This window comes from Crocuta crocuta, unplaced genomic scaffold, assembly GCF_008692635.1.
Source record: "Crocuta crocuta isolate KB4526 unplaced genomic scaffold, BGI_CrCroc_1.0 scaffold359, whole genome shotgun sequence".
Classification (NCBI taxonomy): domain Eukaryota; kingdom Metazoa; phylum Chordata; class Mammalia; order Carnivora; family Hyaenidae; genus Crocuta; species Crocuta crocuta.
The window spans coordinates 756,083-828,171 of NW_027528877.1; the positions used below are offsets into that span (position 1 = coordinate 756,083).

The window sequence follows — 72,089 nt, forward strand, 5'->3', positions numbered from 1 at the left end:
TTTTACCAAAAATCAAAAAATAGTTCTGCTCTTAATGCCATACTTTGAGTTCTTTGCTGTTAAATCTGGGCACTACTGAAATTACCATTCTTCAGACATAGGAAAAATGCTAGATGCTTTTGGAAATAGGATGCTCTGCTGAAGGTAACATAAAACCCTAACAAACCTGGCCTAAATAATAAGAAGATGTATTTTTTTCCTTTCTTTAAGCAAGCCAAGGAGAAAAGTGCCTCTGCAATTGAACGATTCACTAACATGATGTTGAACACAAAGGCTTAACATCTTTCCATCATTCTACTCTTCTGTATTCATCATGTAGGCTTTGTTTTCAGATGGCTTTCCTCCTGATTAAAAAGTCCTGCTATGGTCCAGCATCTCATATAGATGTAAAATATATTCAGTGGAAGAAGGGGCACTGTTTCCTCCTGTCTGTATCTATTTTAGAGCAAGAAAACTTTCCCAAAAGATCTTTTTTTCTTGTCATATTGTGTAGAAACAAGTCACATACCTATCCCGAACTAATCTTAGGCAAAGAGAATGAAACACCATGATCGGCTTCAACTAATCAATTTATCCATGAGTCATCTCAGAGATGGGTGAACACTTGAACATACTTGGGGCTCTGCCAGCAAATAAGGGGGAAGGTTGTTGGAAAGACTACAAATGGGTACCCATTTTAACTGTAAGACCTATAGTTGAGGCCCTGACAATTCATTGCCATTGTAAGTCCCAATGTATTTTCAGAAGAACAAAGAAATTAACCTTGGCAGTTGGCTCCGTTACAAACTGGATAATTGCCTTCAGTGTCTGAAGTTTAAAGTGGAGAAATTAGTCCATTTTCTTCTTTAAAAGCATGACAATACAAGTTTAGGTTAGTAGTGACTATCATAACCAGGGCAAGGGTAAGGTTAGTAAATCACCCAGCATGCAAAGTTTAAGAGGGTACTCACACTTTAGAATACCCCCTGAAATTCTGTGCCCTAGACACCACACTTGCCTCATCTAATAACCATATTGTCCTAATGACCACATTATAATGTGGGCTTTAAATGGCCATAGATTGAGGTTTTAAATATTTGAGGATAGACTCAAGACATGCAGCCTACAAGACAACATTTTTTTTCTATGAAACACCTTGAAAATAATTCCCTGCTCATGGAAAGACAATTTAGGCCATTGGGTATATAACAAAACACGGCGATAGTTTTTGAGCCAGGAAAACTTGGTTACAAAACGATTTTAAAAATACTTTTCTCTTGAAGTCTTGACATGATCAGCACTGGGCGTGACCTAAAGATGGAATGAAGAACATGAACCGATGACTGTTTCCTTAGCAACAAGAACCATATGTTTCCTTTGAAACATGAAACCATAAGAAACCGTTCCCCTATATTTTTCTTTCCTCCAGCTTAGTGGCTTAAACTGTAGTGGTATAAAATTTTAATATTTATTCAACCAATATTTATTGAAGACCTATCATATGCAAAGCAATAATTATATTTTAAAAATTTAAATAGTACATCTTTTACCTGTTATCCATTCAGCTACGTTATTAGATGTATAGGCAACTCTGTAATGCAAGTAATCTACTAAAATCTCAGCTCTGGCTGCACATAAGGATTGCCTAAGCAGCTTTTAAAAGACAAAGATGCTTAGTCTCCAACAGAGTATGGTTCTCTTGTGTTCAACCAGCATCGGCATTTTTTAAAAGTGCCCCCAGGTGATTCTAATGTGCAGCTAGGATTGAGAACCACAGCTCCAAGAAAATTTATGGTGTTGATAAATCAGCTGAACAATTTGAATTACATCAGTTGAAGATTAGAGTTTATAGAAAATTTCAGAGGGTGTAGTTCAAATTCTTCCTTGATTTATTGTTTTTCAGGACAAGGTTTCAACAAACTAATAAATCAGCCCCCCACCTCCTAATTAGTCAATTGCTATGTCTACCTTGGGCTCTTGGATAGGGAAAGAGCTGATGCAGGACTGTAGCTGCCATCAAAGCCTGCTTCCCTACAAGCTCCAGAAACTATGTCTAGGAGAATAACAAATGGAGAGGCTTCTGTCTTAGTTATGTCTCAATTGCATATGCAGGCTCAGAGTCCTCTGAGAAGAGATGGTCTCTACCACTTATCTGGCTCCTTCCTGCAATGACTGAGACTCTCNCGGAGAGGCTTCTGTCTTAGTTATGTCTCAAATGCAGGCTCAGAGTCCTCTGAGAAGAGATGGTCTCTACCACTTATCTGGCTCCTTCCTGCAATGACTGAGACTCTCAGAGACTACTCAGGTTGGCCACAGTCAATTCCAAGAAGAGGGAAAGTGTAGAGAAGATTTGATCTTCTAGCTCTAACCCAGAGTCTGGGTTACATAGTGGATAGAGATAGACAAGACTCTGATTCTCAAACCTGTTCTTTGCTTCTCTTCTTGAAACACTGGGCAAGTAATAAAAGACAAAAAAACCATTATCTCTTTTAGTTCAAATGCCCACATATTAGAAAACTTCTCTTCTTTTAGGCCATTTTACAATCATTCATCGATCTATTGTCTTATTCCACAGTGTTTCCTAGAGTGTCTACTATGTGCCAGGGCTGTGTTAAGTGATGGAGGTGCAGATATGAATAGTGTATAGTTCTAACTTGTAAGCAGCACAAAAGCTAGATAAGGATGCAGACAGGCATATAGTTTGTTTGATGCATGTGTGATAGAGATAAGTCCAGGACTATGGGAATTCCAAGAAATTATTAACTGAAATTGGAGGATGAAATTGGAAAGTAAGTCAGCTAAAGCAAAAAAAAAAAAAAAGTAGGTACATAACACACTAATTTAACCTATTATTAGTGAGTAAGCTACTAAAAAAAAGTAGTAGTATTAAAAAAAAAGATGGGTGTTACAAACTAAGGAAAGCATTTTGCATTTAACTAGTCCAGCAAAATTCATTAAGTACACAGTATTGAGAACAGCATGGACACAGTAATAAAACAGTTGACATGGGGGGTATAGTCCCTATCTTTTAACTGAGATTGTGTTTAGTAGAAAAGAAAAATATTAATAATATTGGCATAGTAATAAAATAACATTGATAAAAAATAACTTGTAGGTTCGGTGCTCTAGAAACTTCCTACTGAATGATGGTTTATGGAATCCTAATACTGGCCTTTTCAGAGAAATACAAGTCCCATGCCAGTCCTACGAGATCCGAATCCTCATTTTAATAAGATCCCTAGGAGAATTGTACGCACACTTAGGTTTGAGAAACAGATGCATAATATTCTATATGCTTTACATGGATTACCTCCTTAAAACCGCACAGCAACTTTATAAAGGAGGTACCCATTTGTACCCTCATTTGATGATACCTGAAGAACTTGAAGCTTAGTTATGGTAAGTAATTTGCCCAATATAGTACAGATAGTAAAATGACAGAGCACTTTGAATCACAGTAGGTTGACTTTCAACCCCATGTGCTATGCATCTACAAATAAAATAATACTTAAAAAGTATCAAGAACTAATCCAAAAAGGAGCTCAGCATCTTGGAAGCTGATCTGGATTTATTCTACAACTATAAAAATCAGAGGCAAAATCATCTTTTTATTCAACTACCACAGCAATTTATCTGCATGATCTCATGAGAAGGTGCACTGGACATAAAAAGCTGTGGGGACATATGACAGTCACCAGGAGCCCTGTTAGAGTCAATGGATCCAACTGCTTCTGCATTCGATCTTCCCCAGAGGTTTTGAGAGGTTGAGACTGCTAAATCATCCTGAGTGATCAAAGCACTATGCTGAATTTCATGGGCTACAGCAGTCCGTGGGCACTGGTAGACCTGCCCAGATTAATACCTCAATTGTAGCTTATCTTCTTTCTACAATTTGTTGAGTTAGTCCCAGATAATATGCAACCTCTGAAATGGCCATTCAAAATTCTATCAGCTGCCTGAATAAAGGTAGAGGAAGGAAGAAACAATGATGTAACAAGGGAAAAAATATTCCAAACAATTTCTCAGCTAGTTTCCATCAGCTAAGGAATAAATTCTTCTAGCAAAAACCAAAACAAAATGGTTTTCAAAGATGTCTTATCAGTTAATGGCACAACCTTAAAATTTCGTTTTCCTAAGATCTTTTCAAATTCGAGAAGTGACATGCAGGGAAAAGATGTCAAATTCACTTGTTTGCTTTAAAAAAGACAAGGGAGCTCTCACCCAGTTTGGATGACTGCTTTGAAGTCCATTTCTAAAAATGCTTAAAAGAAAGGTGATTGTAATCAAAGAAGAGATGTGGCAAAATTCCGTAATGAAGGAACATATTCTACCCTTCTCAGGTTTTGAGGAAGTTAAGCTGGATAAGCCATTGCTTTTGAGAACGCACTGTCCATTTCTACACATTTCATTTGTAGAGAGACTTTATCCATTATCATCACAGTCCCCTGTTGTTAATGTCTCTCTTCCATCTGGGTGTGCTGGTAACATCTTAAGGTTGTAGCTGAATATTTCTTTTAACAGAGAGATTCAGAGGTTTGATTTACAAGGCATCTCACTGGTGCCAGATCACATTAAATTGTTTTACTTTTTCAGGGGTAAAAGGGAGCACTTGCATTTTTTTGTATGGCTGCAGAGGGAATATCCTGTAGGTGGTGGATGGTGCAATTACACAGAATTTTTCTGTACTTTTAAAGATGCAACTAACATGAGAATAGCAATGCGGAAACATCAGGTTCTCAGCATGTGGTCTGCTGGAAAAATTATTTTAAAAAATGTGGAGCCATAGGATTGTAATTCTCTTTTGTACAGTAAAAATAGAACAACAGCCTTCAAAAAGGATGTAACTTGGTATAAAGCAAGTTTTGCAAACTTATGCCAACTTAAATGGATTGTAGTGGGCGTGGTGTGTTATGTTGATCATTTCAATCTATTTCAAGACTGAGGAAAAAGAGAATAAGGACTCAGAGATTCTTTTTACTTCTCTGCTATGTAATTGTGGTTGGGGATGGAGATAAGGGAGGTTACCCACATGCCAGAATATTAGCCATATCTGGCCTAATATCTTGCTTCTCATTTGACTACTAAGAACTACGTATACTTTCTTTCCTAAAGGCTTTTGCACTATTATCCACAGTGTGCTGTTCCCACCCGCTGCATAATTAAGTCAGGAAGCCATCAGTGGCTTAGCAAAAAAACAAGTTGATGCAATCTGAGCAGCGAGTGGCGCTTTAATTCTCTTACTGGGCTCGTGCCTAGAAGAGTTTGAAAAGCCTTTTATGTACCAACCATTACACATAAAGCTTAAATCTCTACCATTTTTCATGGGAAGAAATCCAAATAAGTCATTTGGGTGATATGATTGGAATGAAGTACATCTTCCTCATCCCCAGCAGCCTGGCCAAAATTAATTGATCGGAGGTAAGAACTCTCAACTGATGTGGGACAGTCCTGCAGGTGGTAATGGGATGAGGTTTTAGCTGCGACATCTAGAGAGTTCGGTGTCTATAAATGGCTCGAAGGAGGACCATCCAGGTAAGCGGTGAATGCTGGAAGACTGACACAGCTGGTGGGCTGGGATGGGCTGGGGAATGTTGATTAATGGATCAGAATGCAGAAGCAGGGATAGTTTTTTGAGTCCTATGGTTATTCAGAAATCGGGCTTCTATCTTTCAGGTCCCGATTGTCCGTTTTCTTGCCATTTGCTGCCCAACCACTGAGGTAATTCCAATTATATTAGGATATGTATATCTTTTTACAGTTGAATCTTACTTCAAGGTAACTTATCTCTAATAGTTCAAGCAATGCTAACTGATATAACAAATTAATCTCAAAATCTCAGCGAATTAATTCAAGATTTTTCCCCTCCTTTGCATAAATTGGCTATGGAAAGAAGTGACTATGGTCTTCTGCCCACCTTACATTGTCCTGAATTTAAACACATAGCCATCTCCTCTTATAAAGGAGGCTGGGAAACAGTAGCTGCATGAGTAGAAGGAAACGGAATAGTTTGAACACCTCGCTGTGCCACAAAGTCAGAGACAGTGCCTCTGAGCTTCTGACCGAGTACGATGATCCTTGCATGTGTATTATATAAATGGAATGTGTCTTGTCCAGATAGTTTTATTAATTTGTCAGTTTTCTTGATTTATGTTGAGCCTTCTGGTCTTTCACTTATGAAACTCATGACTACTCTTTTATATTTTGCTTTATAAAGCAACCTAGTATGGTTTTGTGACTAAAGAGATGATGATATATCTTTCATGACAATGATAACAGGAGACATTCAATGAGTAACACCTGTCCAATTCTGTGCACACTTCACAGCATCTCATGTTGCATTTAAAGCACTCTCAGAATTAAAGACTTTTATTTGTATTATCTTAATATACGCCAAAAAGGAATGGAGAGGTGATACGTGAGTATCTAAAAGCAACCTTAGGGGCACCTGGGTGGCTCATCCAATGAAATGTCTGACTCTTGATCTCAGCTCAGGTCATGATCTGACAGTTCATGAGATGAAGCCCCATGTTGGGTTCTGTGCTGACGGTGCGGAGCCTGCTTGGGATTCTCTCTTCCCCTCTGTCTGCTTCTCCCTGGCTTGCTCTCACTCTCTCTCTCAAAATAAATAAATGGAGACTTTAAAAATAAATAAATAAAAGCAACCTTAACAACAGTGTGCCTGAAGGATGTCATACCTAGTAAGGAGCAAGGTAAATGTAGCAAAATGTAGCAAAAATGTAGTCAAATTGAAATCGAGTTTGACTTTCTTCTCCCTTTTCCTCTCATTTATTCTTTTTTCGTCCTTCTATTTCCACGCCTCTGGCTCCTCTTCCTTCTCCATCATTATATACCAGAAACAAATACTTGAGGGAAGCCCTTTTTTTTCCGGGTGGCATAACTTTGGAATATCATGAGAATAAAATGCAGAAAGTGTGACACTGTGACCAAGATTATTCTTATTTTGATTGAAGCATGTACATGATGTGACTTGGAATGGTTTGAAACATACCGAGCCAAGTAGTTTCATAATTCTCCATTTGAACCAGCTCAGTCCCTGCAGCATATTATATTTGTGCCATGTCCTGATGGAGGCAAATAAATGGTTTGGGGCAACTCAGGACTGGATTTGTCATGTTCCACAGGACTTGGAAGACTAAGATATGCTTAAATGATGTAAGTAAAGACCTGGCTGATTGCCCTCCTGACTTTTTCTGCATTATAGGACAAATCAGTGTTGAATTGGTATTGCACTGTCAATATGAATGAGTTCATAAAAATATGTAAATATAGCATTTGATAATTTTTATGAACATATCATTACTTTAGGAAATTTATAACATTTTTCATCAGTTGCTTTTGTCACTCCTTGGAATATTTTTTCATTTAAAGATAAAAAGTGTGAATTCTTTTTCAGTTGGCATCTGGCCTATATTCTGCCCCTAGTGTTACTTTAAAAATGACCCTGAACTTCCAATCCCTGACCAAAATCTTAGTGAGTATACACTAGAGATTTACAAGATATACTCAGAGGCTTGCTTTATTTAAAACTCATTTTTAATGGTTTGATTCTGGAAAGTAAAACTTTAAACATCTTGTCAAGTACTTCTATGACAGTTATTAAAAATACATTTGTATTTCAGGGTAGATTTAAACCATATGTTCTTATTTGCTCCCATTTAGCACATTAAACTACTATTTTGAAAGAGACAATCGAAATCCCAAAAGCCACAAGAGCACTCTCTTAAATATAGTTTCATGTGTTTCTACTTTTAGCATAGAGTAACAATTTTTCCCCACCTGCCAGTACTGAACACACCTGGAAGGGTTTATATTTAGCCAAAACTTAGAACTCGTAAAGCCAAAATTATATTAAGGCTTGGCAAGTTTTTATTTGTTTGAATGAGGACTGAGTTAGAAGATAGAATGCTGCCTTAAATTTCTTTTGGCCATTTTTCTTCTCTCTCTCTCTCTCTCTCTGTCTCTCTCTCTCTCTCTCTTCTCCTTTCCCTCCNAGCAGCATTTATCTAAGTATTTTAAAACTGTGCCAAAATAAAAGCTAATCATTTTGTAATCATTTTGTAATCAGTATGCATAGAAGAGAGGAAGAGGCAGTAAAGCAGTTGCTGCATGTTTGCTGACAAAATATTGAATCCAAACATTTAATTTCAATCTGCCACTGTTCTCAGTCAGTATAATTACTTTAAGCAAATACCACGTTGGAAAAAATGATCCCAGTCACTGAAATGTAAATAATACAATATAATCATCACCACACTCAAATTCATATACTATAATTTATTTGGATCAATTTCATAAATACGGGTGTAATAAATGTTTAAATTATTATAAACATGTGTACCTAGGCTACGTTTATAGGACTTGATTTACTCTTTCCTGTCGGCTGCTTGTGCCTGAAATAAAGACTTGCTGAACAAGTCAAATCACTTGGATCTTCTTATAATATCAGTGGGGATAAGAAAAAATCAGTTTTTTAGGTTTTTGCCATTATGTCAAGGTTAGAGAAAGCACCTAACTGAACAAGAATAGAAGTTATTATTTATACAATATGCATTTGCAGAATGTTAAATATGATAAGTATATTTAAAATAAGAGTTTCTAGAAATATTATAGAAACAACAGATACGGTTTTACCTTAAAAGAGGCCACCATCAATTAAAGTGTTAATTTTTAAAGACAAGGATCAATAAAAATATGACAGTATGAAAATAAATAAACTATCTTAGAGCAAGGCCTTTGTCTTATTTGTTTTTGTATCTTTAGCATCTACAAAATGCTTCACACATAGAATGTGAAGGTACGGTAGAGTGCCCGTAACGGTGTCCAATCTGCTGTCAGCCATTCTTGTGGAATCTCCTTTACTCACCGTGTCCCCACAAGTGAACAGCATTTGAAAATTCTTTGTGAAGGAGAGGTCAGTTCTTGGACTAAAATGGCCAGCTGACTCAGGCTAGTCAGAAACCCATAAAATAGTCTGGTAATCAGGGCTTTTTGCTTAGAGCTTGGAGCCAATCAGATACAATTCCTCTAAATTTAAAATAATGATCAATAAATACTTGTTTCATTAATTGAAATAGTATATTTTTAAAAGTCTATTTAAAAACTAAAGATGTTTTAAAAATGTTCTTCTTTTGACACATGGGATTATCTCAACATAGTATGGGAGCAGGGAAATGAGTGGATATTTTAGATGAAACAAAATTAGTCCTATGTTATAAGTGTTTAACATACTATTCTGTCTACTTTGTACATGTTTAATAATTTTCCACATTCAAAAAATTTTAAACTCAGGTCTTGTGCCTAGAGTCAGTCCTAGGCCCCTACAATGTAGGAAGTTTTCTTCTTTAGCCTATTAAATATCTGTTTGCATAACATTCCAGTGTTTGCCGGAGATACGTCTGCTTTTGCACTTCCTTTTATCAAATAGTAAAGTTAAGAGAACTACTAGTGCCTTCAACTACTTGTAACAAAACACCTAACTAAATATGACACATACAATAAGGACCTTTATTTATCTCAAAAAAAAAAAAAGATCTCTAAAGATAGATATGTCTAGGGACAATTAAAAATTGTCATCATGAAAGACATCTTACCATCTTTGCACCTTGTCAACCTCAGCGATTGTTTTTTCAAAATTTAGACCTCATAGGTTGGGCTAGTTTTATCAAACTCTTAAGATGACAGCTGAAATTCCTGCCATGATAGTGTACAATGTCAGACAAGAGAATTTTTTCCATGTTTGTCTTTTTACTAAATTCTTTTGTGTAAGACTGCAGTATAAGTTCTTTAATGTCTCTTTGCCCTCTGACTTGATGTAAGGAAGACTGGAAAATTAGTAGTTGATATTTTCAGCTTCTACAATTTTAGGAAGGTATTCTGCCATAGATAACATGGCGAGGAGGTGTGCAGAGAATTCTCATATAGATAGCCAACAATAGATCCTAGTAGGTCTCAGTAAATGGCACTAACATGGTATCTGTGTCAGGTACGGTAGCCACAATAATGCTGAGTAACAAACAGCCACACAATCTCAGTGCTATAAAATACACCTTTCAAAGCACATATCTATAGGGTTTAATTTATCTGAACCAAGCTTAATTAATGTCATCTAGCCTCATTCACGAACCTATGGTTAGGGGCAGGTTGGCATGTTGTCTTAGCTGGTCATGGCTGGTCTTGGTTGGGCTGTTCACATGGCTGATTAGTTGTCTAGTAGATGAACTAGAATGGCCTTGGCTGGCGTGATTAGGGAGACGGCTCTGTTCTCATGTCCTGTACTCCAGTAGGCTAACCTAGATATATTTTTATGGCCGTAGCCAAGAAACAACAGCAGAAGCAGGAGCACACAAGAATTTCTTTTCAAGTTTATGCATGTATCACATCTGTTAGCTTCTCAGTGACCAGAGTATTTACCTAGGTATCAAGAAGTCAGGGCACAGACTCTATCTTCTTTCTAAAAGAAATGACAAAGAAACATGACAGAGGTTGCATACAGAAAAAACAGCAAAGAATTGGGTCTGTTAGTGCAACTAATCTACCAAACCGAACTTTGGAAAAGCTAGACATTAGTGGCTAGCCCTGACACTACTTTTATCCTCAACTGCTATTTCCAAAACTCTCAAATCCTATCAGTGTTTCTTCTTAAATCTCTCTCTCTTTCCTCTCTGGTCCATTTTATTACCAATACTGTAGTGCAGGCTCTTAACGAGGATTCTGCAATAAGATCCCAGTTGGGGCCCCTATGCAGTGCCACACAATAGCTAGAATGATCTTTAAGAAATGTGTATCTGAATGTGTGACATTTTAACATTTCAGTGATTCAACATTGCTCTCCAAATAAAAATAGAACTCCCCTACAAATCCCTGAAGATTTTGGACCCTACTTAGCTTTTTCATTTTATCTTGGACCATTGTCTCCACCTTTCAATTCCAGTGTCTTTACAGTCCCCGGTGCTTGCTCTCTTTCCTTCTGTCATAGTTTCTTTGCACATGTTGTTTTTTCTTCCAGGAATACTCTTCCATCTGCTCTTTGCCTAAATAACTCTGACTCATTCCTCAGATCTTTGCTTAAGTGTCACTTTTCAACAGTCTTGCCTGACCTTCTTTATTAGAACCGATCACTCTAATATAGATTCTCATCATAATATAAACAGTCCCTTTGCTGAATTATCCTAATTAAAAATTTATATTAGTTTTGGTGACCTTTTAAATAACCTTTATATTTTAAAATAATTTTAGAGAAACAGAGGAGTTGCAGATAGCACAGAGAGTTCCCAGATAGCCTTTACCTAGTTTCTTCTAATGTTAACATCTTGTATAACCATGGTACATTTAAGAAAGCTAAGAATTAATATTGGTATAATATTGTTAACTAAATTACAGACTTTATTTAGATTTCATAAGTTTTTTTCCCTTACATCCTTTTTTATTTTTCAGAATCCAATCCATGATACCATGCTCTATTTAATTGTATTTCTTTAGTGTCTTCTAATTTTTGATATTTTTTCAGTCTTTGTTTTTCATGCCCTTGTCACATTTCTAAGATTGCTGGCCAGGCATATATTAGAACGGTCCTCAGTTTGAATTTCCCTGACATTTTCTCATAACTATACTAGGATTATGGCTTTTTGGAAAGACCATCATGGATATGAAGTACAGTTCTCGTTGATATTAGAGGGCACGTGCTATTAACATGGCTATCACTGGTGATAACTTTGATTACTTTATACAGTATTGTCTGCCAGCTTTTTTTCATTTTCATTATAAAGTTACCATTTTCCCATCCATACTCATTAGAAGCGAGCCACTTAGTCAAGGACACACTCAAGTGAAAAGGAGTGAAGTTTTATCTCTTGGAGGTAGGAGTGTCCATAAATTTGTTAAACTTATGTTAAAACCACCACAATAATTAGTAAATATTTAAGGGAAAATGCCTTGTACTTATGTAAAAATTCTCTGTGAGGTTTCGTCTACTAATTTTAGCATTCATCTATGGATCTTACAAGCAGTAATTATTGTTGTGATATTCTAATGATTGTTATTTTATTTCCTTCATTTCTTCTACATTTACTATCTAATATTATTCCATCTATTAGGAACACTTCTTTCCTCTCCTTCATTTACTTAGTTTTCCAATATATATTAATTTTATTCTTTGGGCTGTAATCTGATACTATCATAATTTATTTTATTGCTTGCATTATTACAGCATTGGACATTGGAAGCACAAATAAGTAGGCTCCTAAGTTCTTTTTATATGACTTCATCACTTTTTTTAGTGTTTCCTGTATGACTTTATGCTTTCAGTTTTAATTTAGGTTTTTGAATGGGATATATAATTGACTGATGCAAAAATAAAAGCTACATATACAAAATATACATGAGTAATATAATAATAATGTAATATATAGAAATATAATAATAATTTTACTAATATTCATGTTCTCTGAAATTAAGACTATGACCTCTGCATCTTTTATGTTGTCTTTGCCCAATATGACTTGGTCTGTCAGCTTATTTTCAACCTGCCTGAATCTCTTGGTTTTAGGTGTGTCTTTATAGACATTGGATTTGGTTTGGGAGCTAATCTGAACATTTTTACAACTTGGACAGCTGTGGCAGCCATGGAGTACTTACACTGATCAGATCTCTTGTCAAGAGAGAACCTGCTTCAAGGAGTGGAGTTAGCTACCTGCCTTGGCTGTCCCTACCTGTGGGATTTACCACAGCACCTACGTACATCTTGCTCTGTCCACGCTGCTCCCAGCCGATGGCTAACACAACCAGAACAGTTCTGCTCAATGGGAGACTATTTAATATCATCCTTTGCTGGAATTTCACATAAGCCTCTCTGAGACTATCTCACAGAAGCACTTCAGTCTGACATGTCTCCTGCCTGATTCTATATCCTTCCCTTTCTCCTTCATAGGTGTCCAACCTACATCATGCCTCCCTTCTTAGTCCTGCTTGCCTCTACTTACACATTCATAAGTGTTCCCTCCAGTTACTCTCTTGTGTTTCTAACTCTAACAATGAATTTCTCTTTACATTTATCAATATGAAAGAGAACTTGGCTCTTAGTTCTCTCACAGTCCTTTCTAGGATTCTACCAGTTGATGTTTTATCCCTTTCTGTTATGTTAACATTCGTCCCCTGAATTCTTACATTTCAACTTGGCAATCCTCCTTCATGAATTCACTCATTTTAAAAAAGTAACAGAATTTTGGGTCATAATTTTCAGCTGTTCCATTCATCTTTCTGATGAATGTTCTTTGTCTGCTGGTATGTCTTCCTCTTCTCTCATACTTTTTTTTTCTTTATAAAATGTGTGTGTGTGTGTGTGTGTGTGTGTGTGTGTGTGTGTGATTATTTCTGAAGCCCTACTAATACTTTTCAAAAAACTGGGTCGGGGCTCCTGGGTGGCTCAGTCGGTTAAGTGTCCGACTTCGGCTTAGGTCATGATCTCACCATTAGTGGGTTTGAGCCCCGCGTCAGGCTTGGTGCTGACAGCTAGCTCAGAGCCTGGAGCCTGCTTCAGATTTTATGTCTCCCCCTCTCTCTGCGCCTCCCCCACTCACACTCTCTCTCTCTCAAAAATAAATAAACATTAAAAAATAAAAGTAAATAAAATAAATAAAAAACTGGGTCTAGGAAAGCTCCTTCTGGTACCTTGGCTCTCTCAGTTCTTGCAACAGTGTTGCAATTAAAGGATACAGCTTCTGTACTTCAGAGTATATTCCTCTCCATGAGAAAGTATAATTTTACCCTATAATTTGATCTTATAATATTTATTGCCACTACACGATAAGTTTCTTCTCTTCTCCTCTTCTTGCTTCTCTTGTGCTGAATCTCAGCTGCTTTTAAAACCCTTTATATATATTTTGAGTCTGCAGATAGCTCTTATAATTACTCTGAAGATGGAGTTTGTAAGTCATTTTGTGTTCTCCTTTTTGTTGTTTTGCATATCTGGGAGAAGAACTTGCCAAGTGCTACCGTAGACAGCCCTGTTCACAGTGGGAACCTTTACATGCGTAGCAGTCTCCCCCAGTAGCAAGGATTCTCAATGACAGCAGTATTGACAATTTGGGTCAGATGATTCTTTATTGTGGAGACTCTCTGGGCATTGTGGGATGGTTAGCAGCACTTCTGGCCTCTGCCCACTAGATAAGTGTAGGTTGTGGTGATCAAAATTATCTCCATCTATCACCAAATGTTCCTTCACAGGCAAAGTTGCTTTCAGTAGAAAACCACTCCTCTAGACCAAAAATCCAGTGAGAATTGCAATGTCTTCTTTGTTATACTTTCTATTCCTATTACTTAGCATAGCTTAACCCATAGTAAGAATTCAAACACAATATTTTGATGCTATGGATGACTAAGTGGAGAGAATACCACTGAGTTTATTTTTCCTTCTTCGGATCCCCATAAATTAGGAAATAATACCTTATGATGTAATCATATTTTGACTAACAATATGATTTCTCCTAGTGAAAACACACACAGAATTCTATATACGCAAGGGCCTTTGAGATGATCCAGTACGAAGCTATTATTTAATAGATGAAGAAATTGACATCCAGAGAGTTTGTGACTTCTGCCTTATTACACAGAAATCTAGTGATAAAGCTGAGACCACCTGTGTCTCCACACATCATGGCTTTCTCAAAAGTACTATGATCTATTTTTTAATCCGAGACTGTACATATTTAGTAAATATATGTTCCTTAGAATAAAACCTCTGAAAATCAAGAGAAAAATGAAATAACCCCAGTATCTGCTTTCACAGCTAAGAGAATGGAAAGATAACGTCACAGGAAAATATTTTGATTTACTTTATGGGAGAACGCAAAGTAACTGTTTTTCTAAACACACTAAATGACAAAGGAGACACCTACTTTAATAGCAAAAACATAGTAAAGAGTTTGCAAGCTTTGCTAAGCATCTTGATTATTTTGACAAAGCATGATTTCTCTTTTAATAAAGAATCTAAATTTAGTGTCACTAATGGAAACTTAAAAAGCTGTCTGGGGGAAAAAAAGTATATAGTAGTGTATTTTAAATGATGATGAATTACCTCATTGGAAAATGCAATTTTAAAACTCTTTTAAAAATATCTTTTAAAAACCGAGCACCAAAACAACCTGTGATATTCTCAGGAGTGTTGTTCTCTGTTGCTGATATGGAATGGGACAAGGTGATCCCCAGTGAGGTGGCAGACTGACTGGCATAGGTATGACCAGGTCATATGTCGATACTATAACATAGTTCATGGCAGTCATGATATGATATGTCCTGAAGATATGACAGTCACACTTCCCTACATTACATGGTTCAGTGGGGAAGAGAAGATGGAATATTCTCAACAAAGACTGACTTTTTTTTTTTCAATTACTGAGTCATAAAGGATCCTTTTCTGGCAACATCTTCTGTAGGAACCACTATTTGAACTTCAACCACTGGGTATCACTACTGATTTCTCATTGATTCACTTGGTTGAAGTAGATAGTTTGAAAAGCTCGCAAAATCAGTCTGTTACTTAAAGTTTTATAAATGGATATGGAACAATTTCTACCTAACAGAACTCACAACTTGCTTATAAAACAACACTATGCCTAAGAGCAGAAACTGCAGTATTTTATTTAACTTTAATTATGACAAAGTCATTGAAAGGGTTTATGTAAAAACCTCCAATGTCTTATCAAGAGAGATCTAGCAATTTCTAGGTCGAGGGGAAATGTTAATTGTATTAAGGATAAAAGGAGTGGAAATGGTGTTTACTGTAAAAATATAGAAACAAAACTCTGAAATATATGCAATGAAAATTATGGCCAATATAAAGACTGTTACTGCAAAAACAACACTAAATTTGTGAACTCCTGGAAAGGAGGGACTATGGTAGGTGCCTTTGTGTCTTTGATGACAAATAAATAGGTTGCCATTTAATGGGCATTGAATAAATGTCAGTAGAAAGAATTAATAAGTATGCAAATTAGGTTGTGATAGATTTCTGGTACCACATTTTCAAAGAGAAAGTACGTTCTAAAAGCAACGTCATTTGGAAGTTCTTTTACACAAATAACCCACTTTTAGTGTAAAACCATGAGAGATGACAAAAATAAATAAAACTTTCCCATATCTTACTATCTAGATATAACCAGTATTAACATTGGGAAGTATATTCTTCTAGACACTTATTTTTTGTCATGCAGGCTCTGTAAATGTTTCAAAAAAGATGGAAGAGTTAAAGAAGAAATACTTTTTCTTGAACACTTACTGTCACCCATTGACTTATGAAAGGCTGCTAGGTGGGGCTATTGGTGAAGATTTACTCTGAAGAGCATGCCACAGGAGAAATCAGGGACTGTTCCTCCTCCACGGTAGACTTTCTCAGCGCCCACCATCACGATTTTCTCCTTTAAGGGAGAAGTTAGCCTTACTCACAACCAATACTAGAAAAGAGAGGTGGGGGGGGTCTCTGCTTTTCTAAAAGAAAAAGGACCACTTGAATTTAAATTTGCTGTTAGCCATAATAAAGTTTTGCTGAGAAGTAAGAGTATTCATTTGCTCTAACTAAATAAAATGGAAAACATCTCTTAAAACACTTGACCTTGTTAGTAATTAAAATTAAACAGCTTTTACCCAATTTCTTTGTTTTCTCCTTTCAGCAAGACTGTAACTGAAGAATGCCTGGGATTCACATCTCACAGTGCCAGATAGTGTAGAGTCAAAAATATGTGAACAAGCACAACCAGAAACTATCAGGCATATGGCATGAAACACATTTTCATTCATCTTCCAGAGAGGAAAAATACATTTCAACGGAATGCAAAATATTGTGCTCTGGCTTACTTGCCAAATAGAGAAATGTACAAATTTTAGCAAGGAAACCAATGGCTAGTTTGCATTGGGAAGTTTTAGAGTAATTCCTCCATAAAGAAGTGATTTGGACAGGTTAGGTGTTTGGGTGTGGGAATTTAAGAGTTTCTTAGAGGCTACCTGATTTCCTTTACACTTGCGGACTGAAAGCTTTTGTTCTGATGAATTTCACTTCTGTAGCCATCCAGATTTCTGCAGAGCTGAATGCAAGGGAGCCAGTGCTACATTCATATACCCTGATACTCCTCTATTTCCCAGAGATTTCTGGACTATTGTGTGCTCATTGTTTTATGAAGCGCCATAGATAAAAGAGATAGTCATCTCTTTGTTTATTAGAATCTGTCTCCTTCTGAATAGAATTATGAGCACCAGCCATGTAACTGGACAAGACTGGCAGACATAAAGTATTCAATAACAGCCTGCACAAATCCTCCTGAATCACCAGTTTTAATTAGTTAACTGGAAACCCATCCTCCTACGGGAAACAGAACAACTGGATCAAACCTATTTCAGAAGGCTGCATTGGAGTCACGTTGCTGGCAGAAAAATTACAACCATAATTCTCAGAAGTAAAGGGTGTGATTCTGTTGACTTTTTAACCAGACTTGCCTATATTATCGGTCAAGCACATGGGTCAAAATGACTGTCTGCACAGCAGTGACTTCGCTTGCTTAGCAGATTTGTTTATATGGGTAAACAGAACTCATCTCCTCTGAAACCCAGCTCAGAAGAAAAGGCTGCAACTCCAGTAGTGAGCAGGATAGGGACAAACTGACAAGGGAAGGAATAGATCTTTATTTATTGCTCCCAGCAGGTGTCTGTGCCATAGTTTCTTTGCAACCATCAACACCCTGGGGCTTTTTAGTTCCACATCCGAGACTAGGAAGAAGGAGGATGGTGACTAACCCCAAGGGATTAGGTACCTGAATCCTATCCCAACTACTAGCAGACTCCAGCTGCGTTTAAATATTTTTTTTAAGAATTTCTGATGCTCAGTGGTTGCTGATTACTTCCAGATTTTAGTTCTAGTCCAGTGAAGATTTGCCACAAAGAGTTTATCTGTTATTGTTAAAGTTGCGATTGCTACAGGAAATGTCTTCTCTGAAGCCCGTTCCCAAAACCTGAACTTTTGCAACAGTTAAACAAACAAACAAACACAACACAAACTAGGCTGACCTAATCTTTAAAAATGCATTAATGGCACTATTGGAAGAGGGAGAGGGAATGTGTGGGCAAGATATGGTGTTTGTTTAGGATTCTTATCAGATATGCTCAGAAACCAAGATGTCATCGCTGGAGTCACTGTATTAATGCCTTTAAAAGACATGAATATGTGTTCTTTATTCACTTAAGTCTAAACTGACAGACTAGGTTAACTTTTGAACCCAGGATAATAGTCCAGCTATTAAAGGGGCATAACTATTCAGAGTTTCTCCCTACCCCAAGCCAAGTTTATTTAGAATCATTTTCCTCATTGGCAAAACACACACACACACACACACACACACACACACACACACACCCCACACCAAAAACAAACACTCAAGACACTTAGTAGTTTGTAATATTTCATTGAAAATTTGAATCAGGTAGGGACGAAGACCATTGTCTAAGATGGTATAGTATGTGGCATGTGTATATGTGTTACCTCCATAGCACTGGGGTTGTATGGAATTGTTGAATCCCTATATAGTACACCTGAAATCAATAGTACATTTGTTAACTATTTGACTAGGTCTTATTTCATCAAGCTTGCAATATAAACATATAGTCCAAATTACAAAAATAAATGGAGATCATGTTGATACATACAACACACAATGAAAATTGAGCTAATGGAGCTAATTGTGATCTTTCCTTCTTCCACCATTCTTCTTTAAGATGATCCAGATAACTGAGAGAAAAGTATGGCCTCCTTTTCCAGATCATTGTCTTAGTTGTTTCAGTTTTCACATACGGATAAGAATGGAGTCAGCTGACAACATACCTTTTCGGGTCTTTACCCATCTTTCTGTACCCTTAAAGTATATCACAATGTCCACATCTAGAGTAAGAATGCTGGCTAGCTATTGCCATCTCTCAGATATCTTCACAATAAGCCTGTCCCAACCATAGAAACTAAAGAGGACAGTGTTCTGTAGGAACCCAATGCCCCTGCATAGTAACTTCTTATTACGTGCAGCCTAAGGTTTTCCGTGTTACAGTGTTTGAATTGTCTGCAGAAGGATTGTATTTTGCAAAATCTTATAATAAGCTTCTGTATCAGGAAGTACAAATATGGTCTTGCCATTGTAATTTGTCCCTTTCCTGTGTGGTGTATAGCTAATTGAAGTGAATTCTCAGAACATGAGCTCTGCACTAAAGAAAAGACAACTTACTTTAAAAAAATCAAGGAGTAGAAGTGAAGATACAATACCTGGAATTTTCACAGGATAATGATCGCGTCAATACCAAAATAATTATGTTCATTGTTATATCATACCTACAGCCCTACATTGCATTATATATTATCTTTTAAATATTAAAAAGCAGGAGAAATAAATGAAAACTTAAGTACATAAACATTTGTTTAATGCTAACTCGGCTTAACTTGAGTACTAAATACAGCATTAATGATTAGGATATGGACACTGATTTATAGAGCTCACAGTCTGATGAAGAAAACAGATACAGGTGCGACCAGTGATCATATGAGGTAAATCATAAGGTCTTGCAAGCAGACCAGTAGCAGGCAGCTTCTGGGCATAGATGATCAGTCATCCAAACAGGAAATCGTGGCTGCTAGCGCAGAAGAGAAGACGTTGGAATTAGGTCTCAGAGTATGCACATGAAAGGTAATTGCATGAGTCACTGTGTTTGGTTGCTAGTGTCAGAAATATAAAACTAATTTTGGTAAGAAGATACAAGCTTGTCACTTCACAATTTGGGAATTTTAAAGGTACAGCTGGAGATGATTTCGAAAGCAGGAACTTAAACCCACGAAGGTTTCTTTATACGTCTCATTTTGTTGAATTGTGTCTCAGTCTCATTCCATCAGAATAGCTTCTCTCTGGGGCTGCAGCCACAGCCAAGAACTGCTTGAACTCACAGTTACTACTTTATGACCAGAGAAGAACGTGACTTCTCTATCCTTACTCCATTTTGAAAAATCCACTTTAAAGCTCTTACTGGTCCAGCTTGCATCATATGCCTAACTTTGAGACCAACTACCAGGGCAGGGTAGGGAGAGTTTTCAGAGAAAGAGAGATAATAGTTTTGCACCACAAAGAATTTAGAGAAAATGGGAACTAGACAGGTTAGAAACACTTGTATAAGTCTGTAGATGAAAAGGAAGAAAAACTGAAGGAAGTACTATAAATAACACCGCAAAGCGATTTAGAGGAGAGATTATATGACACATTGAGTGTGACTCGTAGTGTTTAAATATTTTTTTGTAGAGCACAAGGAAACATAAAATATCTGAGGACATGATTACCTCTATCATAGACCACAGATTCGGGGGGTCACATAGAGGGAGAGAGAGAGGGTAAGGAGAGGGTAAAGAGAGGGAGAATATCAGACGATGTTCAAGAAAAATAGTTTTCTAGTCCTGATCTGGCATAATTTAGTTACATGACTTTTGACAAATCACATCTCTTGGCATCAGGCTTTTGCACTCATAAGGATGGAAATCAGAACATCTCTTCTACCTTCCCATTAATGTTACTAAGAAAGAATGAGCATGATTACTCTTGAATTGGTTAGAAGTGCTAAATAAATGCACAGTGTTATTATTTGTAATACCACTGCCATTCAAATTTTCATTTCATTAAGGAATTCAAGACCTGGCTCTAAATTTGTCGGCATGGGTTATTGCTACTTGTTTGAATTTCAACCTCATCCAGGAAGTACATAAAATGGAGGAAAATAAAGTCTCATTGCAAATTAATAAAAACAAACAATGCCAGATATGGATATCTCATTCTAATTGCTTAAGAAAACAAGTTTCAAACAAGGGGGTGGGGGAAGCTTCAGTATGATGTAATGGGAAGATCTTGAACTTTGGCGAAAAACTTACATGACATTTAGTACCTACTCAACCAACACCTGTGATTCTTTGGGAAATAACTTGATCTCTATAAGCCAAAACAAATGGAAAATAAGTGTATCTCCCTGGGTAATAAATTACCCTTTAATCGTCATCTGCAAAATAGCAATATCTTACAAGGATTAAAAGTAACAAAAGTCTGGGGGTGCCTGGGTGGCTCAGTCAGTTAAGCAGCCAACTTCAGCTCAGGTCATGATAATCATGGTTCATGTGATCAAGACTCGTGTCAGGCTCTGTGCTGACAGCTCAGAGACTGGAGCCTGCATCGGATTCTGTGTCTCCCTCTCTCCCTGCCCCTCCCTGTCTTGCACTCTGTCTTTTCCTCTCTCTCTCAAAAAGGAAATAAACATTTTAAAGAAGAATAACAAAAGAACATTAGGTCCTTCATATCCTTAGTTCATCACATTGCCCTCAGCTTTCCTGTTCTAATTCCTAACTACAAATATTAATCAAATATAGTAAATAAAATCAGTATTGTACATAAAAGCTATTCATTAAATTGAGAGCCCTCGGAAGAACTCTCCACACCCCTTCCAGAAAATATTTGTAATACATCTACTATACAAAGAGTATTGTTTTCATTGATCTTGATATGCTTACCAAGAGGAAGTAAGCAAAAAATTATTGGTCATTTCAAAGGAAAAGATAAATATAACAGGGGTGCCTGGGTGGCTCACTCGGTTAAGCGTCTGACTTCAGCTCGGGTCATGATCTTACTGTCAGTGAGTTCGAGCCCCGCACCGGGCTCTGTGCTGACTGCTCAGAGCTTGGAATCTGCTTCAGATTCTGTGTCTCCCTCTCTGTCTGCTCCTCCCCTGCTCATGCTCTGGCTCTCTCTGTCTCTTAAAAATGAATAAATGTTAAAAATTGTTTTTTTAATTTTTTTTTTACAAATAGTTTATTGTCAAATTAGTTTCCACATAACACCCAGTGCTCATCCCCACAAGTGTCNAATTTTTTAAAAGATAAATAAATATAACAAATTAAAGAAAAAAGTTTAAGGGAAACTCATCCTTTCTTGATTTCCTCTGGAAATTAAAAAAAAAGTTGCTTTATGTGAAGAAATTGTTGTATAATATTGAAATTATAAGTAAAAGTTGGGGTTTGACTGAAGCATGTATTTTTCTTTCAAAAGAAAAATTGTTATTACAAGTCATTAAAATCTGATCATTTGTTTTCAGGCATACATGAAATCTAAGGCCACTATTTGTTAGATGGTCTTAGACTGCAGTGATAGGAAAGCTAAAAACTGGCTAAGATAGTTTAGCCTTTTGCTTTCCACCTTTTAACTTTTTGATTCTGGCTTACCATTACATAGAAAATGATTGTAAATTATAACATTTTCATTGTGTAGGGCACACTTAAATGCTTGTATACATAATGCTTATAAGAAACTCTACTGAAATTTTTAAAACTGTTTTTGTTGTCTGATAGAAGTTTGGTGATATTGTAGTTTTCTACTTTTGAGAATACTTTCATAGTCTTGGGACGCCTGGGTGGCTTAGTCGGTTAAGCGTCCGACTTTCGCTTAGGTCATGATCTCGCGGTTCATGGGTTCGAGCCTCGCGTCGGGCTCTGTGCTGACTGCCAGCTCAGAGCCTGGAGCCTGTTTCAGTCTGTGACTCCCTCTCTCTCTGACCCTCTACTGCTCACGCTGTCTCTCTCTCTCTCCTAGAAATAAATAAAACATTAAAAAAAAGTGTTAAAAAAAAAAGAAAATACTTTCATAGTCTTAATTATAACTTGAGAGTTCAATGATACTTTAACTCTGGGTGGTAAATAATATTTGAGGTTTCATGTTTTTTTTGTACTAAATAGATACAGATGGTTTTTGTAAACCCGTAATAATGGGCTATCTGTCCTCAAAATATAATCTCCCTGGAATAATTGTATTGACTTATTTTATGGTATTCCACAACATATCTATATTTAATCCTACGATGCTTTTATATACTTTTTGGTATATGAGATAAAGAAGAAGAAGAAAAAAAATGTAAGAATAATTATTTCAGATTAACTTTTAATGTATTCACCATTGATGATGTTTTTTATTTTTTTATTAAAAATTTTTTTTTTATTTCTAGGAGAGAGAGACAGCGTGAGCAGGGGAGGGTCAGAGAGAGAGGGAGTCACAGACTGAAACAGGCTCCAGGCTCTGAGCTGGCAGTCAGCACAGAGCCCGACTTGGGGCTCGAACCCACGAACCGCGAGATCATGACCTAAGCGAAAGTCGGACGCCCAACCGACTAAGCCACCCAGGCACCCCTTGATGATGTTTTTTAATCATTCCGTCTGATGTTGGGAAGATACTATCATGGGCAAGGAAAAGAGAGTTAACAAAAAATCAAAAAAAAAAAAAGAAAAAGAAAAAGAAGAGAAAAAGTAGAAATGGGCAGACTTCTAGAAACATTATCATCTGGTCTTCAGAAATCCAGTTGAAACTACTGAAGGAAGAAGACACTTGACTGTTCTTTTTAACCTCTTACTCTTAAATTTTGGTCACCCTTTAAATAATAAAAAATCTTGGAACAGCTTAATTTGAGGGAAGGGTAGAGGAAAGACTCTAACACATGTGCTGTTTATCACAGGAATCAATAAGAAGGGGGGCAATGTAACTTCACATGATGCCAGAATACTGTGAAGCTCTTTGAATTCATTGCCATGTGTAAAGTGGGGCTCAAAAGGGATATGAACTAGTAGAGTTTCTAGATGACCTACAAGGCAGTTGTACTGAAATGGTCCATGAGCAAATGCTATTCTCCTAAGTCGTAAGATTTGAACATTCTCATTTGGAACAAATCTCTTTGAGTGCTGTCTATTAGTAGGGTATGATGGGAAAGGCAAACTTTTGGGACCCAGGCAGACATGGGTTCTGATTTGTCACCACTAATTAGTCACCACCAAGTATCACTCATTTAACATTCTGAACGTTATTAAAAGTATCTGGACATGTTTCTCTATTTGCTAAATGGTACGGGGGAGGGGGGTGAATACTTAACTCATAGTATATTTGTGAGTATTAAGTAAGATAATGTGTGTAAAGTAATAGTCATGTAATAGTCTTTCAATAATTGTTCATGTCATTATTCTGCCTCCATTTCCCCACTCTGTTGCACTGCACTCTACCTATCCAAGAGACAGCAACAGGCTCTACAGACACCATCTGAGTTCAAATCCTGACTCCACTTAGTTTACTCATCTTTATAATGGGGACATTAAGAGCACTTCTTCATAGAGACATCATGAGAAATAAATGAGCTGATATGTATAAAGCGCTCAGAAGAGAGACTGGAGCATGGAAGTCAGGACATAAATGTTTGATATTTATACTATTTGTTAATCCCCAAGTAGTCTCAGAACAGTTTGGCTGTGTGCTCCTCTTTCTTCTTATTGAAATTTGAATCACTCTCATTATTCACAGATAAGCGCTTGTTTTCAACTGCTTCCTTTTACAGTTAATCTGTTTTTTAAATGTATTGGGACAAAGGAATTTCTATCCCATGAACCAAGAAGTATCCAACAGCACATTCTTCTGGACTGACAAATTCTGGGAAGATCACGCCTGCTACCTGTTTCTAAAGTGGCCCAGGTGCTAAAATAATGTGTGCACATGATAGAAATCAAGTTGAAAGGCACAGTATTGGTATCTATTTTCTTCAAATATTAACCAGGGATAAGAAACAAACTCACAGGGGCGCCTGGGTGGCTTAGTCGGTTAAGCGTCCGACTTTCGCTTAGGTCATGATCTCGCGGTTCGTGGGTTCGAGCCCCGCGTCGGGCTCTGTGCTGACTGCCGGCTCAGAGCCTGGAGCCTGTTTCAGAGTCTGTATCTCCCTCTCTCTCTGACCCTCCTCTGCTCACGCTGTCTCTCTCTCTCTCTCCTAGAAAAAAAAAGAAACAAACTCACAGTGTTATTTGAAAGAAAAGAAATAAAAATTATATTTTGTTTTAATGCAAAAGTATTCAGCCTCTGTGTTCTTATATATATAAATATGTATATTCTTATATTTTATTTATATTATATTATATGTTATATATCATATATCATGTATTACTAGATAGTAATTAATTATTACTATATAATTTAATATAAGTAATTAATTTGTGGGGGTGGCAAATCCAAAGCCTATAACGTGGAAACTTAGGCAGGAGTTAATACTACAGACTTGAGGCATAATTTCTTCTTCTCCCAGAAATCTCAGTATTTACTCTTACAGCTTTCAGCTGAATGGATGAGGTCACCTTCATGTCGGGGGTAATCTCCTTCACTCAAAGTCAACTGACTGTAAATGTTAACCACATCTACAAAACACCTTCACATCAACACTTAGATTAGTGTTTGATTGTATAATTAGGTGCTTTAAGCTAGCCAAGTGATACATAAAACCAACCATCACAAGTATTCTTAGTATACTCTTGCTAAAAAACTAACAATACTAATTTTTCCAGGGTAATCATGATTCATTTACTTAGGTAATGTCCATTGTTACCTATGAGAAGCATCATTATATGGTGATTTAGGCCCAGGCCCTGGAGCTGCACTGACTATATCCATATCCTGGCTTTACCATTAGTGGTGTGACCTTGGACAAGTTACTTAACTTCTCTGTGTCTCAGTTTCCCTATCTTTAAAATAGGTCAGTTAAATAGCTATGACTGAGAAAATAATAGTGAGAAAATAGTTGTGTTATACTAGCTAATAATTGAAAAGAACTTTGATCAGTGCCTGCCATATGAGAATAATTGCCCTTATAAAAGTCGTGAAATAGTGCCTAGACTTTAAGGGCTCAGGGCCTCTAGAAGCAAAACAAAGAATGACCAATTGTAATGCAAATGGTATAACATAGATATCAGTTCTATGAGATTAGAGGAAAAAATTATTAGTTCTGCCTGGATGCTAGCAACGGGCATGATCTCTATGAGTATGCATGCAGACAGAGGAAGTTTAGACATGGCAAGCATATGGATAAAACTTGTATTTTGAGATTCTTAGGGGATTTCTAAAACTTAATAACCTTTCCAATTTTTTTGAAAGGTAGACATGTGGACATAGTTAAAATTTTCTGCTTATTAGAGCACATTAAAAGCAAAACTTAATAGTTACTACTCTTGGATCGTATATTGATTCAAAAAATAATGATGCTCATCTCTACTTATGCAAAATATAACTTTATTCGTGTTAGATTAGGAAACAAGCAATATAGCAGTTCTGTCACCAATCATACGAGGTGGACTATCAGTGAGTTAGCCTAAGGAGTCCCTCTTATCCACAGGGGGTATATTCCAAGACCTCTGGTGAATGCCTGAAATCACAGATAGTACTGGGCCCCATCTATACTGTTTTTTTCCCACACAGACATACCTGTCATAAAGTTTACTTTGTAAGTTAGACACAGTAAAGAGACTAAAACAATAACTAATAATAAAGAAAAATTAATGATACACCATAAAAATAGTTATGTGAATATGGTCTCTCTCAAAATATCTTGTATGCCCTGTACTCACCCTTCTTCTTGTGGTGATGTGGGGTGAATACCTACATTATGAGATGAATTGGGTGGATGACAAAGTCCTTGTGACGTAGCCTTAGGCTGCTTTTGACCTTCTGAGGATAGGTCAGAGGGAGGATCTTCTGTTCCTGGACTGAGGTTGAGGATGGGTAACTAAAGCCGCAGAAAGTGAAACCGTGGATAGAGGACTATTGTATTGGAATTCCTAGATGGCCCAAGTTACTTAAGCCAGAGTTTCAAATCACACAAAGCAAACACCTGGCCTCAGGCACACATTCCTGTCACCACTGAACTCACCAAAGTGATCATGAGGTTGGTTTTAAAAGTGCTTGTCGTTTCTGCACATTTTGTCTATATGCATCACCAAGTCAAAGAATTTATTTGTTAGTTAGTTAGTTTACTGTCAGTTTTCCCTACTCTATTGAAAGCTTCATGATAACAGCGTCAATCAGAATATCGGGCCCAAAAGTTGATCCACTTTTGTTATAGACTAGCGTTTTCAAATTCAAGGAATATATGAACCTCATCTAGTGGAATAAATTATCCTGAATTTGTGAGATTATCTGTTGCTAGATCCAAGAGGTCCAAAAATGGCCGGTTTAAAAACTAAAGTCTTAGAATAAGCAAACATCTTCTATTTTATTATTTTGGCAAAATGAGTGTTTTCTGTTTCTAACTAGGTAAAAGTGTGTGTGTGTGTGTGTGTGTGTGTGTGTGTGTGTGTGTGTGTGTGTTTGAGTGTGCTTAAATTCTCCTAAGAATGAAAATACATTTAGAAAGTTTCATGGGCTGGGGCGCCTGGGTGGCTTAGTCAGTTAAGCATCCGACTTTCGCTTAGGTCATGATCTCGCAGTTCGTGGGTTCGAGCCCCGCGTCGGGCTCTGTGCTGCCTGCCAGCTCAGAGCCTGGAGCCTGTTTCAGTCTGTGACTCCCTCTCTCTCTGACCCTACCCTGCTCACGCTCTCTCTCTCTCTCTCTCTCCTATAAATAAAAAAAAAAAAAGAAAAAAAAGAAAGTTTCATGGGCTGTCCAAGAATATGTCCTCAGACTTCTGACGGCAAAAACATCAGTCTAGAAAACAGTAGTGTAGACATTTGCAAGTTCATATTGGTAACTGGGCCAAGGGAGAAATATTTTATTCATATTCTGAAGCAGCAATGATAGGCACCAGAGTTAATCCAACTTTCTAATATCTTGCATAGTGACTGAAAAAAAGAAGTAAAGTGAGCCTAGTTTACCTAAGGTTAGGAGGATTATATGAGTTTAATAACTTGGGGAAAACATCTTCAATGAACAAGCTGTCATCATCTCTACTTTATTATTATTACATAAACATTATGGAAAAAACATTTGACCAAATCATCACTGCTCTTCAAGAATTGTTCCCATTTCACTTATATGAAAGCTAACTTGATATTTGCAATTCTATGTAGAAGAGAAACAACAAAAATTGGCCAATGCAACAAAACAATACAGAGTAGGAAAACATCATAAATGAAACTGAAACATAATATCAGTAATTTTTTAGTTTTATGGGATTTTTTTTACCTTTTTAAAAATAATTTTTTTAATTTATTTTGAGGGAGAAATCATGCATGAATGGGGGGTGGGCAGAGAGAAGGAGAGGAAGAATCCCAAGGCTCTGCACTGTCAGCACAGAGCCCTATGTGGGGCTCAATCTCAGTAACTGTGAGCCTAAATCAAGAGTCGAACACTTAACCAACTAAACCACCCAGGCACGCCAATATCAGCAATTTCTAAAAGGTCTAAGGAAAGCATTTTGATAATGAAAAAATGTACACTGAACGACTATTATATATCTTAAATTTTTTAAAAAAATTTTCGATGTTTTATTTATTCCTGAGAAAGAGAGAGAGGCAGCATGAGCAGGGAGGGTCAGAGAAAGAGGGAGACACAGAATCTGAAGCAGGCTCCAGGCTTTGAGCTAGCTGTCACCACAGAGCCTGACGTGGGGCTCGAACCCACAGACTGTGAGATCATGACCTGAGCTGAAGTCAGATGCCCAACCGACTGAGCCACCCAGGCACCCCTATTTTATGTCTTAATTTAAAAGAATTTAAAGTTGCCCAATATCTTTTTTTTTGTATTTGTAGATATATAAAAAAAAACCTTGAAATAAATTTATATTTATATGAATTCAAAAAAACTTAGCTCTTTAGACCAGAAATACAATATATGAATGAAAAGGCAGAAGGTGAAAACTCTAGATACTTCAAAGAGAATAGTATCTATTAAAATTAATAAATACTGAAAAGTTTATTTTCTTTTAAAAATTTAACACACCAAATAACCTTTGTATTGTTTTTACTACTATCATGTATTCAAAAAAGCTTCAAATATCCTGTTTTACAGAATATAAAAATTTTATAGGAAGAGGAAATGCATAGAAATAAAGCAAAAATATAATAGCAGTAATAATTAAGAGAATTAAATCTTTATATTTGTTTAAGTGCTCTGTGAAGACCTTAACTACTCCCTATGATAACAGCAGGAACATAGAGAGAGTCTGGGATCCAGAGCGGTTTCTTGTTGATTGTTTAGGTTTGTCTAGGTACTACAAGATGATTTGAGGTTATGAAGGTGGAGAAGAAGCCATCTATGCCTTTTGGAGAGGGTGGAAACATCACTCATATTAAAAACAAATACAAAGGAAAAGTGATATGTGACATGATACAGGTAGAACTAAAATTCCAGTAAGTTCTGAGGAGCAGCCTCAGGAAAACAGAGAAGGCCTCATGGATTATGAGTACATGCATGGTCTTTGCTCTGAAGGATGAGTCCAATTTGGCCTTTGAGAAGAGCATTTCAGATACGAAGTTAAGGGAGTCAGGACAATATATGAAGATTATAGAGTTTGGTATGGAAAGAATATTCATTTTACATCAGAATCTTACTGCTATTAAAACAAAACCTTTACCTTCTGTTTTGCAGTTTAGTCCCTCTGTAGTCTACCATACTGAAATAGTTATCTAATGTTTCATAGAAAGACACCCCAAAACATAGTGGGTCCTGATAATAACCATTTCTTTTGCTCCCTATTCTAGAGATTGACAACTTGGGTTTGGATCAGAAGTGTGGTTTCTCTGGTTGGAATCAAGCTTTTTGTTTTTGTCTGGGCTTGCTCAGGAACTTGTAATAGGTCAGCAAAGTCAGCTAGAGGCTGGGTACTCTATGAGGGCCCCACTGGGATCATTCATTTGTGTCCAATGTGTCTCTTATCCTTAAGTTGACTAACCCAGGCTATTCACATGGTAGCTGGGTGGGTTTCAAGAAAGCCAGTAGAAGCCTAGGCAGGCTATCACTTCCATCACATTCTATCAGCCAACATAAGTCCTGACTCCAGTCCAAATCCAAGATGTGGGAAAATAGAATTAACCTCTGATGAGAAGAGATACAAAATCACATCACAAAGGCTATAGATACAGAAAAGGATGAAGAATTGGGGCCATTAGTAATCAATCTATCACACATGCAGTAAAATAAGAAAAGTTATTCTAAAATATTTAGAAACAGTCCATTTTTCTAAGCTAAGTACTAGATTTTACCTCAGCAAGTATATGTACACATAAGCATGTAAATGCAAACACAGCCAGTCCATACTCTCACCCTTGGAAAATTGGACACCATTTCTGTCTGCTTTATTTTATAGCTATTTTTTTTCTAGTCACTGACAGAAGCAATAAAGGACTGGTCAAAGTGTTCTATTTTCCTTCTTCAGTTCAGTGTCTTTTAACTTATCAACTGTCGTTACAATAAAGAACATCAATTAATGTTAAATTACAAAGGGATTCTTGTGGGATTGCCTATTATAGCTGCCCTGATGCCAAAACCATTCAAAGTGATAAATGTTTTACACTGAATACCAAATACACTCATAATTATTTTGCCATTTACTAAAAGTGTTGCCAATCTACCTTTGATTCTAAAGAAACTGCACATCTTTATCCCCTCAAATATAAAATCTTGCGCTCATGAGATCTACACAAAGACCCTTTTATGTGGGTCAAAAGGATGCTTCCCCCATGCCCATTTAATATGTTTTCTCTGAAGTTCTCTATGCTGCCCTTAGGGCCATCCACATACTGATGATAAGCATGTAACTTGCATAGCAAACTCCCTCCCTCCCAACCTCACATCACAATATCCAGAGTTCAGTATGTCTCATAACAAAATGATATATTTTTGTATGCTCTACACATACTGCTAAGGTATTGCTTTGTGAATAGAGCCCTACAATATAGATACAGTTTACCAGGAACTTAGCATTTAAACGACTTTCATCTTGACAATGACTGACATGTCTCGCTGAGAATATTATATATTTAGAAGATACTTTTTTTTAAGGCTCCGTACTTAAGAATCATGTCTCATCATATTCAGTGAACTTCTGAACTAAGTCTTAAATGTTTAAAGAAGGGTCACAAAGCCACTCTGCTACAAAAGTCTGCAACTTGCGCCCAACTCGTATCACAGAAGAAATTCATGCATAGAATAATTTTTCCTAAGTTTTCTTTCCATTTAAAGGAGACAAAAAAAAGCTCTTCTACTTTTAGCTTTGAATATTTATTACTGAGATGAGAACTTGTGCTGGAGTCAAACGAAGTAAAAGACAAACTCTAGGGGGGGGAAGTACATCACATTCTTCATAAACTTTGTAAGAATTTCTCCAACACATGCTTCTCCATTTATACAACAGATCAAGGAAGGCTAGAATCCAATTTCAAATCAAATAACCCCCATATCGATGTGGAGGATAGTTGACAATGCACTCTCATCAACTCTGTGCTTTCTGGTGGGTAATGTGCACAGTGTAACTTAGAGTAGCCATTTGGCAGAAAACCGCTCTAGTCAAATTGAAATAGCCTTTAGAGGCTTGGTTAGAATGGAGACCATAATGTATGCTTGTCATTTGATGAAAAATAGTGCGTTTAAATTAAGGGGGGAAAAAAATCCTGTCGTCCAGATCTGAGCTTGTACAATGACACAAGTGTCAAGATCTTATTTAAAAGTGCTAAGGTACGGTACTGCTCCGCAGCACAATTTGTAAGGAAACACGGGATCGTGTGCTGGGGACTGGAGATTTGCTGCCTGATACCAGCCACAGGGAGTGATAAAATATGTTTCTTCCAGATAATTACTTGCTGCTCAAGGAAAGTGGCATTTCTAAATTGATATTTCAATGCAGCATAAACAGATTATGCTGCACAGGTAGACACGGGCTAGTTTTTGTCATGCGATTGGACTTGGAATCACTCAATGCCACATAAAACTAATTCCGTTTTATGCTTACAAAGCAATGCAACTTCTCCAGAGTTAAGAAAATGTCCACTTATGTGAATATAATGAAAGATTCAAACCTCAGATGGAAAAGAATAAAGCCAGGGGTCTTAATTTGACAGTTTAAAAGGATTTTAAGAATTTTCGTGCTGGGAAAAGCTCTATAAACATCTAGAAATGAAGCAATTCCATGGTATTTAGTATTTCTCAGTTTGATTAAGGAACGGTTTATCTCCCAGGTACCAAGATAAGAGATTTATATGCATTTTGTTTAATTCTTAAAGCAGTCTTATGAATCAGAAAATAGTATTATTCTCATTTTACAGGTGAAATAACTAAGGTGAAAGAGGTTAAGTGACCTAAGGTCTCACAGGTGTGAGGCTAGACACCAAACTCAGGTCTGATTTGAAAACCGTGTTGTCTAATATTATGCACTGCATAAGTTCACAATTAGAGTTGTTAAGAAATATATGGTAAGCTTGTTATTGGTGTATATAAGCAAACATGCTATGAGCAATGAATATTAGAGAAGGTAACAGCTTTTCCTGCCCTTATCCCAATAAGGTAAGTAAAACTCACTACAGAACAGTGCTAAGTACTGTATAATTCTAATTTAAAGACAGCCTCGGCCTCTCGAGTCATGGGCAACTGCCCTATTTTTTTCTTCTAACAAATCGGTAAACATTAGAAACGTGGAGTAATACATGTTCCAGCCTTACCAGCATGGAGTACAAAATATGATATTATCTCAATCCGTAGTCAAAAGAATACAACTCTGGGCCCTCAACCATTTCTCTTACAGCCAGTGTGTCTTTTCTGAAGTTGCCATTGATGTGAGTTCCTCAGGATACAACTTGAGAAGGGGTTCCAGCAGCTGCCGTAGGCCAGGCGCCATCCTTGCAGTTTACTTCCCTCACCCCCAAACACACATAGGAACGGACTCCACTACCCAGACAGTGTAACCATAGGAGTCCATACTACTTCACTACACAGAGCAATCGCAATTCCATTCCAAACTGCCTTCTTGGAAGGGGGACTCTTCTTGAAGTCCGCCTTCATTTACTCAGGCTGCCTTAACAAAATTCCAGAAACTAGGTGGCTTAAACAACAGAAAATTACTTTCTCACAGTAGTAGAGGCTAGATGTCCAAGATCAAAGTCTGGTTTCTTCTGAGGCCTTTCTCCTTGGCTTTCACCTTCTCACTATGTCTTCACATGGTCTTTCCCATGTGTATGCACTTTGCTGGCGTTTTGGTGGCCAAATTTTCTCTTCTTTCAAGGACTGCAGTCATTTTGGATTAGGGTCCACTCCAATGGCTTCATTTTAACAGAACTATCTCTTTAAAGGCCCCATCTCCAAACACAGTGATGTTCTGAGGTACTGGGGGAGTCAACATATGAATTTTGTGGAGGAAAGCAATTCAGCTCATGACAAAGTTCATTTCTACCTTCTTTCAAGATTCAGTCTGGGCCATTTTAAACCGCACTTACCATTTTTAATATCTACAAGATAATTAAAAATGATCACACTCTAAATGGATATTTGACTTACATGTGTGCAAATAAAGAATTTGTCTTGATGTGCATCCTGAAATATAGTATACCAAATATAAGTGTATATTATCTTTAGGTCATCCAACAACAAGTGACTTTCAATTCTCATTATCTTCAGTGGAAATAAGATCCACCTTCAGGTAGTACCTTACTAAATGGACAAAAATTAGTTATGTGATTTGCCAGCTGCTTAGTGTTTTTATACAATTTTATGGTGATATGAATGAGCGAACTTGAACATATCAGTTAATGACTTGATTGATGTCTCAGTTTCCTTGTCAGTGACCTAAAAGTTTTGGATTCTGATGACTTCCAAGACAGTCCCTAACTGTAGAATTCTGTGCTTTGGGACCCGGGGCAAGTGATTTCTATATCATTATATCCATTTTCGAGAGTGAAGCCCAGTTGGCTTTCTGAATTGCTACCCAACTATAACATAAAAAATAAGCCTGGACATGAACCTAACAACATACAGAGTTACAGAATTCCCTCCAAAGTTAATAGTGACTGCTATTTTGGCTAACTTTAAATTTTCTCTTAGATAAAGATAGGTTCCTCTCTAAGAAAGAAGTAGTTATTCTTATATCAGTTAATTCACTCTCAAAAATTCCCAAATACTTGTGTTCAATTATGTAGATATATCTTAGTGGAATTGATGCCTTTTTTCATTAGAAGAATCAAAACATTGATTAGAATTCACAGAAAGAATGTTCTTACCCAAATGTTGTACTCCACACCTCTCTACCAATCATTTCTGTTGTCCAGTGGCAAATATCTTCAGCAACCTTTGCAATTTCTTCTGATATTTACCTCAATATCTCATTTAGAAATGCTTAATACTTCTATTAATTTTATTTTTAATATGATAAATTTTCAAATGAAAAACTAGAGAGGAGAAAGAGTATAATGAGGATACATATACTTACCTATATATTTAACTATTACAACATTTTTCAATTATGCCTCATCTTTTTTTCTAAATTGTTTTATCATTGCTTGATTTTTTAAATGTTTATTTTTGAGAGAGAGAGACAGAGCATGAGTGGGGGAAAGGAAGAATGAGAGAGAGAGACACAGAATCCAAAGCAGGCTCCAGGCTCTGAGCTGTCAGCACAGAGCGTGACATGGGGCTCAAACCCATGAAGCTGAAGCCAGATGCCTAATCGACTGAGTCACCCACATGCCCCTATCATTGCTTGATTTTAAAAATTTTGATTTTCTACTTTAGATGATTTTAGCTCTAGTATATTCTCCGCCTTACCTACAATTATTGACTTATCTTTCCATTTATTTAGTTTTATATATCCCACTCTTTCATCCCGAAATTCTCCAATAAAACTGAAAATACAGGTTTTATATATTCAAACATATCAAATAGTACATCAGTTTAATTAGAGCTTAAGTCTGGACTGGTTCTGTAACATGGTTATTGACCTCATACTTCCTGTATTATTATTCTGAGAACATTTCTCTTATTTTTTCCTGGTGTTTAATTGATGCCTTTCCTTTTTTCCCCTTTTGGTTATTTTGGGTGGACCATGCAGTTTAGAAACTTTCTAGAAAAATGGAACACAGGAGGTAAATATTTTGAAACTCTGCATGACTAGTTAATGATAAAATGACTTTACAGTTGATTGATAATCTAGGTAGGTATAGAACCTTGGGATGGAAATATTGTTCCCCTGGAATTTTAAAGAATTTGGTCCATTGGTTTTAGTTTTGGCGAGGTTGTTGACAAGTTTGATGCTATTCTGATTTTTCATCATTTGCATAAGTCTGTTTTATATTCTGTTAGTTTTTTGGATCTTGTCTTAATTGCTGGTATAATAAAATATTACAATAACGTGCTTTGGTGTGTTTCTTTTATCATTCATTATACTGAGTCTGTTTTAACTGTCCATTTTTGTCCTTTTAGTCTGGAAATTTGTCTCTAGCTTTTTTATTGATGGTTTTCTCCTTGCTGTTTCTTTTGTTCTCTCCTTTTGAAGTTTTCATGATTCTATGTTCTGTCTTTTTGCTTCTCTCTCTCTCTCTGTCTCTGAGTTTTCCTTGACTTCAGTTTTTAAGTCTACATTAAAATATCTACTAACATACATTGAATTCCCAAGTTCTCATTTTGTTGGAGGCTTTTTGCTCATCAGTATCTCAGACCTTTTATTCTAGCTTACAGATAGATATTTGATCTCTGACATTGCGTGAAGTGAAGGGAGAGTTGGGAAGGGTTGGAGAATGCTCAGAATTGTCAATGTTCTTAGATGGTAGTGATCTCAACCATTTAACATGTGGACTATAAATACTTCCTTTTTGGTAAGCTTTCTTGATTTCAGTTGTGTTTTATCTCACAAACTCAAGTTCAGGATGACCTGGGAAAAGTACTTACCTGGTTATATGGGTAGAAAAGAATTGGGAGCTCATCTGTTGCTTACAGACTTATAAAACCTTACTGTATTCTTTAATTCGTTTCTCCTGAAATCCCTAGTGTCTTCAATTTCTAATCATATTCAGGATTCTGCTTTGTATATTTGCTTGCTTTTTGGCTTCTTGCTCTGAAAGTAGTTAGTTTTCACTTTTTCCAAACCTCAAAGTCCATTATAAATCATTAACCCCCATTCTGTTTTCCAAAGTTGTGTTGACATCCATTATAGACAAAAGAATATTCTGTTGTGTTCTTTTCATTTTTTTTTAGCCTAATAGATTTTTCCTTAATTAAAAACATTAAGCAAGTAACCAACCTTTCCTGACATTTTAGTGAGGTTTTGGAGGGAGCAGGGGTAAAAAAATTCAATAAGTGATACTTAATATTAAGTATGCATTTTTCCTAAGTATTTCCTGGAAATTGTGTCAAAGATAATCTATCACAGATGAAGATATCAAAATAAGAAAAAAGTTATACCTTTAAGTTGAATCCATTCTTTTGGCTATGAATGTCTCATTTAATGAGGCAGTAAATTGATAATAATAAGAGATTTTTTATTAAATTTTTCTAAATATTTAGAAGTGTCTATTCATCCTCCTAACTTACTTTATCGCATTTCTTCAAAAGGTAGTTGACACTCAGTGTCTAAGTCTCCTTTTAGTCATTAAAACCTGAAGTCAATCTCATATCATTTTTAAGCACTTGTCAATTTAAACTGCTCAAACCACAAGCCTATTTTGAGCCATTATTTTTTGCCCCCTCTGAACATTTGATACCTTTCTGCTCTGACTCTTCATAAGTATCTTCTTTCTTGCTTTCTCTTTATTCTGGTCCTACTTTGCCTAACTCCCTTTCTCTTCCTCAAAGCTCTGCTATTTGCTATTTACTAGTCCTCTGAAAAAAGTTAAGTGGAGGTCTTTGTTAATGTTCTGCTCTAGGTGCCCTAGAATCACTTGCACACTTTTATTATACATAGTCTGAATGTTTATCTATTTTTGAGAGAGAGTGAGCGAGCAGGGGAAGGATAGAGAGAGGAAGAGAGAGGACCTGAAGCAGGCTCTCTGCTGTCAGCAGAGAGCCCAACACAGGGCTTGAACTCACGAGCTGTGAGATCATGACCTGAACTGAAGTTAGATGCTTAGCCGACTGAGCCACCCAAGTGCTCCTTCTTATACATAGTCTAAATTACAATCTCCAAGTAGGTAACTTCCAACCCCTTTTCTTTATGCTTTTGCTAACCATTTACTTATGCTCTAGATCATCTTATCTGTGATGGAGTTTCTCATAAATGTTTTATCAAAAGCTCAAATTCAATATACCTAGAGCTAAATCTAATCTTGCAAATATAGTCCATGTCATCTGTGGTAGAGCTGGTCAGTGTAAAACAGTTTCAATATCATGTCTGGTAATAGGTATCAGATATTAAGTGAATGCACTGAAGTGATTGGCCATGTATTACAAGCAGAGTTGCCCAGGCTTCTTCACATGATGCTCACAGGATTCGCTGGAGCTGCAAAAAGAGTTACATCCCAATACTTCTTTTTCTTTTCTCAATTTTTTAATGTTTATTTACTTTATTCAGAGAGAGAGAGAGAGAGAGTGAGAGAGAGAATCCCAAGCAGGCTCCACACTGTCAGTGCAGAGACTGACATGGTGCTCGATCCTACAAATTGTGACATCATGACCTGAGCTGAAATAAAGAGTCAGATGCTTAACTGACTGAGTCATCCCTGTTCCCTTACACCCCAAAACTTCTTACTTGTCTGCTTATGTCACATTTACTATTGTCCAACTATCTGAAGCAAGTCATATAGCAAAATCTAAAACTGACATCAGAGGAGACTATTCAAGGGCATGGATATAGGAAGGCACAAGCCAGTTGGGTACCATTAATAGCAACAGTCTGCACTGGTGCACAGACTACGATATTATTTCTTATACTTAATATCCTCACCATCCTCCCAATCATCCAAATGTGAAACTTCCATATTTCACCCTTTCCTAAGCACACCATGAACTTTCCTACCTTCAGTTTTAATTCATGAGTCTGGATTCACAGCAGTTCTTTCTAAAAGTGCAGCTTGATGAGCCTCACACAGGTCTTTCAATTCATAATCTCCATGGGGAAATCTCAGAAATATCCCATTTTGACTGAGTCCATGGAATACTCTTATGCACAAGGAAGTTTGAGTATCACTGCTGCAGTCTATCCATGTAAACTTTTTAAATATAACCCAGGCATGGGATTTTTAACTAATTTTAGATTCACAGGTTTTTAAGGCATATGATGATGTTCACCAGGAAATATGGAAATTTCCTAAGATTGTAAACAGTGTAAATGTGGGTTTATGTAAACTTTTCAGTGCCCATAATTTAGATTTCACCTAGCCTGCTTGTCTGTTCTCAGATTCCTTGATTGGCTTCTCATGCTTAATCATCCACCAAATCCTATCAATACACAAGTAGAGAATAGTTTCCTTTCGTTTAAACTCCATTCCTCATGTCTTTTCCTTGCCCTCCTACTCTAGAACGCAAGAACAAAACTGTCCTACATTTGTAAAGGAAATGAAGGTGCAAAGTATTTTCACATGCATTTACTCATCTGATCCTCCAAACCTCTCTGTGGTGAATTAAAGCAATTATAAGTATTCCATTTTACAGAGCAACAACCTGCATTCATCAAGGGCTTGCTACTAGTTGGGGTGAATTGAAACAGAATTCAGATCTCCTAAATTGGTTAGCACGTGACTGCTGAACCAAACGGTCTCATTTAAGTCTCCACAAATTTGGACTTACCACAAAAGTTCTCACTTTCAAATACATGGGGAAACCCTGGGGGGAAGCTAGAATTATAACATTACCACTTAGCTCTTTGATCCAAATTTGAAATAGTCCACCTTGAGGAATATATACTGCAATCTATTCTTTACTGTGAAGGACAGAAGTTTTAAAGCAAAACAATTGCAACATAGGAAAAACGCATTAACAATTTTGGCATTAGTCCATAATGTATGAAAAGGGGTGGATGCTTTTTTTTTTTTTTAATGCTGGATGCTTTTGAGGTTTGAAATTGTCTCTGTTCATCTATTACAAGTGCTGTGTTTACAAAAGAAAGAAGAAAATAATTTCCTACAGGCAGAACTTGCTCACTGTATTCAAAAGCATATGAAACATGCCAGAAATTTAAACCAACTATGCAAACAATTCAAAAAGATGATGTTACAGCCAGAGTGTTGCATGTTGGGCTATACATAAGAAAAGCTTGTAGCAGCAAATAGGCATGTTGGTCCCCTCTTAGCATAGGTATACTCTCCTTCCTGTCTAGGGGAACCTAGATATAAAATCCTGCTGGGAACCATATTTCTACAGACATTTTGCCCCCCTAACTAGAGAGACTGGCATTTCTTAAGCTCTTGACAGCTGGACATTACAAATTTGACAACTCAAAGATGTGCAAGAAGTCGTGTAGGAAAAAAGACACCTGATGGCTTTACTTAAACACTCTAGGATCACCTGAAAAGGAAGAAAAAAAAAAAGAAAGAAACATAACAGTGGACAGGAACACCTGAGTTTTATCACTTGCTAATTTGTCTACCTTAAGGGATGTTAAAACTGTCATGTTAGAAACACCACTTGGGTTTCACCATCAACAAATATTTCATAGATTGCTGAAAAATAAGTAAAGTAGAGATAAAATCTGTTTCTTATGGGAATTAAATACTGGGAGAGGCCAGTGTCTCGAACTCCACTGCAGGGCACACCATTTCCTGTCACTCTTATGGATAGAATACTCCAGCACATAGGCCAGATGTGACCCAGAGAGGGGTCTTAACAGTGCAGAAGGTTTACTTACAAAAATAAGAATACCTGTTAATATAGGGCCTATCTTGCTTCTATTGTGGAGTATGAATGCTTCCATTTGCTAGAATTCCCACCCAACCTACACCTTATTTAAGTTTGCCAGAGCCCTGTGGCTAATTTAAGTTTTTCTTCATTCTCCATTTAAGGTAACCAGAGACCCAAGTCTCCTGACAATTTCTCTCCCATCACTCATCTTATCTGGCTTGTAAATGGTTGCTATAGAGCTCCTTTGAGAATAGGAATGTTATATAATGATTATATTATGAGGCATTCATCACTGTGTTGCTAATAAAAGCAGAAATTAGACAATAGCTCATAGGGGATTGGTTAAATACATTAGGATATATCCATACAATGGAATACAACCTTGAAATGACTTTTGAGAGGAACATTCGTTGATAAGGGAAGATGCTCATGAACACCGATGAGGGAATGGCCACCATCAGGACGTGGTGTAACATGATGGGTTGGCTCATATCCACACCTAAGAACCACTGTGCACATTTCTTTCCATCTTGTCCTTCAATGACTTTACATTAGTACCTTGAAATCAGCCATAGTGAGAATATTTCCATGACAGAAATTGATGAGTGCTACAAATCAGACCTGTATTTCTTGTTCTGGAGAGTTGGTTGTAAAACATTTACATGCACACCACTATTATCAGGTTTTTAAATATAAAGTTGGGAAGGTATATATGAGCACAAGAAAATGGTGGGAGAGCTCTTTTGTGAAGCCCTAATACTGTTATGGTATTAACAGTGGAGTTATACTTTCTTTTTTCTCTTATTCCCTTGTTTTTCTAGATTGTCTTCAACAGGTATGCCCTTCTGTAAATAATTTTCAAAATTTGGGTGCCAAAGGGTGTCTGTGTGAACTCTTGCCCAGCGCTAGATGTACATAGCAGTAGCGATAAATTGGCAGTATCTTAAGCAAGCAGAAACATGACACTTCTCTATTTAGAATCTTAAAATTTTAAACCTTTTTGCCTGGATTTCTAAGAACAATTCTTAACTTTTTTCCATATCTGTACATTCACTAATCTAAATTCACTTTCAGAGAATTAGCCTGAAATTTGTTAACCCTGAAATGCTCTCTAGTGGCTGTCACAGGAGTTCACAGTCCTGTGCACCGGTGGTTAATAAATAACCTCAGGGAATTTGTGTTTGTTTGCTTCGTTCTTACCTTTGGTGAAATTTTCTCTTGGACATGATTTTATCTTTCTGTATTCCCTATTCAGTTTTTCATCGACTGTGATGCTTTTTTTTTTTTTTTTTTGCCTCTTGTCATAATTATATGTAATGTTGAGTCAATTTTTAAAGTAAGCTCAGATTTGCCCTAGAGGTGGCAGAATTTCTGTGGTGGGTAAGTGAAATGATTACTCCATATAACTTTATAAAGTGTAAAGACCTCTGAGATGAAAGGAGCTATATAAATGGAAGGCTGTCATTTTAAATTGCCATTACCGTTTGAAATTCTCAAGAGAAGCATTACTGAAATCCGGCGTATGTACCATATTAGATTGCTTAATATCATTAAAACATGTGCAGCAAATGAAAATACCAATTTCCTCTTATATGTAGTTCGTGTTTAAGGCAGCGTGTCCAAAGCTGGCATGTTCACAGCTCATTCCGGCGTGTTAATACTCACCGGAGGAAGGAGACGCTAACAAAGTATGAAGACAATGGTGCTTCCCTAGCCTGGCGATTGCCGCTTGTGTATGTGTGTGCTTGTGAAGACACAAACAGATTTGCGACGCTAAATGAAATGAGACGTATACCAGAGGGGGTTTGATATGGCTTGCAGCGAAGCCCGGGCAGAAACATATATAGCATATCACTATGTGATTTATGTTTAGCTTTGGCAATAAGGAAACCGAGAAATAATATGCATTTACAACAGCAGAAAAGAATCGTAAGAACACAAGAATTATCAAAACAGTGAAAATGGCCTGCCCTCCAACATGAGACCAGCTGTTTTTGTGGCCTCCGTTTGCAAGTTTATTTTAGGAAAGGAGAATGCTCCGTTTTATTGGAGCCATGCACAACCTAGCAAATGCCAAGAAATAAGCAAGTGAGAGCGAGGCATCAGTGGCAAATTGGAATCTAAGGCCTTTTGTGCTTGTTAAATGGTGGAATGATTATAATTGGAAAAAGTGATGTGCATTAGTTCTGAGTGAATGTACAAGAAATGACAAGCGTGTAACTTAATGATTACTTCACAACACTCAGGACTGCCTTCTAGTCTCGCACCGAAGAGTTCAGCCCTACAGCAGAGAAAGCCACATGTTTTCTCCTCCTATTCAGGAGTATTCTCCACAGGTCACATGGAGATAACCCTGAAGTGGTAAGTCTCGGTTTAGGAAGTCTGCTGCTTAAGCTGGGGTAAGTCCCTGTGACAAAGACCAGTGGGATGTATTTTTCTTTTCCTTGCCAACCATCGCGATCCTTGGCAAGGGAATGCACAGGATCTTGTTTTAAAGGAAATAGCATATGTTTACTCTCCTGTGGATAGGGAGGATATGAGAAAGTTTCCTGAAAATCAAATCTAATATTCAAATGAGTGAAAGTGTACCACCGTTCTCTGCACTGTTAAAATAGAGGTCTACACAGGAGGGTGATTTTAGAATAACCTCAAAAGCATATCCTTAATTTTTCTGTATACAAAATTTACTGTACACAATTTTGCTATACATAAGTTAAAAAATTTGAAAAGTCAACAACAAAAAAAGTAATTTTCAAAAGGTTTCCGTGGTGAGAAAGAAGTGTGATTTTTAGGACCTAAAGTATAAACAATAACAACGATTAAAATAAACTCAATTATTAGCCAGAGCCAATGAACACATGTAAAGTGTCAGGATGTAGAGTCTATTTCGTTTTACCCTTGGGACCGGATCGGAGCTGGTGCTTAACCTGCCCTGCGGTGTGGGAAGGCTTGCTTAGATGCCATTTCCCTAAAATCCAAACCAAGTCAAAACCAGTTTATGACGGCTAGTTATAAACACAGCTTAAAGACTGGCTCGAGAGTGGGGAAAGCATTATTTAAGAGAGGAAAACCTATTATCAAAGTGAGAGGAGTGCATGAAATTCTCTCATATATTGTAATGTGGAAGGTGAGAGTTCACCCAGAGATGTACTCGGAGGAATTTCAGAAATTCCTCAAAGGCTCACACTGAAGTTCCGCCACTTGCCACGAGGTGGCGTGAGCTGTGACTGGGCAAAATCAGGAACGCTGCTTTATTTAGGCCTTTTTAGGTACTAATGATGTAGTTGAGGGAGGAATACTCAACAACACAGGGAGAGCCACCCAAGTATTCTACTCTCCATAACTTAAGTTTCATCTTCTTATTTAAATCCATATCTTTGAAACATAGGATCCCTAAATGCTTTTGCTAACATTCTGAAAGGATGTCCCTTCTATTGCTCTGGAAGGCCTCGTGATATTCAGTGTAGCAAAATTTAATAAAAAGGTTTTCTTGGCATCGAGGAAATAAAGTCCTTTATTATGTCTCTTTTTTTAAAAGTAATCTTCATTTAGATATATGATTTACTGTGGAAGGGTTTAATAAGAGAGCTTTTTTCTCCCCTTTTTTTAACATCTATTAGTAGGATGAAGTGAAGATAGTTACGATGGAGAATATATTATCAAGACCACCGTGCTGGTAATATCCTGCATATTGAGTCTAATCACCCATTTAAGTTAAAGTAAGAGTTGTTAAGAATATGGAGACTCTCACTGTAATGATTAGTGATGAGAATCACCTAGATAATGAAATTAGTATTGAGAAACATATTTTTAGGCAGAATGATTATCCTGGGAGATTGATTAAAAGGATAATTGAAGAACAATGTAACCTTTTTCATAGTTATCAAGTTGAACTTGGTTAAGGTAATTTATCATAATGGTGTGGCTATGACAAATCATAAAAGGCCCGGCCTCTGCTTAAAAAGATGTTTATTATATATTAATCCAGACATGTTGTCATACCAATGAAATATCTTCAATAAAAATGTGGAGGATGATAAGTGCAGTGGGGCGATATCTCAAGCTATCTCAATAACTCTTGAGAAGCAGCTGAAAGGAGTTTGTAACGTATGGAAAGAGGATTCCTAAAAACGAACCACGGTTTAATGGCTCTGTCCGTTATCAACAACAGAAGAAACTAACTGCTTCCGTCTGGAAATATTAACAAAGATTGCATGATAATAAGTTCCTTCTTTGGAAATAAAACAAAAACCAAATGCTTACTTCAAATCAGTCATGAAAATAGATAGAGGGAGGAATTCATTAACTAATTAAAACTGGAAGATAAAAAATGGCAAGCTGTCCCTTGCAAAAATCTGCAGTCTTTAACTGGGCTTTCGTGCCGCTTATATTTTTGGATAATCAAATTATTGTTCTTTTGCCAACTGTTTTTAAATTTTTATTTTTAAATTAATATATAATAAAAGTTAACTTTTTTTCTTTTAGTTAGTGGACTTTTTAAATGTTTTTATTTAAATTCCACTTAGTTAACATATAGTATAATATTAGTTTCAGCTGTACAAAATAGTGATTCAACACTTCCATACATTACCCAGAGCTCATCATAAGGGCCGTCCTTAATCCCCAGCACCTCTTTAACCGGCGCCCCGCCCCCCGACCACCCCTCTGGTAACCATCAGTTTGTTCACTGTAGTTAAGCGTCCATTTCTTGGTTTGCCTCTCTAGTTTTTCCCCTTCTCTCATTTGTTTTGTTTCTTAAAATCCACACGTGAGTGAAATCATATGGTATTTGTCTTTCTCTGACTGACATTTCACTTAGCATAATACTCTCTAGCTCCATCTATATCACTGTAAATTTGGTGTGTGTGTGTATATATATGTGTGTGTGTGTATACACACATATATTAAATAGTATATATATTAATATATATATCAATAACATTTTCTTTATCCATCCATATATATATCATTATATATGTGTATATATATATGTAAATAACATTTTCTTTACCTATTCATCAGTTAGTTGATGGACAATTTGGGAACTTTCCAAAATTGGCTATTGTAGATAATGCTGTTGTAAGTATCAGAGTGTGTGTATCCCTATGAATTAGTATTTTTTTGTCTTTGGATAAATAGTAGTGCAATTGCTGGATCATATGATAGTTCTATTTTTAACTTTTTGAGGAACCTCTGTACTGTTTTCCTCCATTCTGTGGCTGCACTAACTTGCATTCCCACCAATAGTGCATGCACAAGGATTAATTAATAGACTTTTTTTTTTAATTTTTAATGTTTATTTTTGAGAGAGAGAGAGAGCACAAGTGTGGGATGGGGGTTTGGTGCAGAGAGAGAGGGAGACAAGAATCCGAAGCAGCTCCAGGCTCTGAGCTGTCCGCACAAAGCACGACGGGGGGCTCGGTCTCACGAGCTGTGAGATCATGACCTGAGCTGAAGTCAGATGCTTAACGAACTAAGCCACCCGGGCGCCCCAACAGACTTTATTTGTTAAAACAGTTTTATGTACAGAGAAAATGAGAAGAAGGTATAGAGGTTTCCCATATACTTCCTTCCTTCATCTTTCCACAGCCTCCCCCAACAGTTCCCTCTATTACTAACATCTTGCATTAGTGTGATACATTTGGTACAGTTGATGAACTAATATTTATACATTATTATTACTAATGTTCACTGTGTTTTATAGTTCTATGGGTATTGCCAAATGCATAATGTCATGCAGTCACCATTACAGTATCATAAATAATACTTTTCTTGCTCTAAAACTCCCCATGTTCCACCTCTGAATCCCTTCCCTAGTGCTCCCAACCCCTAGCAGCCATTGTTTTTTTTTACTGTCTTTCCAGGATGCCATACAGTTGGAGCATACAGTATGTGTTCTTTCGAGAGTTCCTTTTTTCACTTAGCAGTATGCATTTAAGTTTCCTTTGTGTCTTTGTGTAGGTTGAGAGCTCTTTTATCAGTGAATCATGAATCATTATCTTATTATTGTCTGGATGTATCACCATTTATTCACCTCATGAGGGATATCTTAATTGTTTCCAAGTTTTGTTGACTATGAATAAAGCTTCTGTGGACATTCATGGGCAGAATTTTGTGTGGACATGTTTTCAATTCATTTGGAGATTTGCAGCACAATTGCTAAATTGTAGGGAAAGATTGGGTTCAGTTTGTAAGAAACTGCCAAACTTCCTCCCAAAGTGACTGTATCATTTTGCATTCCAACCATCACTGAATGAGTTTCTGTTCTACATCCTCACCGTTTGTTATCTGTTTTAGATTTTGGCCATTCTAATTGGTACATACTGATATAATAGTGGTACATATCGTGCACTCTTCTATGAATTTTAACACACATTTGTGTAACTACCATAATCAAGATACAGAACAAATTCACCATCACGAAAACTCCCTAATACTTCCTCTTAAATCATTCTCCTTTACTCCTACCTCTTGGTAACCACTGATCCATTCTGTATCACTATTCTTTTATCATTTCATGAATATCATATAAATGGAAGCTGACATTATATAACCATTTAGGCTAGCTACTTTCTTTCTTTTTTTCTTTTTTTAGGCAATTTTCTTTCTTTTATTAAAAAATTTTATTTCTGAGAGAGAGAGAGAGAGAGAGCATGAGCAGAGGAGGGTCAGAGAGGAAGATACAGAAGAATCTGAAGAATATGAAGCAGGCTCCAGGCTCTGAGCTAGCTGTCCACACAGAGCCCGACGTGGGGCACAAACCCATAAACTGTGAGACCATGACCTGAGCCGAAGTCGGACACTTAACTGACTGAGCCTCCCAGGGAACCCTAGGCTGGCTTCTTTCACTAAGAATGATGTCTCTGAGATGAACCCAAGTTGTTGCAAATATCACTAATTTGTTCCTTTTTATTTATAAGTAACATTCCATTGTACATATGTATCATAGTTGAATTATCAATTTGCCCTTTGAAGGACATTTGGACAAGGTCGGGCTTTTTGCTACAAAAAATATATGTACTATACTTATCTATCTGTAGGCTTTTGTGTGGAAATGTTTTCATTTTTTCTAGGGTAAATATATGTAGGAGTAGAATAACTGTGTCATATGATTAGTATATGTTTAACTTTATATAAGAAACTGTCAAATTATTTTCCAGAGTATCTCCCGTTTTGCACTCCCACCAGCAATGATTGACATCCCAGTTGCTCTACATCCTCTCTAGCACTTGATATGGTCATTATTTTTATTTTAGTCATTCTAATTGGTGTGGAGTGATATCATGGCTTTATTTTTCATTTTCCTAATGGTTAATGATGCAAATCATCATCATCAATGTGCTTATTTGCCTTTTCTATATGCTTTTTAAAAAGTGTCTTTCAAGTCTTTTGCTTATTTAGCTTGCTTTTTTAAAAAAAATTTGTTGAATATGTAGTTCTGATTGCTCTTTATATATTCTGGATATAAGTCTTTTTTTTAATGTTTTATCTATTTCTGAGAGAGACAGAGACAGCATGAGCAGAGGAGGGTCAGAGAGGGAGGGAGACACAGAATCTGAAACAGGCTTCAGGCTCTGAGCTAGCTGTCAGCACAGAGACCGATACGGGGCTCAAACCCATGAACTGTGAGATCATGACCTGAGCCGAAGTCGGACACTTAACCAACTGAGCCACCCAGGCGCCCCTGGGTATAAGTCTTATGCCAGGATTGTGATTTACATATATTCTCTTTGGTAGATCATGCTTTTAGTGCCATGTCTAAGAAATTTTTGCCTAACTAAATCCTAAGGATTTATCAGATGTTTTCTTCTAACAGTTTCATAGTTTTACATTTTAACTTTAACTCAATGATTTACAGTAAGACCTTGGTTTGTGAGCATAATTCATTCCAGAAAATACTTGTAATCCAAAGCACTGGTATATCAAAGTGAATTTTAAGAAGCATTGGCTCAGTTGTGATCATGTGACATTCGGCATCACGTACTACTTGTATTATAAAATTTTGCTCATTTATCAAGTTAAAATTTATCAGAAATATCTTCTCATCTTGCAGAACACTCCAAGAACAACATACTTGCAATCCAAGGTTTTACTGTACTTTGAATTAATTTCTGTGTAATGTTCATAATGTAGTTCAAAGTTCATTTCTTTGTACATGGATGTACAATTGCTCTAACATTATTTGCTTAAAGATTGTACTTTCTTGGGGTGCCTGGGTGGTTCAGTCGGGTTAAGCGTCTGACTTCAGCTCAGGTTATGATCTCATGGCTCATGGATTCAAGCGCCGTGTCAGGCATTGTGCGGACAGCTCAGAGCCTGGAGCCTGCTTCGGACTCTGTGTCTCCCTCTTCCTCTGCCCCTTCCCTGCTCACTCTGTCTGTCTGTCTCTCTCTCAAAAATAAATAAACACGAAAAATTTTTTTTTAAAAGATTGTATTTTCTCAATTAAATTATATTTGTACCTTTGTCAATAGGTCAACAGATGCAAATATGTCAATTGACCATATTTGCATGGGACTTTTTCTGAATCTCTTCTGTTCTATTGATTTATGTCTCTACTTTTCTTGTCAATAACAGTCTGACTTGATTACCGTAGCTTTAGAATAAGTCTTAAAATCAGGTAGTGCAATTTTATTCCTTTTTCAATATTATTGTAGGTCTTCTAGTTCCTTTGCCTTTCCATATAAATTTTAGAATCAGATTACCTATATCCATAAGGACAGCTGTTGGGATTTTACAGGAATTGAGTTCAACTTGTAGATTTATCTGGGAGAGAATTGACATCTTTACTATATCGAGTTTTCTGATCCATGAACTCAGTATGCCTCTGCCTTCATTTCAATCTTTTCTTTTCATTTTTTTGTAAGCATTTTGTAGTTTTCAGCTTGCATATTCTATATGTAAAATAAATTTATACCTGTGTTTCTCATTTTTTTAGAAATCTTAAAATGAATATTTTAAAATTAAGGTTCTAAACTCCTTATTACTGGTATATAACAATATCAATATAGTTGATTTTGGTGTGTTGACTTTTTTTTTTCCTGTGACTTTGTTAAACTCACTTATTATTTCTAGGAGGTTTTTTGTAAATTCCTTAGGAATATTTAACACAAACAATCATGTTCTCTGTGGATAGAAACAGTTTTATATCTTGCTTTCTAATATTCTGCATATTTTATTATTGTTACTAATTATTTTGCCCGATTGCTCTGCCTAGGACTTCCAGTATGATGCTGGATTGAAATGTTGAGAGTGCACATCCTTGCTTTGTTCATAATTTTGTTAGGCACCATTAATTATTATGCTACCTTTTTGGCAAGAGCAGAGGGATAAATAGTTTTGACCCAATTGAAGAAGTTCCCTTCTATTTCTCATTGGCTGAGAGTTTTTTCAAATTTGTTGTTTAATTTAGTCATGTGTTTTTTTCTGAATCAGGTGATATGATCGTGTGGTTTTTCTTAGACTTGTATTTAGACCATTATTGTCATGTACAGGTCTATCATTAGTTGCTGGTTTTCTGCGTGATTCCTCTGTTTTCTATCCCTATCTTCCTCAATTCTTACCTCTTTTCTGTTACTTGAACGTTTTTAGTCTTCCACTTTAATTTACTTACTGTAGTTTAACTATATATATTTACAGATATTCTAGTATATCATCCAAGTGTTATAATACATCTACTTAACATTTTATGATCTACATGGAATCAGAATTTTATCATTTCAGGTGGCATGTAGAAATTTGACCAACATGTAAGTTCCTGTACTGTCCCCAGTTATACCGTCTTATATATTACAGCAACATGCATTGAGAACCCCATTAGCAGTGTTATCATTTTTACTTTCAACCATTAAATATAAAGACTTAAGAGAAGAATAATTAATTATATTTACTCAGATATTTACCACTTTTCTTGAGCTTTCTTCATTTCTAATTATCTAAATTTCTTTCTGGTATTCTTTCTTTCCCACAGTTTGAAGAACTTCCATGGTATTTCCATTTGAGGAACACATCGGTGATGAATTATCTTAGTTTTTCTTTTTTCTTTTTTTAATTTTTTAAAATGTTTTATTTATTTCTAGGAGAGAGAGAGAGAGAGCGTGAGCAAGGGAGGGTCAGAGAGAGAGGGAGTCACAGACTCTGAAACAGGCTCCAGGCTCTGAGCTGGCAGTCAGCACAGAGCCCGTCGCAAGGCTTGAGCCCACGAACAGCGAGATCATGACCTAAGCGAAAGTCGGACGCTTAACCGACTAAGCCACCCAGGCGCCCCATCTTAGTTTTTCTTTATATGAGAATGTTTTTATTGCACTTCATTCTGAATGATATTTCACTGTATACAGAATTTGGGGTTGATTTTTTTTTTCTGAGTTTATAATTCTCTATTCCTTCAACACCTTAAACATATCTTTATGCTGCTTTCTTGTATATATGTTTTCTGATGAGCAATCTGAGGCCCAGCATGTTGTAATTTCCTTAATAAAAGAGTTGTTTTCTTTGAACTCTTATATAGAACTTGGAAATTTTCTGAGCACATACTAGTTAACTAGATGTATCTCTGGAATGTGATTGGCAATGGTTTCTAGGTAAAGTGATCATATATTTTATAGTGTTAAAATCAAGACAATTCTGCGCATAGTGTGAATATGTTAACCATTTCTTTAGAAAAACAGGCAAAAAACAGAATTAATACTTATGGTCGCCCTAATTTTAGGCAATCAGGTGCCTTCTAAGGAAGAAAAGTACAAAAACCTAGTAGATATTTACTGTTTCTTCTTCTAAGAATAGAAACTCCCATATGGGAAATCACCTTTCCCTCAATCCATGTTTTCTAATCATGTGATTTGAATTAGTATTGCTATATTTCTACCGATTTTGCTGGTTCTTCTAGAGATAACTTCTTATCCAGCTATGATTGATGAAAAAAAGGTACAGTCTCCAGACACAGGCTGCACCATTATGTTACTTTACCATAATTAATAAGCTCAAATAAAGAACTCTGATGAATGCTGGATTATCATAGTCTCTTACAGATTTATTTTGTTTGTGTTCCTTTGTTTTTGTTTTCTCCAAATAGGAATCAGGAAAGGAGACTCAGTTCTTCTCTGTCAGTGAAACTATGTGGCTTTAGAGCTACTGGCCAGGTCCTCTGTCATTTGGAAGAACTCAGTCTACTGTAGAGATGAAAGAAGCATAGAAGAAAGTCGTAGGCCATGTGCTGGGGTTCTTAATTCCATTGTCTCTCTGTGCTGGCTACTTTCTACTGGCTCAAATGCAGGCACCAATAGTTCCGTCTTTTGCCGAGGTGAACTTTGTTTGATTTTCAGTCCCTTAAAAATCAAAAGAAACCCAAATAATACTTTTTACTCTTGTATTGTTTCTGAGACAGCAAGAAGCCCTTTATAAAATTATGAAGTAAAGGAGTAATAAACTACTAAAAGGCATACAAGTACATGTATTGCAAATAGTTACTTTTTTAAAGTTTATTTATTTATTGGGGGGAGGAGAGAGAGAGAGAGGATACACACATGAGTGGGGGAGGAGCAGAGAGAGAGGGAGAGAGAGAATCCCGATCAGGCTCCATGGGCCAACGTAGAGCCTAATGCAGGGCTCAGTACCTGCAAACCAGGAGAGTATGTCCTGAGCCACAAGTGGGAAGCTTAACCGACTGAGCCACCCAGGCATCCCACACATAATTATTTTTTATACTTGTGTATTATAACACTGTATTATTGTATTACCTCTCTCTTATATTATGCTTCATTGTCTTAATGCTTAAGTTTTAATTCTCAATGATGTTTATCTAGCACATAAGCTCTAAGAAGGTAAAGCATAAAACTGTTAAAATTACTCTGTATCGTAATCAGTTCATACTCTTGAGGATGCTTATTATTTAACAATAACAGTGTAGGAAAAACCAGCGTGGTTTTGATTATTAATCCAATAAACATTTATGGGGCACCCACTCTACTAGATGGGTGTGAAACAAAAGAGAAAGGTCATGGCACTAAGGAAACTACATTCAACCAAACTAGGTGCAAGTTTAACGAAACTAGTAGTAAACAAGCAAACAAAAAAATAAACTAGATTACTTCAGATAGTAGTAAGCGCTATGAAGACCTAATAAAACAGAGTAATGTGACAGGGAGTAAGTGAGATGGAAGAGTTGCTTTAGAGTGGGGTTTAAGAAAGACTTCTCTGAGGAGGTCAAAGGCAGGGAGACATGAGAATGAGGGAAGGAGCTAGACTTTGGAAAAACAGTCTAGGTCCAGAAGCAGTGATGAAGTTGGTGTTTCAGGAAGACAGAAAGCCAGTAAGCTTGAGTTATAGCAGAAAGCTGTGCTACAAGTTAATGTTACAATAATTATTCTTTGCCATAGTAGAGGAGAAAACCAAAGAAGACTTGAGGAATTTTTTTGAGAATGAAGACTGCTCCTGGGTAGACTCAGAAAGATTCTCTGATCAAACTAATCTGGCAAAAATAGAGAATAGGGGGAAAAAATCTTTCTTGCTTATGTATTTAATATTCCTATAGTTGGGACTACTGTTCGATTGTAAAATTAACTGCTCCCTGTCGGAAGTCTTCATCTCTTTGAAAACATGTCGTAAGCACTGTCAGAATTCTTTTCACCAATGAACCTACCTTCAAATATAGCACATATCTTAAACATGGTATTATTCTTCTCTTGTTCTTTGTGACAGCTTCTAGAGTCCCCATACATAGGCAAAGTCAGAGACACAAGGTGTTAAGGAAAGGTAAAGATGAGCTGGCCTGGTGTTTGTCAGTGAAGGCACGCATCATAATCCTCTGTGGAACCTTTTCAAAATATCAACTGAGCTTCACTCTCCAGGACTTGGATTCAGAGGACCTAGCAGTGGACTCTAGCAGTATATCTGGCAATGTATAATTGTAAAGCTAGTAACATATTTTGACATGCATATCCCACTGAAAAACTCATCTCTCAGTGATACACAGAATGACCAGAATTAGGACCAGAACCTTAATCTCCTGACATGGATGTTTTTGCCACTCTCCAGCCAACTGTATACCCCTTTTTTACTTAGAATCACTATGTTAAACATGTACAAAAATAGATTATGGTCCAAATGCTCCTATTTTTAATTTTCATTAGTGTCTTTTAGTCATGACATTTTAGAATTAGAAATCTTTGCACCAGTTACCAGAACAAATAGCCAAAGAGAAGAAAGGAAGAAAAAGAACCTGAGTAGCCCAAATCCTGGATATAAATTCCAGGCATTAAACTCTTGCTGGTTTCCTACAGGCCCCTTCTAGGTTCTTGGTTATTTTAGTGACTTTTTATCTAGACCTTATTTGGAGACAAACAAGACCCACGCTTGACTTGGTCAAGGAACATTTACTTGTGGATTGATGGAGGGGTGGGAAAACGGTTATTCATAATTTCAACCAACATTATGGTAGTGGTAATGATGCTTATTAGTTAATGCTGATAATGTCCTTCATATTTTCACTAAAGAAGGACAACATCAATTCTTTTCCCTGAATGAAACATTGCCACCTGCGTCCGAGGATGTAAAGTGACTTAAAATATAAAGGACTTTCCATTTCCAGACCAAATTCCCTAGTCTCTTTTTGGCTTTCAGTTGTCCCTGCCTCCAAGAAATGAGATACAAAAGGAGCTAAGAGTCTGTTCACTTCTCTGAAGCCAGAGGTAGAAGCAGTTTGGAAGACATTTTGTTTCATCTCTTTTTTAACTTCTTTAAAAATATTTCTGGAAAGAGTAGCTAATAATAAGATAGGTAGGTGGATGGCAGGGAGTTAACTAAAATGTTCAGAATAGCTCTGAGTACAATCACACTTAAAAATAGAGAGAACAGGCCACGAACAAAACCCCACTAACTCAGTATATCTAGTTCAGATGTAGCTAATGTCCCTATTTAGCATCTTTAAGTTGCTTACACTTTCCTCACCAATCTAAGAATGTGCCTCTAGCACTGGAGAGCTTTCCAAGTCCAAGGACATGGGAATGTGAATTAACAAACTAGCCAGAGATGAAAGGTGATGAAATCATCTTTTTAGAATATTGCCAAAAACAGCTTGAGTTTCTAGGCTGCTAATTGCTGAAATATGTTTCAGCTTCCGACTTCATTCTGAGCCCATGACCCACTCACCAAAAGGTAAGAAGGATGCTATAAAGGAAAAAGAGGAATGGCAGTAAGAGAAAGCAGGGTAAGGAACTGGTTAGCCCAGAGCCTCCTGGAAAGCCACACGACATTAAAGGAAGTGTATTTTATTTGGGCTGTCTGGCCATACAATTCGATTTGACCACCAAAGTAATTCAGACCTTTATTGTCTTTTCTAAACAAGAGTGAGTTAGCCAACGTCTTGAAAGCTACAAATAGCTACTTTGAATTGGCTGTATTTTTTTTTTTTTTTTTACCATATTTCTTATTTAACTTTCTAACAAGTTCTTTATGCCTGTTACCTCACTTCAGCCTCACAATGATTTGTTAGAGCAAGTAAAAATCTCTGTTTTCTGTAGATGAAACTGAGGCACAAAGAGCCAGAATGAGTTGCCTTAAAAATCTTTTATTAGGGGCAGAATTCAGGTTGGGCTGGGATTCCTTGCCCCTGCTGTGAGAATATTCCACTCCACTTCACTGCCAGTAGCCATAAAAGTCCCCGGAATATGGTACAAAGATAACTTGCAGAAGCCTGTTTTGATATTTCTGAAAGAAAGCTTCAGCTAAATTATTTTTCTGAAGTAGTTTATTAGATGGCCCTGTAAGAAAACAGTTGTACCAGATAAAGGTCCCTTTCAATATTATGAATTTAATACCACAGAGGGATTTGCAGACTGAATTACCCAGACTCATCATAGGCACATATAGGCAGTCACTAAATATAAGAATAATGTTCTGTTGTCAGTTTAGCCGATATAAATTTAAAGGTGACCAATCAAATATACCCAAATACTTTATTTTTGTTTGTGTTGTTGGAGAAATTACATTTTTATATGTGATATTTCTCCATAACACTTTTTAAATGACTTCTGGGGCATTTTTCACACACAGGTATAGCATTTGAACTTCATTTTGAAAAATGCTCTTTTCTAAAACAAAACCTTCAGACTGAATTAGTTAAAATGATATATCAAAGGATGGTACCAACTTAGTATTGCCAACAATTATTATCTTTGTTATTTTTTTTTAGGTCTGTGCTTGAATTTCATTCCAAAGATAGACACTCTGAGACAGCTAAAAAGTGCAGGAAATGGTATCTGGTTGAGATGTCTGTGTGTGTTCACACTTTGATCCACCATTTCTGCTCAAATCCATAACAACGACAGGTAAAATTTGCAAAGAGAAAACCAACAGGTGTATCTGTGTTTTAAAAGAAGACAAATATTTCTGTGGAGATAACGGAACAGAAATGCAAACTGGCAGGTGGAATTGAAGACACAGGCCTGTTGCACTCACGAGTTTGGCTAGTTGGGAATGAAGTAGATTAAAAGTGTTCAGTGTGAGGTAGTGATACAGGAAAAGGGAATAGATCAAACTGCTTGAAGCTAGGGGCTTGGTAGGAGCTCATCTGTTCCACTCATGAAATAAGGCTGGGGGAGAAAAAAAAAGGAACCATTATTGCTGACCTCTTGGGGGGATCTGACAAGGACCTGGCCTTAAGACAGTGAAGGAGCAAAACTGTGCATGGCCTCCTTGAGCATATCTGACCTATCCTCAATATTCCCACACACCAGGAGGAGGAGACACCTTAAAACACTTAATTCCAAACCAAGAATTGGGGGGATTGTGTGGGGTCAGTCATAAACCCACTAGAAAAGGAGGCAGGCAAGATGGGTGCAAGTTGCTTGAGGAAGAAAATAAGCGATCAAAATTAACTAAATAGTTTCCACTCAAAAAATGAGTCTGAAAACAAACATTCCCCCAAACATGAAAGCACCTAAGGTTAAAAAGGATAGTAAAATGTACCAAAAAATAGATCATAAGTTCTGGAACCTTGATCCTTGTGCAAGAAACATTACTATCACCTGGGAGCTTCTCAGAAGGGCAAAGTCTCAGGCATCACTTTACACCTGCTAAATCAAAACCCACCTTTCAACATAACTATTGGGCAACTCATATACACATTAATGTTGGGAAAGCACTGCTGGAAAAGATAATATATTTATGGAATTGTCTGACAAGCAGTTTAACACAAATATGATTAATTTGCTCAGAGATGATGGAAACAAGTTTCATTTCAAAAGAACAAGAAATTAACTCACAAAAAAAGGCAGACATGGTATAGTAGCTAGAAGCAAAATGAACCAACTCAAAGACTTAAGAATGAGAATTATAGTCACTGGGGGAGGGAGCAGTCAATAGAGCAATAGTTGGCATATAGTGTGACCAGACACAAGTGAATTAGTGAATTAAAATATTCTCCTAAAATATTTGTCCAGAACCTAGCCTGAGAGAATGAGACAGAAAGAGCAGTTGAAATCTGAAGAATAACCCAAAAACCTCCAACTTATACCCAATAATGCCAATGGAGTTCTAAATGAGACTGAAAGAAAGAACTCAGTAGTTTTTTCTTTAAGGCCATATTTATAATAATTTTCCATCTTTGAAAGAAAATGTTACTTTGGGAATATACCATGAATACAAAGTAGGCTAAATAAAATGAGTCTACAGTTAGAAATGTTGTAGGGGTGCATGAGTGATCAGTTGATTAAGCATCTGATTTCAGCTCAGATCATGATCCCACGGTTTATGAGTTCGAGCCCCCTTCAGAGCACAGAGACCACTTCAAATCCTCTGTCTCCCTCTGTCTCTGCCACTCCCCGACTCATGCTCACTCTCTCTTTCTCTTCTCACTTTCTCAAAAATAAATAAACATTAAAAAAGAAATGAAGTTAATCTGCAGAAAAACAATGATAAAGAGAAAATCTTAAAAACCATCAAGAAAAAAAGAGAGATAATCCAACAACAATAATAATTAGATGATAGCGTGTGCCATCAGCAAAAATAGATGACAGAAGACAGAGGAGCAATATGTTTCAGATGCTGAGGTTATATAGCTGACACCAGCTGAGAGGATGACGTTTTGTTCTCAGTTCCTCATCTTTTCTATAGTTCCATGTCATGAACTTCACAGTTTACCTCAGTAAACATTGATTCATAAAATATTGGTAAATTTTACATTCTGTTTTATTTATTTATTTATTTATTTAGAATGCACATGTGCATAGGAAAGAGAATGAGGGGAGGGGCAGAGGGAGAGAGATCTTAAGCAGACTAGACACCCAATGCCCAGCCCTCATGGGGCTCAGTCCCAGGAATATGAGATCATGACTTGACCCACAGTCAAGACTCAGGCACTTAACTGACTGAGCCACTCAGGCAGCAGAACATTGTGTTGGGGGGATGAATTATGTTTTAGAGATAAAATTAAATTTTGAATTATTAGACCAAGATTGGACTGTTGGGCATTGAGTTAATAAAGTATGTTGAGGACACCTGGCTGGATCAGCACCCAACTCTTGATTTTAGCTCAGGTAATAATCTCACAGTTCATAGGTTTGAGCCCTGCACTGGGCTCTGGGCTGACAGTGCCAAGCCTGCTTGGGATTCTCTCTCTCAAAAATAAATAACATTTTAAAAAATGTTTTATGTATTTTTGAGAGAGAAAGAGAGAATGCACAAGCAGGACAGGGACAGAGGGAGGACCAAACAGAGGATCCAAAGCAGGCTTCATGCCAACAGCAGAGAGCCTGATGTGGGGATCCAACTCTCAAACTACAAGATCATCACCTGAGCTGAAGTCTCAGCTTAACTGACTGAGCCACCCAGGCACCTCTTTTTATAACATTTTGTTTTTTTAATGTTTTATTTATTTTGAGAGACAGAGAGAGACCTCAAAAATAAATAAATAAACTTAAAAAATAAAAATAAATAAAGTATGTTGAGTTTGAGGTTGTGTCCAAAAAAAGAATAGAAATACTAAATAATTTTTATTTTCTTGAAAAAGATTAAAGTTCATACATATGTTAAATTTAAGAAGAAATTAAATGTCATGTAGGGCTTCCAAATAAATAGATGAATAAAAAAGAAAGGATTATGAAAATCTTAAATCAACAAAAGATGTAAAAAAAAAGAAAAAGTAAAGAAAACACAAAATTATATGGTAGAAATAAGCCTAAAATCTTACAAAAATGTTAAATTATCCTATTAAAAATCAGAACATTGGATTGTTAATTAACAACTTAATGTTATTAGTTAATAGGGAAATGCACATAAATTTACACAGGTATTAATTTAATAAAACCACAATGACTACAATAAGAACACATTCATCACAGGCAAAAATGTTTAAGTTCAACAGTATCGTATATTGAAGAGGATTTGGGGAGGAAGGACCTCTTCTTTACTGCTTTTTATACTGTAGAGTTAACTGGTTTAGAGACCAATGGAAACCATCCAGTAACATTGCTGACTCAGTGCTTTCACTTCTCAGCCTATACCAAAGAGAAAAAGTAGCACACACAGGAACACTTAATGCATACTTGCTGCAGAATTGTTAATACAAGAAAATTTGTTAGTAATTTGAATATACATCAATAGGAAAACAAGTAAACATTTCTTCTTTTATTCAACGGAATATTACACAATGGTTGACATGGACTAGACATCACATGCATCATTTTAATTGAAGCTCAAAAATATAATATTTTTCAAAAAAAGCAAGCTGCAGAAAAATGTGCATACATAATGAATACAACTATATAATACCTGAAAACATGATAGGCAACACTATATACTGTTTCTTAATTCCTACATAATAAACAACTAACTCAAGACAATGATTTTTCTCTGAAAAAAGAAGAGAGCAAATTTGAGGCAACAGCCATAAGGAACTTCACTTGTATGTATAGTGTTTTGGTTTCATAAAATTTTAATATTTTAGTAGGTTTGATCATTTCACAATTTCTAAGAATAGAAGCAAGAGCTGAAAAACCTTTCCAACAGCAAGATTCTAGAATTAACTTACTCTTTTCTGCAAAAACTCTAAATCTGATTTTAAATAGGAAACATCCTAAAAGTGTGTCCTACTTATTAAAAATGTTTATATATTGAGCATTAGTGCATGAAAGACCATGTCAGGCATGGGAACTATGGCAATGAAGAAGAAAGGTAATTCCCACCTCCAAAAAAGCACAATCTAGCAACATTCAAACAACACATACCCTTTAGAATACTTGCTTTGAACATTTGGGACACCAATACTACTTTGCAAGCTCATTCATTCATTTATTCAACAACTATTATATCCTCTCACATTTTGAACCATCTTCTGGATTCGTGGGATACAGATGTGAAGAGTAGCAATAATAGATACCTTAATAATAATGATAATAATTCTTAACCTTTAATAGGTACTCACTGCTTCTGAGACACTGTTTAAATTCTAACAGCAACCCTAAGAGGAAAACATTATTATTACTATTCCAATTTCATAGATGTTTCATCTAAGTTTTATTTCTGATAGGCATCTTTGTGTTTGAAAAAAATCATCCTCCTAAAGGGTGAGGAAGAAAAAAACCTTCAACTCCTCCACACTCTGCCTTCTTTTTGCCCCCCTACTCTGGCAGATCTTTCTGTCTTTTTTTTTTTTTTTTTTTACTAAACAGCATGACTAGAGGAGTTCAGAAAATATTTATACTTAAGTACTTAAGCATATTTTTTTCTGCATGTACACTAGAGGCCTGCAGAGTTACCATGAAACTCTAGCAGATTTCAGTTCCACCCTTAACCCAAGGACAGTACATAGTACAATACAGTGTGTTTAGAGGACAGTGAAGAACAACCATCTATTACAGCCAGAGACTTTCTTATTTCAAAATATGACTAGGGCATCTTCTTAGGGAGAAAACTAGATCTTGTTTTTCATTTAACAAATGTGAATGCGACAGGGCTTGTTTTACTTTTGGTTGAGGCCCAGAACAGGTGGCATCTGAACTCACATTTCAAAACCAGAAGTGATGGTCCTAGGTTAGGGCTTCCAAAGGAGGTGGTTGTGAGCAAGCACTGCTATGCTTAGCTGAATCCCTACCACCAAACAATCCACTAAATCATGTTGGGCCTGTTGGAAAAATGAGACTGGAAATCAAAGGGAAGTTTCTTTGAAGAGAGTTCTGTGCATTTCTTCTATTTCTCTTAGCATGGTGGACAAGAGGGGACTTCCCTTTACCCAAAGCAAAGTGAGAAATATTTCATGATCACTCTTTAGGAAACTTGTCTAATGTTTCAAAAACTGCCTCCTAAACACATTCCTAAAGATGAGTGATTGTGGCCGGCTGGCTTCTGAGGGTAGCAATGAGAAGCAGTTCTGTAGGGAATATCTGAAATGCAAGGAAGGTGAGAGATTCCCAGTGGGGCAAGTGAGTACCACAGAAGACATCTTAAGACCAACTTAAATGCAACTTTCCCCAAGTGTGGCACTTCATGAAGAGTCCATGTTGAATGGACCATAGGAAATTAGGGACCAGTAGGGAAATACTAAGCCAGATGAATTCTTTGCCTGAATTACAAGAACCAGATCAGTCAGAAGTCTCCAAAACTGGAGGATCCTCTAAAGAATTCATGAATATAGTGCAGAAGAAAATAAATGACTCAAATTTAAAAAAAATAAATGACTTTAAATTTAAAACATCTGCTGTCCTAGATGAAACTAATACCAAATTATCCGGGTACCAGTCAAGGTCAGTTTTCTCTGCCCTTTACCTCTCCTCTCTCTCCACTTGCAAACCAAAGGGACCAGAGCTATTCACTGGGGAGGAGGAAGCAAAGGGCAGTGAAGTGAGGAGCCAAACAGAGGTGATGCTTCATGCATTCTGCCATCAGTAGACCCCTAACTGAGCCTGAGGGAGAAGCTTTAAATTAAAATAAGTTTCAAAGTATTGACTGTTAACAGCACACAGTATTCTAATTGCTGAACTAAGTCTATACTTTGGATTTAAAGATGTTTATGACAGGAAAGGGATCAAAAGTTATGGGATCCCTCCTAGATTTTACTCAGGGAAGAGGGAAGAAGGAGCCCAGAGAGAGGGCTTGGGTGAGCACTGGGGGCTGGGGGTGGGGGGCAATTGGAGTAGAAAATGTGTTTCCTTATATCTTCTTGAATCTTGCGTGTTCTGTTAGTCAGTGTTTGGCAGGGTTGTTTAAAAGGACAGTTGACAAAATCAGTTTTAGGAGCATTGTAGGTGACTTGGATTGTCTACAGAGAGAAAGCAGTCACCATGCAGGAAAATCTGAAGAATTTTTAAGAACAGAGGTACCTAGTATTAATCTAGTATTAATAGTATTAATACTACATCATAGTCTCATACTATGATGTTACTCCCTCCAGTATACCCATACATGAGAAAACTCTCACCTGTGTACCATTTCATTTCTCCTGACTGATTTAGGGAATTGCAAAGAGTCTTTGAAATACCTTTGGATGAGCACCAAATGGGGAGAAGAGCAGCTCTAGGAGGTGAGATCCAAGCAACATCAAGGATCTGTGAAAGCAAGGGGCACCTGAGTGTGTCAGTTGGTTAAGCATCTAACTCTTGATCTTGGACCGGGTTATGATCTCATGGTTCATGAGATCGAGTCCCACATCAAGCCCCATGTCGAGCCCCATGTAGGGCTTGGCTTTGCCCTGACAGTGTAGAGCCTGCCTGGAATTCTCTGTCTTCCTCTCTCTGCTCCTCCCCTGCTCATTCTCTCTCTCTTTCTCTCTCTCTCTCCCTCAAAATAAATAAAATTAGAAAAAAGAATACATAGAAGTGAGAAATCAGAGCAAGAGGTGATTAGAAAACCAAGACTCAGAATAATGCTTTTAGACATTTTTTATGAGAAGAAATGACTAGGTTTTCTTCCTGAACAGGATGAGAACTTAAGAAATTTGTATTATAAAGTAAAGAAAGACTGAACTCAGGAAGCTGGAAAATTTAATTATGTCCAAGTAACTGCCACCTCTATTAGATATACAGGAAGTATCTTAGAACAATTATGAATAATTAGGTTGATAGGGACATATTTTAATAAATCCTTTTCTAGGTAAAATATAGGTTAATTATTGGCTAGCACATATGCCCAACCGACACCGTATGCTATTTAACATTTATTCTATCAGGCAGAAGAAAATCAAGGCAAACTCACTGAGTGATAAGGTACTTATTTATTTCTTCTTATGCCTTCAATAGTGTTTTGGCTGCTGTGTAATCTTCATGAGACTCAGACATGCTAAGTGAAGCTACTTTTCAAGTGTCACTCTTGGCAAGTGAGATTCCTTTTATAAAAATATCTGCTGAGATTTGACACTTAGACTGAAGTGTGTGTCCACATACTTGCTATAACGTGAATATGTCTTTGTTCATTCCGACTCACAGATCCTTCAGTCAACAAAAGTGCTTTACAGATGAGCAATTCAAGACTGCAAAATCAAAGGTGGTATGTAAAGCTATCTTTCTCCAAGCACTGCTGATCATCCTACCTTGGGAAAATGGTAACCCTGATATTGCTATTTAGTTTCCGAATCTCCGCAGAATGTTTATGCATGGCCATGTCATTGTCATTCTCTGAGAAGAAGAATGGTTTGGGGGACTGGAGATAGCCCCAGATTAGCTGAGAACTTGCTCAGCTAGCAACTGATTTACAGGAGACCATCTCTTTTCTCTATCTACCATTAGAATCTACAAAATATCTGGAGACTTTATTTCTTTTATGGGATTTTATGAAACTCTACACTGTGAGCTGACCTGGACCACTTTATAAATGATGATGATGTTTGTTAATATATTTTCTAAATCACAACTTCTCCATTCAGATTCTCACATGCCACCATTTTGTACTTTTAGTAATAAAAGTAATTTCAAAGCAGAAGTCTGTAAAACAGTCCAAGATGTTGATATTTATGATAATGGCCAAGTGATCACATCAAGGCACCTCAAAATATTTTTAATGATTTTTTTTCATACTTGCTCAGACAAAAATGATATTTGTGAGCAGACAGGATTTTACATTTTCTTCATGGCATTTTTTTTTTGGCAAGTCCCAAATCTTGAAGACACTCAGAAGGTTGGCAAATTGCTAAAACAGTGATGACTCTGGCTGGAAGGCAATGTCCAGAAATATTTTTGTAAATATCAAGAAGTCTGCCAAATTAAGAGTGAGCTCAGTATTTTGGCTTGGGTGTCTAATCTCCAAGCAGCAAAGCCCATTAAGGAAACAACCCACATTTTCAGACATAATAGTAAGGAAGAAGTTATACCTGTCACTGAGTACTTAGTTTCCTGCCTTGCATGTCGAAAACTACCTCTCTTCAATTTACAGGTGCCCTAGCCTAATTCAACAGGTCAAAGGTCCTAATTTCTAATTTGCTAAGCAATTTATCACATATTACCTACACCCTCTCAAGTCAGATCAAAAGCTACCACCAAATCATGGCAATGAATCCAGATGTGAGGGACTTTGTGATTAATTCACTGGGAGGGTTTGTTGTTAAATATTAGATATATACCTTCAATTTGAAGCATAACGTTTATATTCTAGCATGCAATTATTTAAATAATATTTGCACAAAAATATGTAAAAAAGGAACAGGGTAAATCCTAATGTGTCTTTCCTGAAGCAATTACAATTAAATTAAGTTATTTAGTATTCAACTTCAGATAAAAAAAACCTCTTGGGTTATGCATGGAAGTTTCTGAGAGTACTTAGAAATACTGCATGAATCTTCCCACTAGGAAGATGCTCTGAAATAACAGACCATATGTCTATATTTAAGATATAGATATTTCTTCTGTACCCAAACTGCATAAGGGGACAGAAGGCAGACAGAGCAAAAATTATATTCTAGCTTTTGTCCAGCAAGAAACACTATCTAAAGATCACTCACTCTGGAGTCAGACAACGTGGGTTTGTATCCCTGCTCTGCCACTATTAATGCCTTAACTTGATAAGCCCCAGGATCCTTACCAAGTAAGATAATACAAAATAGGTGATGATCATGGTCACTATCTCACAAAAATGGAGATGGAATGATTACTCACAGTATTGATTGTTATTTTTATTATGAAGCCCCAACCACAAGAATTATGATAAAGATGATGATATCCCACACCTGGCAACAAAGTAATGATAGTCATCAGGTAGAAATTGTGATAGACCCATGAAAAGCTGAAAATTGTAATATGTGAGTAAGTGAAGAATGTCAAGTATTAGTTAAGAGTCCTAACAGGTACTTATCTATATCTAAGGTTATTGGTTAGGTATAGTTCTAAGCATAGAGTGTTAGAGAGAAAGAGTGTTTTTTATTTGTGTATTAAATTTTCTTTTATGTAAATATCTCATAATTTAACAGTAAAGTATTAATATAAAAACTAAGCAAATGCTGGAAATATGTTTCTCTTGAATATTTCTGAATAAGCCATTTAGTTTAGTGACATTGGAACATTAAAAGTAGATCTGGATTCAAATGATGAGTTTTGCTCTTGTTAATTTCCATAAGTTAATTCTGAGTCTTAGTTTTCTCATCTATAAAATGGGATATATAACATCCACATTGTTGACCTGTTACAAGGGTTGGATGGAATAATATAATAAAGCTCTTAATATAGTAGCTAGTCATGATTTAAATTCAGTTACGTTAGTACCAGTTATTATTATCTCTGCTATTAATATGATTATTATCAAGAATAAGCATAAAAATCATATCTTCTGTCATCAAGTATAAAATCCTAAAAATTAAAACTATTTTAATTTTAATTTTAATTTTAAAAAGAACTTGGTCCTTGCTCTCATGGTACTTTGACTCTTGTGAGGAAGTTAAAAATATGCGAAAGGACAACTACAATAAATGATGATTAGTGCTACCCTTGGAGAAGTACAAACAAAATGGGAGCACCTCACCCAGACTTGTAAGGAAAGGCTGAGTTTGAATATTGTAATAAGAATTACCTAAGGAAATAGAAGAATACAATTTTTCTAGGAACAACACTGAGAAGATTCAGAAGCTACACAGACTGCTATACATTCAAGTAACAGGGAAAAAAATGACAAGTGTATTCAGATTTGTAACATGTAGAAAAATAAGAGGTAATAAATGAGGCTAGAGAGGTCATTGTGAGCCTGATCTTTCAGGGCCTTGTGAATCTCAGGGAAGTGGAATTTTCCTTAAGAGTAATGAACAAAGAAGGATTAGAAATAGAACTACCATGGGGCACCTGGCTGGCTCCCAATGGTTGAGCATCCAACACTTGATCTCAGCTCAGGTCTTGATCCCACTGTGTTGGGCTTCATGTTGGGCATGGTTTGTTTACCTAAAAAACAAACAAACAAATAAATAAAATAATAAAAGGAAAAAAGAACTATAACTACCATATTATCCAGTAATCCCATATCTGGTTATTTATTCAAAATAATTGAAATCAGACTCTTAAAGAGATATTATCACTTTGGTGTTCATTGTACCATTATTCAAAATAGTCAAGACGTGGAATCAACTTAAATGTCCATTGACAGGTGAATGGAAAAAACAAAAAGTGGTACATACCTACAGTGAACAGTTACTCAGTATTAAAGCAAAAATTTAAAAAACCAAAATAACTCTGCAATGATATAGATGAACCTTGAGGACATTCCTTTAAGTGAAATAAGTAAGTCACAGAAAGACCAATGCTATGATTCCACTTATTTGAGCTCTCTCAATAGTCAAATTAACAGAATCAAATTGTGGAATGGTGGTTACCAGAGACTGTGAGAAAGAAGAAATATGGAGTCACTAAGTAACAGAGATACTTTCATTCTTTTCAGTTAAGCAGGATGAATAAGCTTTAGAGATCTGTTAGACAAATATTGTACCTGTAATCAAAAGTACTGTATTGTATACTTAAAAATTTGTTGAGGGTCGATATCATGTTAAGTGTTCTCACCAAAATAAAATAAGGTGTTTTTTATTTTTTTTTATTTTTTGAAGAACAATCAGGGCTCAGTATTCAATTACGTTTTTGACAAAGTTTCTTTTTTTCAAAAGCACATTTAATAGATCTAGAGATGCTTATATAAAACTTAAGTTTTGGAATCTCCTTCTATATGAGAGGCAGTAACACCCAGGCCACCAGAACTTGACACTTATAACCTTTCAGCTCTACACAAAACAATGTCTACTTTGAAATTTCTCTTTTAATACTACGGTGTGTCCAGTGGCTTTTCTAATGGGTTAATGGCAGCTTCTGTCTCTTCAGATGGGAAGTATCAGAAATAAGATGTTTTCTTTTGTGAGTCAGGCTATCAACTGAACAGGGACAGAACTTTTCAATTGGAAGCCACTCAAATAGGGACACCAAGTTTGAGCACAAACAAATACTGACCTCTGTCTTGGTTCTAAATTGCTGCTTCCTTTCTCCACAGCCAATAAGGCAATATTTTTATTTCCTTCAGGAACACATGATAGATTCCGGTGAGAAAAAGTAATTCTGCAGCAAATTGTGTAGACCAAGGAATTGAAGTAAAAGGGAGGTCCTATCCATTAGCTCATTCCAAGTTCAGGATAAAAGAAAACTATGGCTTTAAGAAGAGATAGAAAAATTGGACCAGACTTTTTGGATTTTAACTTTTAAAAAGTCCCATTTTCTTCTGATTCAGTTGAATAACGCTTTTTGCCCATTGCCTTTCATTCTTTTCAATTCTTTATTTTTTTCAGTCATTCCATTCTATACAAACTGGCCACTCACATTTCATATTTTGAAACAATCACTTATTTTTAAAGGGGAAAACGCTATCAGATAAACCATTAACATCCTGAATAATTGAATAGAAGAGAGGAACTTGAAATTTTGCTTTATGAGATTTTCTCCACCTTAGAGAACTTATTAACATAAAATTTTCCAAGGAATACAATTCAAATCCTATAAACTTTGTTCTCTGATACTCACACTAATCAGCTTATCTTATCATAACTTAAATTTTCTTTTGTATCTATTAACCTTTTCAATCTCTTAAAGATTTCTTATAAATTGTTAAGAATTCCCTTTAGGCTTCAGGTTCTGTTCCAGCAATCATAGATTCAAATTAAGTCCTGAGAGCCTTTGTTAATTCAATAAGGGGTATTTTCAGTAGAAAATAATGAGAGATCCCTAAAGTACCATAAAATGTTACATTTAGATTTAATGTCAATAACTGCACTGACCGAACTCTGTCTCCACAGGTGAATCTTCCTAACCCAAGATCCTGTTCCAGAATGCATTAAGGATGATGCTTAGGGAAAGAGGAGTGTATGCTGGAGAATTACAGAGAGGGAGCACATAGAGGTGCTTTTTCTCTTAGTAACTCCTTCTTCGTAGTGGGATTGACTTTATATCCATCCTTAAGATTCCTCGCCATTCATGGTTCCTTATTCAGCTAACTTTAAAGATAATGTTTTCAGGGAACCTGGGTGGTTCAGTTTGTTAAGCACCAGACATTCCTCAGGTCATGATCTCACAGATGGTGAGTTGGGCCTGCATAGGGCTCTAGGCTGACGACTCGGAGCCTGGAGCCTGCTTTGGATTCTGTGTCTTCCTCTCTCTCTGCCCCTCACCCACTCATGCTATGTCTCTCTCTCTCTCTCAAAAATAAGTAAACATTAAAAATAATTTTTAAAAATAGTGTTTTCACATATCTTGTGGATTTTTCTCTGAGTCTACTCTCTTTGGAAATTAAATCAAATAATGATTGTATTGCGCCTCAAAAATTCATGAGTTGACAGACCGTAAATTACAGCCCAACTAGAAAAAAATAAGATTAAACAAGAAACCACAGTTCAGACAGATTAGCCTAACAAGTTCAAGAGTATTCTGACAAAACTATAATGTTTGGATCATTAACTCGCAGTGCTTGATTGAATTAAGAATTGCTCATAAATTCAGCATTTTCAATAATATTACACAACCAAATAACATGTAAATATTATTTCAACTCTTCTTTAAGAAATATTCTTTTGCTCCCCACCCCTCATTTGTTTCTTAGAAAATACTGAAAATATGGAGTGCCTTTCTGTCTGAATTTATCAGACATTGGCATTTTTCACTGAAGTAAAATCACCTCTTTCATATTAAGTCTTCAAGACAAGTACTGACTTAGAAACACAAAAATAAGTAAGGGAAGAAATAAAGTATTGAAAGACACAGATGCTCCCTCGCTCACACTTATGGCAGGGGAAAGAGAAAGGAAGCACAGTATGGGACAGACACAAATAAGAGACTGCGATGTTGCTATCAGCAAACACCGTTCAGTAATAGCCATAAAGATAAAGTTTGTAACACATTAAACATCCAAGTTATATCCTGACATCACGTGTATATAAATGACAAAAATTTTTAAATTACTTAGGTTTTATTTTCTTCTTTTTTTTTTTTTGTTAAGTGGATTCTACATCGTTACCAAAATGTGAATGGTTCACAGCTACATGAGCACACTTTTGGTGTTTGAGTTCTTGTGTGTTCACTGGGTGTGACTATGCATATATTTGTTAGCTTCTGCTGTCATACATACACTGTCAGAGATAAATAGAAATTGTTTGCCCCTAAAGATGCTGAAGCAATACAGAAGCAAAGAAGAGATGGATGAAAGGAAAAGGAAGGAAAAAAAAACCCTAGAACTTGTTTGTATTTGTTTGCATTCAGTGTACTCTGAATTAGTTATGATGACATATGCTACATTATACTATAGTTTATAGCAAAAAATGGCTGCTGTTTCCAAAATATTATAACTTCTATATGTAAAGAAAAATAGCAGTGACTTATCAAACTTTGGGAATTACTTATAGTCTGGAACATAAAATAACTGCAGGAAAGTGAAAAAAGCATGTCAAAGGTAGACGAGAAACCAGAATGATCTTAGAGTATTCTGGGACCATGATGGCAGCTTATAATAAAATAAGAACCTGATTATATGCTTCCTTCACATTTTAGAAAGCTGCATGGTCAAATGAATTTCTAAATGCAAAACATTCATTTCCCTTTTGGTTCTCTAAGCTTCTCCAAAATTGACAAAATATTTCTAATCTTTTCTAATCCAGGTTACTTACCATAAGACCATCTGCTGTATCTTCTGCATGTGAAATGTCAATGCCACCCTCACTCTCAGTACCACTAGCAAAGTGCAGACCTACCTGACTTCGTATTGTTCTTTACACTTTTGAATTAATCAGGTAGGGTAAAGTTTAGAAAGTACATAATGAAATATTTAAAAATTAGTGAAACCAGGGGGATAGCTTAGAATTACTTAGAAGACCTCATTTCACTTTTGCAAACCAAATTCACAGCCCTTTATCCAAAGTCCTTGGACTAGATCTATTTCAGAATAAAGATTTTTTTTTCAATTTTGGAAATAATATGGTGGATTCACTACATATTAAGGAACACTCACAATGGATCCTAGGATAACACTCTGTAATCAAGCACATTAATATAACTGTCACAAAATAGTTGAATAATCACACTGAGTAGAATAAAGACTATAAATAGCCATGTGATTGCCCAGGTCAAGTTTTCTGCCAAAAGAGTTAATTTTTTTGGCTTTCAGTGCTTTTGTATAGAAGGTTGTGGATTATAGATGGTAGACCCACAACTGTTTTTCCTCTATTTAAAGGTAATTCTCTCATGATAGCTGCAAATATTAATACATTACTAAAAAAGCCAAAATTTGTTGGCTTGATTTAGTAACACTTATTTACTGAAATCTTGTATTTGGATTCAAGTCATTTACTGAGAAAGAGAAAAACGTTTTTGATAGGTCCTCAAATTGTTTACAGATTATAATATAGGTGCCAGAGTAGTGATTCTCTACTTCTACCGAAGATGGGAGTAATAGAAATGACATAGCCTTCAAGACATTGGACTGAGAACATTGACTAAAATGTTATGACTTCCAGAATTGTAAGACATTAAAGAAAAATGGTCATGGGATGCCTGGGTGGTTCAGCCTTTAAGCATCTGACTCTTGACTTCTACTCAGGTCAAGATCCCAGAGTCGTGGGATCAAGCCCCATATTTGGCTCTGCACTGAGCTTGAGGCCTGTTTGGGATTCTTTCTCTCTCTGTCTCTTTGCCCCTCTCCCCGACTCATGCTCCCTCTCTAAAAAAAGAAAAATAATAATAATAAAGCAAAATGGTCATAGATGCTAAGAAAGTAGTTCTTTGCACATAAAAAGAAGAAAATACAATTATCTATTTGGAATGGTTATATTCTGTTTATTCTTTTTTTTTTTTTTTTATGTTTTATTTATTTCCAGAGACAGCATGAGCAGGGGAGGGTCAGAGAGAGAGAAAGACACAGAATCTGAAGTAGACTCCAGGCTCTGAGCTAGCTGTCAGCACAGAGCCCGATGCGGGGCTCGAACCCATGAACCGTGAGATCATGACCTGAGCCGAAGTCTGATGCTTAACCGACTGAGCCACCCAGGTGCCCCATATTCAGTTTATTCTTAAGGGACCCCTTAAATTTATGATACAGTGAATAACAGTCTAAACCAGGTATCCTGACAGTAAGAGACCCATCATTGTCACTTCACTGATACCAATGTTTTGCCTGTTTCCTTACATCACCCATGCCCACTATCCAGAATGGATCCACATCATATCTCAGACACAAAATGGTGGCTGGATCGCTAATCTACTTTCACTTCCGAGTTTCTGTATTTATCGACTTTACATGTGGTTAAAGCATCTTATTTAAGAAAAATATATCGTTGACAATAACAGAGTAATTACACAGTCATTGCTTCAATCTGGCTATATAAATCATTGTGATTTAACCTACACTAGTAATAAAAATAAATGATATTGTTTTTGGTTCATTACTGCTGATCTAATAAAATGTAATGAATTAAGAAGTTTCCTGAGTGAAACAGACTCATAAAAATAACACTTTACTAATGGTGCTGTAATACCCAATGTGAATGAATAAAGAAAAAATAAGCATTTTAATAAAAATCTGTCTTTAAGAAAATGCCTTCCCCATTTCTTTCATCTTCTGTCTTTGCATGTTTTGATGACATCCATGGACATCATTACCAGGAACTAGAATTTCAGAATGATTGCTTGTTTATATGAAATTTTTAATAAAAATTCCAGGAACTTGTGAGTTTCTGGGTAGCCTACATGAATTTAAAGAAAAAAGACATATTCCATCTTCTGGGAATGCTTATGTGCCAAGAACTAACTCTTATTAATGAGCCAACATTCAGAAACAGAAAAACCGGCCCTTCTCCATCTGTTTTTGAGGGACCACTCCAACTTTCTCTTACTGGGCAGGTGATCTCTAGATTAGGTATCTTTCTCTTTCTCTGCATCTCTCCTCCTTAACCTCCCCCACTGTGACTTTTGCCCTGTATCCACAAAGAATCCCAGCCTGTTCCTTCTTATGTCAGAAATACAGAAGTTGTTTGAAGTTTATGTTTCCATATGGTTTTACCTTTACACCACAATTACATACATTTCAGTCAGTACAGCTTAAGTTCCTAATCGAATGATTGCATTCCATGATAATACATTGCTCTTTTATTCTCTGTTTGTGAAACTGATGCATGTTAATTGTGGAAGGAGAAAATAAACGTGACTCCAAATGCCACTATTTTATAATACTTTTAATATTTGGCATAGTTACATCCTTTCGTGCCACACATTCAAATGTGCAAAAATTTCATTTTCTACTTTTTTGGTAACCATTCTTCCTTATTCAATGTTACTCCTATGATGTTGAATCCCCATTTCACCAGACTGTCAGGCAGACAAATCTGACTTTGGTTCTTCTTCAAATATCTTGTCTCCGCTAGGGTTCTGTCATGCTCCCTTGGTCATACACGGCATTAAGACTCCAGTGTAATTGATCATATAGGATTCTGCTGAAGAGTGGTCAGGACTGGCTATTGATGTGATCATTGAATGAGTCAGGAAGAGTGAGAATCATAAAATGACACACACATGGCTAAAATAACTTATTTTAACTGAAAACAGGGACAAGGGCATAAGCATTTGAAAATATATTGACATAGGACAATTTTTTTCAATGGCTGTGCCCATCTTTCAAGAGATTTTTATATAATCTGTCCTACAGTTTCAAGTATTGGTTTCTTAAACGTGGTATGAAAACTTTAACATGGTAGTGATCTGAGTGTGAATTATTTTTTAATTTTTACCACCTGTGTATAATGCAACAGCAGTCTGTTGTTAGAGACTCATCTTTATTCAATCTTTCCAAATCATCAGCTTTGTTATTACATAATAGCAGGCACTTTCACACTCTAATTCTACCTGTTTATATAAAATTTAATTATTTATTGAAACAATACGTTCAAACAGCATAAAGAGATCTTTGAACATTTATGTAACTCACTCTTGGTAAACAAACAGTTCTAAAGGTGAGGGTGGAAATAGTGAGCCTAAAAACGTCAAGTATTCTGTGTGGTGTGCAATTCTGTAACTGATTTTTTGAAGGAAATAGTA

The 72,089-nt window shown here is 36.4% G+C and overlaps 1 long non-coding RNA gene across 1 annotated transcript; it reads right to left on the minus strand.

The window, feature by feature from the left end:
• Positions 1–24,688: 24,688 nt before the first annotated feature.
• LOC144225535 (uncharacterized) lies at positions 24,689–52,345 on the minus strand. Its single transcript, XR_013333334.1, has 4 exons — positions 52,220–52,345; positions 50,608–50,906; positions 49,485–49,657; positions 24,689–24,840 (listed from the first exon to the last, which is right to left on the minus strand). It is a non-coding gene; the product is annotated as an uncharacterized LOC144225535 (long non-coding RNA).
• Between the last annotated feature and the right edge of the window lie 19,744 nt (positions 52,346–72,089).